This window comes from Notolepis coatsorum (assembly GCF_963971535.1).
Source record: "Notolepis coatsorum genome assembly, chromosome: 17".
Lineage (NCBI taxonomy): Eukaryota > Metazoa > Chordata > Actinopteri > Aulopiformes > Paralepididae > Notolepis > Notolepis coatsorum.
The window spans coordinates 65,542,663-65,614,751 of record NC_140181.1 but is presented as its reverse complement, the minus strand read 5'-3'; the positions used below and the strand labels follow the sequence as shown (position 1 = coordinate 65,614,751).

Genomic DNA, 72,089 nt, shown 5'->3' with positions numbered 1-72,089 from the left:
TGAAAACGTTATCTTATTAGATAAGACAAATGTTGACTAAGTTGTCCTTTGGGGACATCATTTGCAGTTGGAAAAGGGTAATAAATTGCAATGTATGTTTGTTTAAAATCATGACTTAAGTATTGTGATAGTATTGTATGGTGGCCTCTGGTGATTCCTACCTAGGGCTGGGCGATATAACGATAACGATAAATATCGCGATATATTTTAATAATCGATATCGAATATCGAAATTAAAAAAAATCGAAAAATCTTTATATATATTTGTTTGACCTGCAACAGGGCAGTTTTAAAACCAGAGACAGTGGACAGACTTGTAACTGCAACTTAAAGTAATGGCTTTGCTTGTCCAAATGACAATACTGACCAAATTGAGATTTATTTTTCTCTTGTCCATTTATTTTGTTTGCTTTCTAATTTAAAATACAGTTTGAAACCGTCTGTACACAGTAGGCTATGTGTGCTAGCAGAACTAGACTCCAGTCACGAGTCACGGTGCACATATGCGGTGGTTTGTCCACCAAAAAAGCGCCAAAAGATCGAAAATAAACTAGCAGAGCCAGAACTGTTCAACTCCCCTGTAGATGGGAGGCCGAGTCAGTCTAAAGTGAACTTGATTGATCCATGTTGGCAGACTACACAATTCTTTGTGTGTAATATCTAGTTATTATGTTGAGTCAAAATAAGTTTGTTGGCCAGCCGTCTGTTGGTCATCGGTGTTCGTAATCTTACATTTAAATTAAATGTTTGCTGATGCATATCTTTGGACACCTCTAGCTGATAAACCAATCAGGATACAGAAACGGGATTTCGGGACCCCAAAATTGTCAACAAGAACGGAGAATGGATCTGACTGGAACGCTAGCTGATTATACACAACGTGAGACAGTAAATACTATTGTAATAAAACGTTCAAAACTATGTTCAATTTGTGTATTGTTTTGTTACTATATAAGATTGTATTTCGCACTGTATTAACCATAACGACGTCACAGATGAGCTTTAGATGGTTAACGTGATATTAACGTTAGATCCGACGGTCCGACCTAAATACTATTGTAATAAAACGTTCAAAACTATGTTCAACTTGTGTTTTGTTTCTTACTATAAGGTTGTATTTCGCACTGTATTAAGCCATATCGACGTCAGGTGAGCTTTCTAGCCATTAGATGGCGCACTGTATTAAGCCATATGACTGAATTGATTGATTGATTGAAAACTTTATTAACAGATTGCAGAATGGGTACACAGTACAGTACAGCTCAATACATACAATTGTTAAGGGGATGCAGACCAGAGAAAGACTTTCGTCTTGTTTACATCAGGGTCCCCCATTTTCAATTCATCGTAACATATATGACATACATGACATACAGATAGACAGTACTGCTACATCTATACATTTATGACATACCAGATTTGCAATTACAGTACTGTTTGTGATACAAAAAGAGTCAGAGGACGTGATGGATAACGTGATATTAACATTCTGCAATCTGTTAACAGTTTTCAATCAATGTCAGACGTCCTGCTGAATTGCTCAGAATTTAAAATGATGTCCCCAATAAGACATAATATTAATATTATTCCCCAGTATGACACAATAAACACAGAATGAATGCCCCCCCCCGACCCAACCCAGAGTCCAGGTGACATTGAATAATTTCCGGGGGGGTGTGTACCGGTATTCACAGCAAGAAAGATTGAGTGCTACATGCACGTGTGTAATTCTTGCAAGGAACCTACCAAAATTATCCAATTTTCGGAGACAAGTTGGTTGAAATTTATTAACAGTTCGTTGGAGTGGGCTAATTTAGATGGTCCAGAAAGCAAGATTGCACAATTGGCTGTTAAAGCATATGGCATTGAGGAGAATGGCCCAATTCCAGCTGTGCCAGCTAATAAAGGCTACCACAGAGAATGCTATATGCAATTTGCTAATATCCGTAACATAGCCCGCAGGGAGGCAAAGTTGGCAAAGTTGACAAACACCACAAAAGGTTAGTACCAAAATGCAATTTATTTTAAACATATGATACATGATTAATGTATTTTTTTACTGGACTGGCCCTGTAATTTGCCCTTCAGGTGAAAACTAGCAATATGGGTGGAAGAAAAAGTGTATTAATCCTGTAACATGAGTCAAGGTCAGATCTAGCCTGGAATAGAGAACAGAATGTTGATTTTTTGATGTTCAAGTTTCTTTATTAGTTGTCATACAGAAGCACAGAATACTTTTATATAAAATGCTTCTTTCTGTTTTGCTCCAGAGATTGTGCTAGATAAAAATAGATAAGTATAAAATAGAAGTCAAGTACGTAGACAAGTGTTCAATATATACATCAAATGTCAAGTTAGACCGCGCTCTCAAGATTCGACACTGGGTGCTGAAGTCCCATTAAGTATTATATAAAAAAGAAGCAGTGAAGCTAGACCAGCACTCTCAGGTTCAAGTATTTAATGGCAGCCTGAAACAATGTTTCAGGCTGCCATTAAATACTTGAACCTGAGAGTGCTGGTCTAGCTTCACTGCTTCTTTTTTATTCAATATATACATACAATGTACAATGCAGAGTAGAAAAGTAACTGAGTTACAATACAATATACTATACAGTACAATGCAGAAATGGGATGAGGTACAATTTAGGTACAATTTACAGTAAGGTGTAATGAGGTATGGGTTGTAGTGCAAATTCTTTGCCAATAAATATAAAGTGTGTGTGTAATGTGTAACTAGTACAGTGGATGGGTGTCCAGTCCAGGGCCCAGAGAGTAGAGAGCTGTGTGAGTCGTCCCCGGACATCTTATGTGAGAGGATGACCATCCTTGTTCAAAAGTTGAGCTCTTGCAGATTAGCCTGGCCCCACTTCTATCCAGAAACAGGGGAAACAGAAAATTGCACCATTTAATCTAGCTGTAGAAAGCTCCATTGTTACAACATCAGCTAATAACTGTTTCCAGTGATTAAAGGGCAGATAATGTGGAGCTTGCCATCAAAGTGCAAATTTTTTTTCTCAGCAGTACTTCCTGCCAAGCTAAAGAATCATCATCATTAAGGAGCAGTAATTTGGGACAACAGGGAATATGTTTTTGTAATACATGTTACTGTTAAAATAAATAACATGTTATTTTCACACTTGTTATTGTGTTATAAATGTTGATTGATTTATTGATTGATTGAAAACGTTATTGACAGATTGCAGAATGGGTACAGTACAGTACAGCTCAATACACACAATTGTTAAGGGGATGCAGACCAGAGAAAGACGTTTGTCTTGTTTACATCAGGGCCCCCCATTTGTAATTCATAGTGACAACAGCATCTAAAACAATATATTTATATGTATATTTATATATTGGAAGAGTATATTTATGAGACAGTATATTTTGTACATATGTAAAGGTTGTGACAACGTCAAATTTCTAACGTCACAGGCAACAACAAAGACCGCTATTACCATAGTGTAACACACAGCAAGAATGTGAAACAAGTTACTATTATTAGTATTGGGTTAGAGTTGTTTGATTTACACTAACGTAATGTTAGATTGCTATCTGAGAAAGTTAAAATGCTAACGTAGGTAACGTTAGTCTGTGTGAGCTGGCTACAACATTTTCCAATGTGTAATCGGACGTCAAAACGGACTACATATAAACTGCTGATGACTCATAACTTCCTATCACGTTTGAACAATGCTGTAAAGTTAAGTAAAAATGCATTTCAATAGTAATAGTAATGAATTGAGAGCTTACCGAATGCAGAGCTATCCAGTGTTGTGAACAGACGAGTAGCAATATTTACTTCCTGGTTCCAGGGCTTGAAGAATGTCATTGGGAGAAATCAAGTCACCTGACGTTGTAACGCGTTTTGATTGGTTCCGCAGCAACGCCCCTTTTCACAAACGTAGGTTGTTTTTTATCTTATCAACACATTAATTTCATAAAGATATGACCCAACAACCGTTGCCAACAAACGGAAATGTGTTATTATAGTATATTATGTAGTTCATATTACAATAACATATACTCTGTTTAACCAGATCAATCATTTCATTAACGGAAGCCTCTAGAGACCTTCGGCCCACCGTCTACTGGAGCCACAGCCAGCAGAGAAGCCGGTTTACTTTCGCTTTTAAACCAGCTGCAGCCTGAGAACTGGAGTGTGAGGGGATGTAACACTAAAGATGGCAGCAATGACAAAGAATTGCTGCAAAATAAACAAACTTTTTTTTTAATACTTATAACAATTCGATAATTATCGATATCGAGAAATATGATAACATTATCATATCGTTATCGCGATATGATTTTTTTCCATATCGCCCAGCCCTATTCCTACCCATAGTAGATATGTACACACAGACAGATGCACACACACACACGCATGCATGCACGCACAGCGCACACACACACACACACAAAGTGCTTTTTTTTTGCTTTTTCCTGGTTTGGCTGCACTGATAGAACAGGGGATTGACGAGGGGGAATTAAAAACGCTGTGTCCATAAGCCTCTTGCAGCACCATCCGACAATCCTACGTCTAAAAACCCATCATACCGTATGTCTAACATTAACCTTTCTGCCTCCATTGACAGCCAGGCCAGGTCACACAGGCTTCCGGGCAGTAGTGTGGCTGTGAATGGGAGATGTGAGGGCTGAGTGTAGCCTACAGTAGGCGTGAGGCAACATTAACCACTTACCCTCATACCGCTAATACTCCAGAGTCGCCATCTGACTGCAAAGACATGTAGCCTAATCCTCACACAGACCTCCCTGTATAAACCCCGGGCCCTGAATGAACACGAACCGCACTGACAGCTGTCACGCGAGGACACTTCGGAAACAACGCTCGCGACCCACTAACGACAGCCTCTTTCAATCTCAGGAAGCTGCACCAGAAACAATGTATAAGTGATGCTATTTTTAAGACTTGGAACGAAACACTCTCCAGAAAAGCATTGTTCCAAAATAATATCCTTTTATTTAGTCTCCCAAAGGACAAAAGGCCTGCCCACCGCTCTGTGCTTTAGATTAACACGGATTAAACGCTGTTGAGGTAAACAAACCAAAAAACACAAGGCTGATAACCCCTCCTCCTAAACTCAGTGACCTTCAGATCCACATTTGACCTCTGGTTAGTTACTAGCATTATGGCACGGACACCACAGTAGTAATGTAATAAACCCGCAACAGGAAATGGTATCCTCACTACGATGTGACGAATCACAATGATTTGTTGACCATGTGTATTCTGTGCTTGAAAAAATATATATTTTGGAGGAAAACAAGACAAGACAGTCAGGTAACTGACTGTACTGGAGCGCTTCATACTTCAAGGTATTAAGTGCATAACAGGGGGGGGGATACTGGAGCTAAACAGAGCCTCTTGGAATGCCAAAGGTACAACTTGAAAGAGGGAGGGGGGGTGTGTGGTGTTGTAGGCCATTCGTTATAGATGTGTTATATTTCTCAGTTAATAGTGACTTTTTGTGAATCAGGCACTGGTGGGTGAATACTTGTGAGCGTGTATTTACTCACAATCATTACAAGAAATCCAGCTTCAAAATATTTTCTCCACATAGTTTGTCTGCTCACGTGATGTTTGAAGTGTGAATATGAATCGGCCTTGTTGCTATTTCTGTCAGCGGAGGAGTAGCCTATGGAGGGCAATTCTGCGGTGAGATTTCATCAAGTCAAGTTTCACAACAAGCGATGAAATACACGAGGAGAAGTATGTCTGGGTCTGACCTTGGCATGAATTCACTTTGCCATAGGATTAGAACAGATCAGACACAGTACATGATAACACATAATAATACAGTATAATATGAACACGTGTCACGCTCAGTCTAGGTTATGTAAAATAGACTCAAGCCAGACGAGACACAGTGAGAATGATGCATGCATAAATATTTACATGAATAAATATATTTACAGTCACTCAGAGGAACTCCCATGGGGTGCATTGTGTAACCAATGGATTTATTAAAAGAGAGAGGCAGAGTAGGTATATCTCTCTCACACACACACATACAAATGATGCTAGTTTCTATTCTGTGGCTTGTTTTCCTGTGGCACCCTGCTCTGTTGAGCACTTACTAACTAACTGCTATCATCCCAAGATAAACAAACATCACTGTAAACAACATTTTCACTGTTGCCTTCTGGCCGCGGTTATGACGTCCCACCAAGTAGGACCAACCGCTACGCCAAATCTTTTGTCCCCTCTGCTATCAGACTTTTAAACACAGACAGTAGTCATTTTAAGTAGCCTTTTGCACTTGGTTGTCTGTTTTTACTTTTACTTGCTGGATTGAGTCCAGGCTATCCGCAAAACCAAGACTGGTTACTTTCAAGAGCAGTTTAGACTCAGTAGCTCAAACCCAAGCAGGTTTTGGAAAACAGTTAAAGAGATGGAGAACAAACCCTCATTCTCCCAGCTGCCCACCTCCCTAGTAACTGGGGATATGGTAATTACTGGAAATGAGCGTGTGGCAGAGGCCTTTAATAATCACTTTATTAAAGCTGGGAGCCTGTTTGAGTCCATGGCACCCCCTGCCCCACCATCCAACCCCTTGCCCCTCAGCCCTACAGTGCCACCTGCCTCACCATCCAACCTTCGTGCCCCTAATCCAGCCACGCATCACAGTTTTGCACTGCAGGAATTTACTGAGAAGGACGTTTTAGAAGTACTCCGCAAACTCGACCCCAAGAAACCTCCTGGCCTTGACGGGTTAGACCCCTTTTTCTACAGAACTGCAGCCCCCATCATTGCTGAACCTATTTCCCATCTATGTAACCTATCCCTGCATACAGCAGAACTGCCCTCTGCTTGGAAAGCAGCCTTGGTACGGCCCCTGTTCAAAGGAGGAAACAATACTGACCCCAACTGCTACCGCCCAATTTCAATTTTACCCTGTATAGCAAAAGTGCTAGAGAGACTAGTTTGCAAACAACTCACAAGCTTTCTAGAAACCTACAACATACTTTCGGAAAACCAATCTGGCTTCCGCTCAGGGCATGGATGTGAGACTGCTACGATGAAAGTCCTCAATGATGTCCTCAATGCCCTTGACTCCAAACTCTACTGTGCTGCTGCCTTTATAGATCTGGCCAAGGCCTTTGACACTGTGGATCATGAACAGCTTTTGGAGCGGCTGAGAGACATTGGTGTCACTAATCACAGTGTAGCATGGTTCGAGAACTACCTCTCTGATCGCACTCAGTCAATAAAAACCGACAACCTATATTAACCCAGTCCCTATCCATCTCTAAGGGGGTCCCCCAAGGCTCCTTACTAGCTCCAATCCTCTTCTCCATCTATATAAACAACATAGGCCAGTTCGCTGGAAACTCCCTAATTCACCTCTATGCTGATGACACAGTCCTGTACACCTCTGGTCCCTCCCCGGATGCTGTCCTGAAAACTCTCCAGGAGAGCTTTCTAAAAATCCAAGCTGGTTTCTCCGCCCTTTGCCTGGTCCTAAACACCAGCAAGACCAAAGTTATGTGGTTCGGCCACAAGGGTACCTCCCAGACTGGCACCATTGTAGCCGCCGATGGCAAAAAGCTTGAACTGGTCACCTCTTATAAATACCTGGGAGTGTGGATCGACACCAAACTCTCCTTCTCTGAACACCTAACTAAACTGCAGGCCAAAGTCAAAGCAAGGCTTAGCTTTCTGTATAGGAACCGTTCCTCCTTCACTAGATCTGCTAAACTCACCCTGGTCCAGATGACTGTCCTGCCGCTATTTGATTTTAGCGATGTAATCTACCGCTTGGCCCGTAAAGGTGATCTAGAGCGCTTAGATATCCTATATCACTCCGCCATTCGCTTCGCTACCAATGCCCCCTACAGGACCCACCACTGCGAGCTATACTCCCTAGTAAACTGGCCCTCCCTGGAGATTAGACGCAACATCCACTGGCTGGCCTTTGTATATAAAACACTTCTAGGCCGTAATCCCCCTTACCTTACTCGCCTAGTCCACCCTCGTCCACTCCCAAATTACCACACCCGGTCAGCCACACATATCCTGGTAAACGCCCCCCATGCCAACTCCTCACAAGGCCGTTCCTCCTTTCAGTACGCAGCAGCTGATAGCTGGAACACACTACAAAAAACCTTAAATATGGAAACGTTTATTTCAATTCGATTGTTTAAGGAAACTTTAACAAACTCCCTAGAGCACTCATGTAGATGTTTCTCCATGTGCTAACACCATGCTTGTCCGCCAGTTGTTGTTCAGTTCAGTTGTTGCTCTGTATGTATGTCCTGCCTTTTTAATAATGTTCCTTTGTGTTTTATTTTTATTTATTTGATTTTATCCCCCATCCCCTTTCCCCTAGGGGGCTTTTTACCCCCAAATAGGCTGTTGTTCTTAATTAACCTGCCTATTCAAATAAAGGTTTGATGATGATGATGATGATTGTGTATCACATGGAGTGTTTCTCTTTTTTTTGCCGTGCTGTCGTTGAGATGTTTTGTTGTCTGTTTGTCTTTGTTGCTTGTTGGTGAAGCTGCAAATATGAATTGCCCCACCCGGGATCAATAAAGTTGTCTGAATCTGAATCAGAAAATCCTCATGATATTGCCATGTTTTTTTGTATTTTTTTTTTATATTGAAGCTGTTGTTTTTTCCATTTCTATCATTTCCCAGTATGTTGTTTTGACCCCAGGTCAATTTTCTCACACCGGACTCCGCGTTTAACAGGTGGCACTGTTTGATATGAGGCCGAGACACAGCAGGCTCTCACATTTATTCATAACACACAGAGCTTTGTTTTCATAAGAGAGGTCCACATTCTTGTCATCCAATATGTTTTACATCAGGCTCCCCGAGGCTGCTGCCCACTGTTCACATACTGCCCTGCCAGCCAGGGGGTCAGAAGCAATGCTCTGGGTTTAATCATCTCTGCATGCTGCAAAGAAAATACAAGAGGAAATACAGCATTTTCTTTTTTATTTAAATTTGTGTACTCATTGCGTGGATGAGCATTGCCGATTTACAGTTTTGAAATGGCAAATATGTTGTCTAGGCATTTATTATCAAGTGTTCCTTTCTTATGAGTCAGAGCAGAGGGTCAACGTCCCATTGATTGATTGATTGATTGATTGATTGATTGATTGATTGATTGAAAACTTTATTAACAGATGGCAGAATGGGTCAGTACAGTACAGCTCAATACATACAATTGTTAAGGGGATGCAGACCAGAGAAAGACTTTCGTCTTGTTTACATCAGGGTCCCCCATTTTCAATTCATCATACCATATATGACATACACGACATACAGATAGACAGTACTGCTACATCTATACATTAATGACATACCAGATTTGCAAATACAGTACTGTTTGTGATACAAAAAGAGTCCAGAAAAGAGAGTATATACATTTGACGTAGAAACTGTACATTGGAGGAGGTTGGGTAGGTGGGGGGATGTTGAGTGGGGGGGGGGGGGGGGGGGACTGTACATTGGAGGTGGTTGGGTGGGTGGGGTGGGGGGGGGGGGGGGGGGGGGTTGGGTAGGAGGGGTGGGTGGGTGGGTGGGTGGGTGGGGGGGACACACTGTACAACTGTACAAGCAAAGCTGTACATTGGAATATTGACAAAACCATACTTGGTCATTTGCTGTACATTAGAGGGGGTTGGGTTAGGACATTTACAGGGGCCAGTTTCGAATTGCAGCCTCCCGTAGGTGTTCTTTGAGAGTGGTTTTGAAAGTGGGTAGTGATTCACATTCCTTTACAGCTTTGGGTAGGGCATTCCACATTGATGTGGCATAATTGCGAAACGTGTTTAGTCCCTTGTTTGAACCGAATCTGGGTTTAACATGATTTGTGGAGCTCCCTCTGGTGTTGTGATCGTGGTATTCACTGACCTTTGGGAAGTATTTTGACATGTACATGGGTACCTTGGTCGTGTAGTGTATCTTGTAGACCAGGCCCATTGCAAGTTGCTGTACTCTGTCGTCTACTCTAAGCCATCCTAGGTTGTCAAGGTGGGCAGGGGTGAGGTGGGTTCTAGGAGTAAGGTCAAGCAGTACCAAACCAGTACAAAACCAGTTTGTTTTGAGATGTTTGTAATTTTGTTTTTAGCGCCTTTGAGGTGCTTTGGTACCATGAGGTGCAAGCATAGTCGTAGTACCCTTGAATGAGTGCTCCTGCCAGAGTCTTCAGGGTATTCTTGTTTACCAGAGAGGAGATCCGGTACAAGAATCGAGTTCGTTGGTTGACTTTTTTTATTACATTGGATGCCATTTTGTCACAGGAACGATTTGCCTCTAGGATGGAACCCAGATAGGTAATTTCATCTTTCCTTGTGACAATATTGTCACCCACTGTAACTGAGAAGCCGTCGGTCTTGCTGAGTTTGTTATTTGAACCGAAGAGAATGGACTCTGTTTTGCCCATGTGTAATGATAGTTTGTTATCAGCGAGCCATATGCAGATTTTGCCTAGTTCCGAGCTGAGGGTTTTTTCAACCTGTAACTTGTTCTTGTCAGAGACCAGCAGGGCTGAGTCGTCCGCAAACAGGAACAAGTTGCAGTCACAAGCTGACGACATATCATTTGCATAAATTAGGAACAGTAGCGGTCCTAGTATGCTTCCTTGTGGAACACCACAGCTCACTGTGAGGGGGGGATAGGGTACCATTTACCTCCACCATCTGTTCTCTCCCCTCCAGGTAGGATTGCATCCAGCTCACTGATAGACTATCAAAACCAATTGCTTTTAGCTTGTCAATCAGAATGGTGTGATTGACAGTGTCGAAGGCCTTTTGTAGGTCCAGCATGACCATGCCGCAGTATTTGCCCGCCTCCACCTCTTGTTTGATGTGGTTGTTTAAATAGAGAAGGCATGTGTCAGTGGAGTGGGATGTTCTGAAGCCAGATTGGAATTCGTAGATTAGATTTTTTTTCCGCAAGGTACTTTCCGACCTGTTCGTATAAAAAATGTCCATGACTTTCGAGATGGAGGTAAGGATAGAAATAGGGCGGTAGTTGCCTGGGTCTAATTTGCTGCCCTTTTTGTGCAGGGGTGTTACTCTAGCAATTTTTAAGTCCTTGGGGACGTGTCCCTGTTTTATGGAGAGGTTTATTATGTGTGTGATGACTGGGGTGATGGCGGCTGCTGAGTCTCTGAGGAATTTGGAGGGGATGTTGTCATGGCCAGTGGCCTTGTTTGGTTGGATGGCGCTCAGTTTTTTGAGTACCTCATCTGTTGTTACCATTTCCAGTTTGAAGTCATCTTTGCGGACCCCTAGGTTTCTGTAGTAAGCTACTATGTGTTCTACCCCATAATGCCCTGAGTGGGAGGGTAGTTTGTTTACCAGTGTTGTGGCTATGTTTGTGAAGAAAATGTTTAAGTAATTGGCTACATCCAGCTTGTCTGTGATGAGCGTGTTGTCCGTCTTTATGTTTATGTTTGAGAATCTGGTTTTAAGTTTTTTACTGCAGCCTAGTTGATTATTGAGTAATTTCCAAAGTTCACATGGTTTGTTTTTGTTTTCCTCAGTTTTGTCATTGATGAATATTTTTTTGCAGTTTTGATCATGGAGTTTACGTCATTTCTTAGTCTGTTTCTTTCCAGTTTGAGTTCAGTCATGTGGGCTTGGAGTTCACTGCTCGTGCTTTTGGTAAGCTTTGACTGACTTTTACGAAACTCAGAGCATTTTTTGTCTCTGGTTTTCATAGCCGTCAATATTTCAGTGTGCATCCATGGCTCAGCGCGATTTTTTACCCTGGTGGTTCTTAGGGGGGCCATGTTGTTTAGTATTGTTGAAAATTTGGTTTTGCAACCAAGCCATGTTTCTTCAACCAGTGTACCATTGAGTTCCTCTGACCAGTCCAGGCTCTCCAGTTCAAGGTTAAAGGCCTCGCTAGAGTAGGTTTTGAGGTCTATAGATGTAACTGTTTTGTGACAGCCAGTCTTTTGTTTTAGCTTTTTGCTGGTACAGAATATCATATAATGATCACTTAACCCGCATGCTATAACCCCTTTATTGGAGATCTTGGACTTGTCAGAGGTCAGGATGAGGTCAATGGTAGTCTGAGTTGACTGTGTGGGTTGGGTGATTAGCTGGCTGAGGCCGTGCAGATCACAAAACCTATTGAAGGATTTGAAGACGGGTGCATGTTTTTGTTGCATATCCGTGTTCCAATCCCCATCACCCATGTACTCGTTTATAGAGGAAAAATAATATAGGGACAGTGTAAACATAACCAAGACAATAAAACAACCTTGTAAAATAATGAATGTCTTGCTAAAGTAATTACTTTAAAGTTTAAGCAATCAAAGCACATTTCTGCCTCTGTCTATTGACGAAGTGTAAAGGATGAAGCGATATATGCAGTCAATAAATGTGTCTGCGTAATGCTCAACTTTGAAAATATTTCACTTCCAACTAGCCATCTTTAACGGCTGAAATCAGATGCAATAGGATGGCCAGTGGGCTAGTTCTGCATATTATTATTTGCAGGCCGTCTGTCTAGGTCGAGATGGCGTGATTCTGAGTGCAACGGTGACTAATAATCAACATGTGTGAATAAGTGTTCCTTGCATGCGCATCGTGGGATTTCCTGTGGGTGCAACAATAAAACATATGCCATCATACACCTATTGTTATCGTAGAAGCCATTGCCACGCACAGGCTATTATGAATAAATAAACGGTTAGGGTCGATCCTATAATAGCAGATTGTAGCTACTGCAGTATAACGAGCGCCTACGCGGTTGTCTCCGCTTCACATAAACACAAAGACGGTAGCTTACACACACACAAACACACAGCACACACACGTCACACACACATCCCTTATAACGGGAAATGATGGTGTATCTTACCTTCTTGACAGACTTGAGAGTTGGGAGCGCAGTGAATGCTGCAGAGGGCAATTCCCCCACGTTCATGTTCATATCGCTGTTTTTGCTAACAGTCATTGCAGAATATTTTTCTGCCACGTTCTCGGTCTCTTTTACATATTTTGTAGCTTGTTTCACCTCCGACTTGCTGTCCACCACCGTGTCAGTCATTGCATTCAGGTGTTAATCGGCCCGTTATTGGAAATTCGAATGATGCCCTGTCGGTTGGGGAACAGCGTGACGTCTTCCTCCTCTTGTCCGAGCGTCTTCGTGGTGTCTTGTTGTGCTCGAAACAATCGCAAGCTCTCAGGAAATCCCGACAGAGTATGATCATTAATAAATAGACGTATGCCTGTTTTCAACGCTCATTACTTTGGAGTAAGCAGCAGAAACACTTGTTCGGGTCAGCGGTCATCCACACAGAACAGCATCTACGTCGGGAGGTTTGTTGGAGTCACCTGAACAAGTGGGCGGGGTGTGGGTGGTGTTCATCCAATCAGCACCTAGTCAGTGGGTTACAATGTGTAGCCCTTACTGTATATGAACACTGCATGTTGCAAAACTGTAACAACAGAACGAGAGCAGTTATCTTGATGGTTATGTAAACCCACATTCATAATTCATAAATGCATTCAATATAATTAAATTATACTTATCATAAATAAGAACATATTCGAAGGAGACATGGTGAGGTTTTAGAAGAATAGTATAGATTTTTTAAAGTACCTTATTATGGTAAGTGAGGTTTAACCCTCACTAAAATTAATTTGTTAAGGGGGAATGTCTTTTTTGTTTACGTTATTCCAGTGCCCCAAGACAGTTGGGTCAATATAATTCATTTATTCATTCATTCAATCTTTATTTAATCTCGAAAGATCATTGAGAGCAAGCATAATACAAAAACAATATTGAAACAGAAAAGTCAATCAATTAAACAATTTAAATTAATTAAAACAACTACAGTAGCTACAGACTGAGGGGAAATGGTTGGCTATTATAGCTTTAAACTGACCAATGGATACTATTGAGTTTTAAAGTGCTTTGCAAAACATTCCACGTGTCGGGGGCACTGAAGCTAAAAGCAGATTTTCCTAATTCAGTGCAAACTCTGGGGACCTTAAGTGTAAAACAGAGCGAGTATAAGTTCCAATCCAGTAATGAAGTGATGTAGGCAGGGGCGTAGCTGGGGGGGGGTAGCTTAGGATGATTCCAAGGGCCCAGCACTGGGGGGGGCCCAACATTTTTTTTTTTTTACTAGACATCACTCAGGTGTATTATTGATGCTCTCATTGATACTATGTTTGTTTCTGAAGTGTGTGTGTGTGTGTGTGTGTGTGTGTGTGTGTGTGTGTGTGTGTGTGTGTGTGTGTGTGTGTGTGTGTGTGTGTGTGTGTGTGTGTGTGTTGTGTGTGTGAGATATATATAGAGAGAGGGGGGGCTTTGGTAGACTATTGCATTGGTCCATTCATTGAAGATGAACGCAATGCGACATCCTTTACTAGGCTCACCCACCAACAGTGCAGGTGCTGAACTGCTGATCCGAATGTATAGGTAAAAACCATATTATGCGTTTTCATCAATAAAAAAATGGCAAAAAAAAAATCCGTTCTTTCATGGGGCCCAGAGTCTGGAGCTACACCCCTGGATGTAGGGTGGAAGATCATCAATAATGGCTTCATACAGAAACAGATGCCAGAGCAAGCCACGCCTCTCTACCAGAGAGGACTTGATTGATTGATTGATTGATTGATTGAAAACTTTATTAACAGATTGCAGAATGGGTACAGTACAGTACAGCTCAATACATACAATTGTTAAGGGGATGCAGACCAGAGAAAGACTTTCGTCTTGTTTATATCAGGGTCCCCCATTTTCAATTCATCATAACATATATGACATACACGACATACAGATAGACAGTACTGCTACATCTATACATTTATGACATACCAGATTTGCAAATACAGCACTGTTTGTGATACAAAAAGAGTCCAGAAAAGAGAGTATATATTTGACGTAGAAACTATGCATTAGAGGAGGTTGGGTAGGTGGGGTGGGGTGGGGGACTGTACATTGGAGGTGGTGGTGGGGGGGGGGGGGGGGGGGGTAGGAGGGGTGGGGGGGGGTTGGTACTGTACAACTGTGCAAGCAAAAAATATTGACAAAACCATACTTGGTCATTTACTGTACATTGGAGGGGGTTGGGTTAGGACATTTACAGGGGCCAGTTTCGAATTGCAGTCTCCCGTAGGTGTTCTTTGAGAGTAGTTTTGAAAGTAAAAAGTGAAACATACATACAAATATTCTTAGTACTTTATACAATTCCTAATTAAACTACTATAGCTAAATTTAGATGGGTGCCCAAATTGTTCTACTTAAGTGTTCTGGCCAACGTTGCCGCGGTTACTGTAGCAGCAGAGGAACAATTCCCTCTGCAGGACGAGAGAGGTGGAGAGAGAGTTAGGAATCCTGGTGGTGAGAATCCGGAGGGGTTCTGTGGCAAGGAGTAGTCGACCGCTGCGTGGCGATGAAGGCGGGAAGACGCTGCCCGGTCCGATTGGCGCTACCAGTCTGCTCCTGCAGACCAGATGCCCCGCTGTTGGGTATCCGAGTGTCTCCTCCGCTCAGTAGTGAGCACGCAGACAGCCAGTCTGAAGACACACGGTCCGCCTCTGTACAACAGGCTAGTGCTAGCAGCTGCTGAGCTAGCAAATGACTGGTTGAGTGCCTCTGTACAGAGTCCCTTCAGCACAGAACCTAACTAAAGTGTCCTCCGGTCTGTGCTATATCGTCCGATATGTCCAGTGCAGAGCAGCTAGCAACGCATGAGCAACGGGCTACGTTAGCTATTAGCGCCGAGCTAGCTAGCATCTGCTAACTGCTAACAATAACTGGAAATACGATAGTTAGCTGTAGTCCGCTAATCACTGACGTTTACTAAACATCTAATTAGCTAACTACTCAAACTCACACTCTCTGGTGGAATAATGTCCACGAAATAGGCAACTTTACATCCCTGGTCAAAATGTCCATGACCTTCACGTTGGATGCATTTCTCTTTCCTCCCAAAAAAATCTGTACAAGTTCAACGACACAGGAAGTGACGCACGATAATTAAACACTTCCACCTCGGCCCAGTAGATTGCAGCACTGTCACACAACATGAGAGGCCATCAGCAGGCAGACGGTGTAAGTAAACAGTATGTGGAAAATAATAACTGAACTCCCACATAGTAAACAGGTCTAATGAACTTAGAGGGGGGAATCTTAGGTCGATTTCTACTTAACTGCAGACCCTTCAGCACAGCCGCACCCTGATTTGCGGCGCTAATCAGTACTGAGGTCTGCTGAATGTCTAGTAGTCACTCAGGCTGGTCAGAGTCAGAGTACGGGGGTAGTCGGATCAGTCGAGCCACTGGTCTGTGGTAAGTTCTTCCTCCGACATCCACGACAGCCAAGCGGACTCTTCCATCTTGCCCTTTTACCACACTCTTCACCCCTCCGGTGAGCCAGCGGGCTCTGGGGAGTGCCTGATCCACGATCATGACTGGGGTTCCTGGTTCTAGGTTGCCTCTTTCAGTGATCCACTTGCGGCGGCCTTGCAGCGATGGGAGATACTCGGTGGTGAACCTCTTCCAGAATTGGTCGGCTAAAGCCTGACTATACCTCCATTGTCTTCTGCCGATGATCTCGGTGGAGGCATAGACCGCAAAGGGAAGGGCCGCGTCTTGCCGCCCCATCAGAAGGCTGTTGGGTGTTATGGGGTCGAGATCGGCCGCGTCGCTACTGACGTACCCCTGTGGCTTGGAATTCAGAATGGCTTCAATCTCCACCAACACGGTGTTGAAGACCTCTGCCTTGGGAACCTGTCCTCTGAGCACGGCGCAGAGAGCAGCCTTTACCGACTTGACCTCTCTCTCCCACGTTCCACCGAAGTGGGGTGCATTTGGAGGGTTGTAGGAGAAGGTGACCTGTTGGGAGGCCAGCTCGTCCCTCAACTCCTCACTCATCTGGTGGTTCGTCCCGGAACCACCCGGAAGTTCGTCCCGTGATCAGACCAGAGGGTATGGGGTCGCCCTCTCCTTCCAGTAAATCGACGGAATGACTGGAGGAAGCTGTCTGTTGTCATTTCAGCCAGCACCTCGAGATGGACGGCTCTCGTGGTGAGGCACTTGAAGATGATTCCCCATCTCTTAGCAGTTGCTCTCCCGATCTCTGCCTTGATGGTGAAGGGCCCGAAGCAGTCCATGCCCGTGTTGTGGAAGGGCGCTTCTTGGAGACGGAGGCGGCAGGATGGGAGGTCAGCCATTCGTGGCATGATGGGTTGGGCTCTGAGCTTCTGGCAGGCTGTGCATGACCGTTGGTATCGCCGCACAGCCTCCCAGCCGCAAAGTATCCAGAACCTTCTCCTGAGCTCCGCGAAGAGCCGCTCTGCTCCAGGGTGATACAAGTTGGTGTCATAGTGACGAATCACCAAGTTAGTCACCGGATGCTTCGAGGGGAGTAGGATGGGGTGTTTGCTGTCCTCTGTGAGGCCCTGAGCCCGTCGTAGGCGGCCTCCGACGCGTATGAGGTCTTTCTCGTCCAGTTCGGGGGCCAGTAGCCTCAGCTTGCTGTCTCTTGGTAGCTCCATGGTCCGTCCCAAGCACGCCATCTCGATCTGGAAGACTTTCCGCTGCACCCTCTCTAGCAACATGATCTCAGCTGCGGCGTAGTCGTTGGCGCTGAGGGGGGTCGGGTCTCCGGGACCGGGGTTCCGGTGGTGGAAGGTACGTACTTGGAGCTCTTCTAGGGTCTGGCAATCCTCAACCTTGGGACCGTCGGTGGTTGAAGGGTCTTGGAGTCCGGTGAAGCAGCAGAAGATGGACTTCTTAAGTTCCACCTCCACCTCTGCGTTCTCCAAGTTCGGAGGAGAAGGCCACTCTTCTTCTGGCTTGCGTAGGTAGTCGGGTCCTCGGTGGTAGAGGTTGGGACGTGCCAATTCCTCGAGGGTCGCACCTCTGGTGATCACGTCCGCTGGGTTGACATCTGTCGAAACGTATCGCCAGCAGCTGGTCCCCACGAGCTCTTGGATCTCTGTCACCCTTGTTCCCACGAAGACTTTATATCTGCACGAAGTCGACTGGATCCACTGGATGACTGTTGTGGAGTCGGACCACATCGACACCGCGTAAAGGGGCAGGCGCAGCCGTTCCTTCAGCATCTTTCCCAACTGGGCTCCACTTAGAGCCACGCAGAGCTCCAGCCGGGGAATGGATTGCTGCTTCTTGGGTGCAACTCTTGAGCGTGCAAGAATGAAGGAAACGTGGACTGTGTCATCGGGCTCTACCGCATGCAGGTACGCTACTGCACCATATGCCTTCTCCGACGCGTCACAGAATACATGAAGGGAGAGCTGGCTGCCGGTCAGACTGACGCTCGAGGGAAAGTAGCTCCTGGGGAACTCGATCTGTTGGAGGTTGGGGAGCTCTTCTTCCCACTCCTACCACTTCGCCCGAGTGTCTCTGGTAGGGGGTCATCCCATCCCTTCACCTCAGTCCACAGCTCTCTGACCAGAACCTTGGCACACGTCGTGTAGGGGTTGATGTAACCCAACGGGTCATATTGACTCGCCAGAGTACTGTAGATCGACCTCCTGGTTACGTAATGGCGAGTTTCGATCTTCTTTTGCCGGTAACACAGGGTGTCAGACTTTTTTTTCTTTTTGATCCACTTTTTCTCCCATTTTTCTATATTTTCTCCCATCCCAATTTTGTATCATCCAATTCAACCCTCCCCTGTCACGAACGCTGTTTCTTGCCTCCCACAAGCCGGCTGCAATGTGGACTAAGTCATACATAGCACAAGTCCCCTCCGGTACTTGAGGTAACAGCAGTCGCATCTTTTCACCTGCGCAGCTCGATCTCTCAGTGTCGAGGAGTAACGCGTGGGAGGCTCACGCTGCCCCCGACACTTCCTGATTCTACTGCGCAGGCGCACCAACCGACTTGTAGGAGTCGCTTGTTCACAACGCCCGATCCCCACCCTTCAGTTTCCCTCCCCGTAATACGGCCAATGTGTATTACTGCGGACGACCAGCTAAACTGAAAACAATGTGGAGAGCTGGATTCGAACACGCGAATCCTAGCGTCTCCACACTGGTGGCGAGTGCCTTGCCCACTACACCACCTAGCCGCCCTACAGGGTGTCAGACTTAAAGCGCCAGAGGAGACCCAGAGTCATTTCCTGGGCATCCTCACTTGACTGGGAGAGCCAGGTCTCGCTGCTGTCAGCCTTCGCTTCGTCTGGGAGGTCTCGGACGACCTCAGGGTCGTTGGTAGCCCACTGGCGGACATCAAAGCCAGCGGTGGCCAGGAAGGTGCGTATATCATGCACCAGCTTGTAGGCCTCTTCCGCGGTCTCCACGCTGTGGAGGCAGTTGTCCACATAAAAACTGTGGTGGACAGCATCGGAGACTCCGGGGGGTGCGGCGCCGTGGTCGACATGACGCTGCAGGGTGTAGGTGGCGCAACACAGGCTGCAGGTCGTCCCGAAGGGCAGCACCTCCCACTGATAGATGGACGGTTCCGGGTCGTCTGGGTTTTCTCTCCACAAGAACCTCATGAGTGGCTTATCTTCGTCGAGCAAACACACCTGGTGGAACATGCATTTTATGTCGCCACTGATGGCGGTCTTCTGTCGTCGGAAGCACACCATGACTCCGAGGAGAGGAGGGGTCAGAGTCGGACTGGGCAGGAGATAGCGGTTGAGGTTCTGCTGGCGCACTTGAAAGCTGCAATTAAACACCACTCTTTTATTTCCATTGTGCTTAACGTTATGGTGGAGAAGGTACCATGATTCGGTACTCCTTTCCGCCTCCTCAGGCTTCAGCCTCCTGACGAGTCCAGACTCTATGAGCTTGCTCATCTCTGTGGCGTAGGCGGCAGCCGTCTCGGGGTCTCTGCTGAGTCTTCTTTCAGTGCTAAGCAGGCACGGCTTCGCTACTCCTGGGGGAACCTTGAAGGTCGGCATGGGCTCTCTTCTCAAGAGCGGTGTGGCGTATCTGAGGACACTGCACACGCAGACACGCTTGGTCTTGACTTGGAGAAGATCCATCGCAGCCTTATCTTCCTTGGAGCGAGTGTGTATCTTCTCGTTCTTGTATGGAGCAACGTCCAGCTGCCACAAACTCTGAACATTCTCCAGCAGCTCCTCGTCTTCGTGCCCCGCTCCAATGAAGGGGCAGTGGGTCTGACGGGCGTTCAGATTTCTCAGACTGATGGGGCCCTGCAGCGTCCAGCCCAGCGGAGTCTCCAGGGCGACGGGACATCCGGGTGGACCCTGGATGATGTGTGTCATGTACAAAGGTCTAAGGACCACCCAGAATAATAACTGGAGCCGGCTGCACATGAACAAAAAACAGCCTCTCTCAGTAAATGCGTTTAAAGCAATGTCCCAGGTAGGTAAGAAAGCCACAACACAAGATGTTTTCCAAATAGTAAATTATATATTTATGGTGATAGGGATTGAAACCTCCACCATAATGCACAGGGGGAAAAGGTAGGGGAGAACAAACAAGACATACATATATATAATCAAACACTTAGTAAATAATATAAATGTAACTGTGCCAGTCATGGGACACAAAGAGAAAACCACACGATATCATTCCAAAGCTACAGCTAGGCGAGAAGGCGACCTCCTCACTCCACTCTGGAACGTGGCAGTGATTCAAATGAGGCGCCCCGTGTGTGTGTCATCTTCCAGACTATAACCACTCATTCCACTGACTGCCCACAGGTGCACCAAGCAGGTGCAATCAGCTCAATCAGGGGGATGAGTGGTATCTGGGGAAAGGAGAAAGAAAAACAGAATTAGAAGATGACACATCACACAAACAAAAATAACACAACCCATACTAATTATACTAACCTGATGTTCACATGGTCTTCCAAATACAGTAACAATGATAATGACCAACCCACGTACGTCACAATGTGCTTGGGTAAAGTGAGGTTCACATTATCGGAGCCGAGCAGGAGGGTGGGCTTCACCTCCATTGCAGCGTTATTAAGAGCTACAGGTGTCTCTATCTATCTCAACACCGATTCGAGATAAAACCCTGTGGCCTCTCGATATCCCTCAGCGAGGTGCTAAACTCGCCAAGTTCTCGAGTCAATTCGCAATCCTAATCACGCCATGTATTAAGCCACAGAACCTCTGATTAGTTCAACAAGTCCATGGACCACTTAGCCTTGGTACCCCTCACCACAGCGTCCTGTTGTGAAGAATCTGCTTAATTCTTCATGGAAGTGGCCAAGTTTGTATTTTATTTAATTCTTATTTCATAGTCACTGGTTAGTTTTATCCATTTCATATGAAATATAAACTTAGAAGAGTTGTTAACCTCTTCATTGTTTGTAATAAACAGAATGTCTGCTTGGGAAAACTCCTTTCATTGAATAGTCATATTCACAGCAATACTATTTAATAGGTAGTACTATTAATAATAGTGTAATATTAGTGTATAATATTAATAATCATTTCCATAAGACCAGGTCGAAAACAGGCTCAATACAAGGGTATCCGCATCAGAGCCCTACTTTTGACTCCAACCCGGGTACAGACGTAAGAATTACTGAATAGTCATTGGTATAACTTTAGCTAGAAGCAGTAACCAGCAATTGATTGAATCTGTAATCAGGCTACCAGGACATATTGATTCCAATCAATTCCATCCCGCTTACCTCAGATGAAAGTAATGTGTGGCCAGCGTTTTGAAAGATCATGATGGAGCTCGTAAAAGAATGCGGTCCAAGAGTTGAATAAAAGTATATAACAAAGTTTGGTTTAATTAGAAAAAGTAGTTACAATAATACTGTCTTGGAAATATCCAATCCAGGAAAATAATAAAACACGGATACAAAAACTCATCAAAGACGAAATCAACATTTTTCGCCTGAAGAACAATAAAACCTCTATAGTTTAAGAATCATCACAAAAAGTGAGCGGAGAGCCAAGCACAGCTCTTCAAATCTAAAAACAGAAAAGATAGTGCTGCCATCCTAGGGAAAAGCTCACATTCAAAACATCCATATTTCAAGTCCCAATACACCGCACGACTTTGAAATGGAGATAGAGTCACAAAAGCAAGCCCAATAGCTTTTCATGCGCGAACATTACTTTTTATACACAGTTCCGTAGCGTCATATTGCAAGCAAAGATAAACACTCCTTCTTTCAACTGTGTCTTGCCATTGGCTTATCGCTACTCCAATGGTTAGTAACTTGAAAAAGTAAAAGTAACAGTTTAACTGAAACAGATTACTGTACTTCGGAATTCCCCTAGGATCCCTCTCATCAATGTCATGTGCTCTCGCACTGGTCCCCGGCCTCATCAGCATGCTAGTGAGGGAGACTGGTCTTAGGAGGGATAGCCTGCAAGCCCATATATATATACAGATATATACAGATATGTATATACAGGTACAATACAGGCATATACAATAAACATACTTAATCATGTTTAAGCTTAATCATCACCCGTTGTGCCCCGCTCTCCACATTGCTTTCAGTTTAGCGTGGGAGGCAAGAAACAACGTTCGAAGACAGGGGAGGGTTGAATTGGACGATATGAAAAATTGGGATGGAAGAAAAATAGAAAATGGGAGAAAAAAGTGGATAAAAAAAAAATCATCACCCGTTGTGTTTTAAACACACGTACAGCATCGTGCAGCGACCCTCTGCAGTGTGATAGTAAAGGGTTAAGCCTCTGCTGCACCAATCAGTGAGCTGCATTTTAGGATTCTTGGGACTCTTCTTCCGAGATAAGGTCATAGCACACAGCGGTTTATAGGGTCCTGGGGCGCCGACCGGCGCAGGCTAGCAGGCTTACAAGGTCATACACAAGGGAGGGAAAGATAAGCTTGATAAGCAGATGCAAGCCTTCCTGCTTGGCAGTATGTATATAGTATGTAAGTATACTAAGTATTGATTATACTTTCTAGTTTATTTAACATGTGCAATCAACATATGCTGATCATTTTAGTTATACGTTTATACACACAGTGAAAGAACGTAGTGTAGGCACAAAGCGTAACTGTCCTTGTAAGAGCTCCTTATTCTGCCCTTTGGAATGTGCCCTGCAGTAGATAGGACCTGTCCGGGGATGGAAGCACACAGTGGACGCACACAGTCCTGAAGCACACAGCATTAACAGAGAACGGAACAATTGCACTGCTGTGATATACAAGATAATACATGTTCTTTAATCATATCATCAACAGTGAAAGAAAGTAGGCACAGAGGTCACTGTCCTAATAACGTCTGTGAGGGGGAACGGGATGGCAAATGCTGGGTCACACTGGCAGTGACTCTCAACAAGCGTTTATCCCCAGATTATAGAGATGTGGGTACCTCTTCATGAGGGACTCCATGGGGTAGCCGTAACTGGAGAGGCACAACCCGGCAGTGGTGAACACGCGGCTCACCTTGAAGACTTCCTTCAGCCGTCCGGCCGGTGTGATGGTGAGAGCCACACTCTCTCCACGAATAGTGGTGCGCCCTGGTTGGATGGTGAGGAGATCCAGCTCCTCTGCGTCGCCCCTGAGTCCAAAGGCGAGGGCAGCCTCACGCATCAGCAGCGTGTGCGCTCCGAGCCATCGGCAATAACCAAGTAGGTCTCCAGAGTCTTGTCGCGGTTCCGCAGGACCACCGGCACAATCTTCAACAGCACGCAGGGAGACTAGGGAGTGCTGCCCCTCACGGGGTCCACGTAGTTGCGTATCTCTCTAGTGGGCTCATCACAGGCTTCCGTCTTCTCTATTGTTGAGGTCGTGGAGGGCCATGAGGTGGATCTTCCCGCACCCGCTCTGTCTGCAGGGTCCCTTGAGGGTGCAGTCCTTTGCTCTGTGCTCACGGGCGCACTTCCAGCACCGCTTATTCTCTATTATCCACTGTTTCTTTTCTTCCGTAGTCTTCTCCTTGAACACGGGACAGTTGTCTAGCCAGTGGACCTCGGTGCAGCACTGGCATGGCGGCAGAGTTTTCTTCTCTCCTTTCTTCTGGGAGGAGAAGCCTCGTTTGCCTTTCGGGGGCCATTGGTGCTCCTTTGATGTGGTTTCAGGTACGGTTGTCAGCACCCTAACGAGCCGCCCCGTTCGGTCGGACTTGTCTCGTCCACTGCGTCCACTGCCTCTCGGCTCTTCCCGCTTGGGGAGGCGGATGTGCCTCTGAGAGCTCCATCAGGGTAGACAGTGGCTGTTTGGGGTGGAGACGCTCGTGTTCCCGTCGGAACCTCTCTTCCCTTTCCTTTGGAAGCTTCCTGACAAAGCGTTCTACGTTGGAGCCTGCATAGAGCTCTGTGCGGCCGGTGGCTCCTTGAAACTTCAGCAGGCTCACCAGAGCCTGTACCTTCAAGGAGTATGCGTCAAGGGCCTGGTCGTCCTTTATGTCTGCCATTTGTCCCAGCTCGTGGATCTCATCCAATATGTGGTCCCACGGGCGTTCCCAGCGCTCGTCCAGGGCCTGGATAGACGAAGTATAGGGGGTGGGGGAGTATGCGTTGGCAGTGCATATGAGCTTGGCCGCAGGCAGCCTACAGTGCATAGACAGCTCGAGGAACTTCTGTTGCTCGCTGTGGTTGGCGGTGCCCAGGAGGAACTCCAGACACATCCTCATGTCATGGTACTGGCTTCTAGAATCATCTTTGAAGAATGGGATGGCGCTCCCTGGTGGGCGCTGTGGGAGCGGGTCGTACCTAGGGGCCGGTGTAGTTTCCGGCCAACGTTGATGGGATCTGGAGGTTGCTCTGGGTGTGGCGGGTAGCCGCTCACGTCGAGATGGGGGTGGCACCTCTCCTGGTGCCATATATTCCTTCGGCAGATGAGCCAGTCGCCCTTCCAGGTCTTTGGAGTCTGCCTTGTCCCCCCTTCGGTCGGGGATACCTAGCCGGGTGCTCCTCCCTTTCAGGCTGGCGGCCCTGGGGTGAGTTATTCCTAGTGGATGCTCTTGATATTTGCCTGGAGGCAGAGGCCAATTGCAGTTGGGTGGTAGCGAGCCGGGTGTACTCCAAGGCCTGGGCTGCCGCTCTATCGCGCTCCCGCTCCAGTGCTTCCGCGGCTCTTCTCTCTCTGTCGAGCGCATCTTGGTGGAGCCACTCCTCTCTTGCGAGTGCATCTTGGCGTTGTTGTTGCATGCATTGGAACATGAGTTCTGAGCCTGTAATGCTCCCTCTGCTCCGTGATCTGCTGGGGGGCCTACCATTTCTGTGAGTGTCTAGGAAGAACTCTCCCGGTTGGAAGTGATTGAAGTCCTGCCCGCCGCGTGGCTCCACACTGTCTGGGGGAATGATATCCTTGCCAGGTTGTGAGTCTGTTTCAGCTGAGTCACGCTCCTCTTCTTGATCGTCACTCTCCTCCTTTTTCTCAGACTCATCTTGGTTGGCGTTATTCAGTGGCGGGAAAGTAGTTATGTCGTTACTACACGGGACTGCCACCTCTTGTCTCTTCTTCTCTTCAGGCAGCTGGGGGGTGTCAGTTGGGTCTGACTCTGCTCTCATAGTCTGATCTAACTGCGGTGTGGCAGCAGCACCCTCTACTGGCTGGGGTGTGCCTGCCGTCTGGGTTGTAAGGTCCCCTACTGTCCGGTCAGCTGATGTGTTTAGCACATGCTGATTGCTCTCCGAACTAGGGCTACTGGGTGTACCCCGAAAAGTACCTTGCGGAAAAAAATCTAATCTACGAATTCCAATCTGGCTTCAGAACATCCCACTCCACTGACACATGCCTTCTCTATTTGAACAACCACATCAAGCAAGAGGTGGACGCGGGCAAATACTGCGGCATGGTCATGCTGGACCTACAAAAGGCCTTCGACACTGTCAATCACACCATTCTGATTGACAAGCTAAAAGCAATTGGTTTTGATAGTTTATCAGTGAGCTGGATACAATCCTACCTGGAGGGGAGAGAACAGATGGTGGAGGTAAACGGTACCCTATCCCCCCCCTCACAGTGAACTGTGGTGTTCCACAAGGAAGCATACTAGGACCGCTACTTTTCCTAATTTATGCAAATGACATGTCGTCAGCTTGTGACTGCAACTTGTTCCTGTTTGCGGACGACTCAGCCCTGCTGGTCTCTGACAAGAACAAATCACAGGTTGAAAAAACCCTCAGCTCGGAACTAGGCAAAATCTGCATATGGCTCGCCGACAACAAACTATCATTACACATGGGCAAAACAGAGTCCATTCTCTTCGGTTCAAATAACAAACTCAGCAAGACCGACGGCTTCTCAGTTACAGTGGGTGACAATATTGTCACAAGGAAAGATGAAATTACCTACCTGGGTTCCATCCTAGAGGCTAATCTTTCCTGTGACAAAATGGCATCCAATGTAATAAAAAAAGTCAACCAACGAACTCGATTCTTGTACCGGATCTCCTCTCTGGTAAACAAGAATACCCTGAAGACTCTGGCAGGAGCACTCATTCAAGGGTACTACGACTATGCTTGCACCTCATGGTACCAAAGCACCTCAAAGGCACTAAAAACCAAATTACAAACATCTCAAAACAAACTAGTCAGACTACTGCTTGACCTGACTCCTAGAACCCACCTCACCCCTGCCCACTTTGCCAACCTAGGATGTCTTAGAGTAGACGACAGAGTACAGCAACTTGCAATGGGCCTGGTCTACAAGATACACTACACGACCAAGGTACCCATGTACATGTCAAAATACTTCCCAAAGGTCAGTGAATACCACGATCACAACACCAGAGGGAGCTCCACAAATCATGTGAAACCCAGATTCGGCTCAAACAAGGGACTAAACATGTTTCGCAATTATGCCACATCAATGTGGAACGCCCTACCCAAAGCTGTAAAGGAATGTGAATCACTACCCACTTTCAAAAACTCTCTCAAAGAACACCTACGGGAGACTGCAATTCGAAACTGGCCCCTACAAATGTCCTAACCCAGTTGTACAGTAAAGACCAAGTATGGCTTTGTCAGTATTCCAATGTACAGTGGAACACAGGGAAAAAACATACATACAAATATTCTTAGTACTTTATACAATTCCTAATTAAACTACTATAGCTAAATTTAGATGGGCGCCCAATTTGTTCTACTTAAGTGTTCTGGCCAACGTTGCCGCGGTTACTGTAGCAGCAGAGGAACAATTCCCTCTGCAGGACGAGAGAGGTGGAGAGAGAGTTAGTAATCCTGGTGGTGAGAATCTGGAGGGGTTCTGTGGCGAGGAGTAGTCGACCGCTGCGTGGTGATGAAGGCCGGAAGGCGCTGCTCGGTCCGATTGGCGCTACCAGTCTGCTCCTGCAGACCAGATGCCCCGCTGTTGGGTATCCGAGTGTCTCCTCCGCTCAGTAGTAAGCACGCAGACAGCCAGTCTGAAGACACGCGGTCCGCCTCTGTACAACAGGCTAGTGCTAGCGGCTGCTGAGCTAGCAAATTACTGGTTGAGTGCCTCTGTACAGAGTCCCTTCGGCACAGAACCTAACTAAAGTGTCCTCCGGTCTGTGCTATATCGTCCGATATGTCCAGTGCAGAGCAGCTAGCAACGCATGAGCAATGGGCTACGTTAGCTATTAGCGCCGAGCTAGCTAGCATCTGCTAACTGCTAACAATAACTGGAAATACGATAGTTAGCTGTAGTCCGCTAATCACTGACGTTTACTAAACATCTAATTAGCTAACTACTCAAACTCACACTCTCTGGTGGAATAATGTCCGCGAAATAGGCAACTTTACATCCCTGGTCAAAATGTCTGTGACCTTCACGTTGGATGCATTTCTCTTTCCTCCCAAAAAGTATGTACAAGTTCAACAACACAGGAAGTGACGCACGATAATTAAACACTTCCACCTCGGCCCAGTAGATGGCAGCACTGTCACACAACATGAGAGGCCATCAGCAGGCAGACGGTGTAAGTAAACAGTATGTGGGAAATAATAACTGAACTCCCACATAGTAAACAGGCTTAATGAACTTAGAGGGGGGGAATCTTAGGTCAATTTCTACTTAACTGCAGACCCTTCAGCACAGTCGTGTAGTGTATCTTGTAGACCAGGCCCATTGCAAGTTACTGTACTCTGTCGTCTACTCTAAGCCATCCTTGTTGTAGCAACAACAAGATCGCTAACGCTGTGGCGTCCTTGACGAAGACGGACAGGAGCACTTGGATTGGTCCCCTGGCGCGGCTCACGTTGACGCCTGTCTGCTCCCGGCTGCCCTTGGGGGGGAAGGACGATGGGATGGGTTAATCGCAGAGACGAATCGCATGCATCGCATGTGTGCCGATTGATGACCTCTGAGCAGGTCCTAAATTATTATTAAGCCATCCTAGGTTGTCAAAGTGGGCAGGGGTGAGGTGGGTTCTAGGAGTAAGGTCAAGCAGTAGTCTGACCAGTTTGTTTTGAGATGTTTGTAATTTTGTTTTTAGCGCCTTTGAGGTGCTTTGGTACCATGAGGTGCAAGCATAGTCGTAGTACCCTTGAATGAGTGCTCCTGCCAGAGTCTTCAGGGTATTCTTGTTTACCAGAGAGGAGATCCGGTACAAGAATCGAGTTCGTTGGTTGACTTTTTTTTATTACATTGGATGCCATTTTGTCACAGGAAAGATTTGCCTCTAGGATGGAACCCAGGTATGTAATTTCTTCTTTACTTGTGACAATATTGTCACCCACTGTAACTGAGAAGCCGTCGGTCTTGCTGAGTTTGTTATTTGAACCGGAGAGAATGGACTCTGTTTTGCCCATGTGATAGTTTGTTATCAGCGAGCCATATGCAGATTTTGCCTAGTTCCGAGCTGAGGGTTTTTTCAACCTGTAACAAGTCAAGTCAAGTCAAGTCAAGAGTTTTAATTGTCACGGCATACAAGTATACAATGAAATGCGGGTGGTCTTGCCCGCAACGATGTGCAATACAGTGGTACAACATATAATAGAATCCAATAAAAAAACAACATTGTGCAATAAACAGGTAACAGGTAACATGGTGTGACATCTCGGTATCTGTACATAGTTATTTACAGAGCATATAGGACATGCTAGGTAGCTTTGGTAGTGCAATACACTGTTCCTGTTATTCTAATTTAAAGTGGCCTTTCCTTTTGGCCATAAGTGTGCGTGTGTGCGGCATGAGTGTGTGCCCGCTCATGTTAAAGTGTTAAGTGGCTGCTAGTGTGTGAGCGTGCACAGCGTGCGTGTCGTGTGTGTGTTCATGTGTGCTTGTGTGTGGATAGTTCAGTGTTCTGTGGCACTCAATGTTCATTGTTCAGGGCTCTGATGGCCTGGGGGAAGAAGCTGAGCCTAAGCCGCTCTGTCCTAGTAGCTGGGGTTTCAGCAGCTGGAACAGGCTGTTATTGGGGTGGTGAGGGTCTTTCATTATCCTGCAGGCTCTGGATTTGCACCTCTTGTTGTATAGAACCTGCAGGGGAGGTAGTGCAATACCCGTGGTACGCTCGGCTGAGCGCTGTTTCCACCCTGCTGTTTCCATACCAGGCAGTGATGTTTCCGGTCAAGATGCTCTCTACAGCTCCTGAGTAGAAGGACTGGAGTATCTTCCCCGATACTCTGAACTTCCTTAACTGTCTCAGGTGGTAGAGGCGCTGTTTCGCCTTCTTTACTACTGTGTCTATGTGTGTTGACCATGTCAGATCCTCTGAGATGTGGACCCCCAGGTACTTAAAGCTGCTCACCCTGTCCACGGTAGCCCCGTTAATCATCAGTGGTGTGTGTGTCTCCTGCTGTCCTCTCCTATAATCCACGATCAGCTCCTTGGTTTTACCAATGTTCAGGAGCAGGCTGTTGTCCTGGCACCAGCGTTCCAGTACCTCAACCTCCTCCCGGTAGGCCTTCTCGTCGTTGTCCGAGATCAGCCCCACCACCACCGTGTCGTCTGCGAACTTCACTATGGAGTTGGAGCTGAACTTGGCCACACAATCGTGTGTGTAGAGTGAGTACAGCAGGGGGCTTAGAACACAGCCCTGGGGGGACCCGATGCTCAGGGTGATGGTGTTGGAGGTCTGACCCCCCACCCTGACCGCCTGGGGTCTTTCACTCAGAAAGTCCAGTACCCAGGCGCTCAGGGCGGAGCTCAGACCCAGCTCGATCAGCTTGTCCACCAGTCTGGTGGGGACTATGGTGTTGAACGCTGAGCTGTAGTCAATGAACAACAGTCTCACATAGCCCCCCTTCTGACGGTCAAGGTGGGAGAGGGTGCTGTGCAGTACCTGGGAGACCGCGTCGTCAGTGGACCTGTTTGTCCTGTATGCAAATTGCATAGGGTCCATATCACTGGGGAGGGAGGCACAAATGTGGTCCTTGACCAGCCTCTCAAAACATTTCATGACCACAGAGGTGAGTGCCACCGGTCTGTAGTCATTTGGACATGTTGGGGAGGGTTTCTTCGGTACAGGGATGATGGTAGACATCTTGAAGCAGGCAGGGACCACTGACTCCGCCAGGGATTGATTAAATATGGCGGTGAACACCGGGGCAAGCTGGTTGGCACAGGACTTAACTATGCGTCCTGTTATACCATCTGGGCCAGCAGCCTTCCTGGTGTTCACCTGCATAAATGCTCTTCTCACACTGTGTACCGTCAATGAGAGAGCGTCCCCGCCCCCCCGCGGATGCCCCCCCCCCTCCACAACAGCCGGCGCACCAGTGATGTCACTAGCCGTTGGGCTAGCAGTGCCACTGTTTGCACCAAACCGCGCGTAGAAGGTGTTGAGCTGGTCCGCAAGGGAGGCGTCGTCGCTCCCCATTGAGGGGGCGCTGACTTTGTAGTCAGTTATAGCCCTCAGTCCCTGCCATAAGCCTCTTGTGTCATTCTGTGCCATTTGTGCCTCCATCTTGTCGGCATATGTCCTCTTAGCAAGTTTGACAGCCTAGCGCAGAGTGTAGACTGTTGTCTTGTACTCTTCCATGTTTCCTGACTCTCTGCCCCGGTTATAAGCAGTGGTGCGAGAGTTCAGGGCTGCTCTGATAGTACTGTCCACCCATGGTTTCTGGTTTGGGAACACCCTCGCCTTCTTTGTGGGGACGATACTATCAGCCAGTGTTGTTATGAATGACACCACAGCGTCTGTGAAATCGCTGACGTCACTGTTACTCCTCTTGAACATTCCCCAGTCGGCGACGTCTAGTGCGTCCTGAAGCGTGGCCTCTGATTGGTCGTCCCATTTTTTTACCTCACGTGACACGACGCCGTCACGTGATCTCTGTTTATATGCGGGGACCAGCAAGATGGCGGCATGATCCGACGTGTTCGTTGCTCCCGCTAATGGTGGAGCCGGTACAGCCTTGTATCCGGCTCTGAACGGGGTGTAACAGTGGTCGAGTGTATTTCCTCCCCTTGTGGAGCAGACGATGTGCTGGAAGAAAGATGGCATGACTTTCTTCAGATTCGCCTGATTGAAATCCCCGGCTACAATCATGGCTGCGTGTTCTTGTCAGAGACCAGCAGGGCTGAGTCGTCCGCAAACAGGAACAAGTTGCAGTCACAAGCTGACGACATGCCATTTGCATAAATTAGGAACAGTAGCGTTCCTAGTATGCTTCCTTGTGGAACACCACAGCTCACTGGGAGGGGGGGGGGGATAGGGTACCGTTTACCACAATGATGCGTACCACAACTGTCGCCGGTGATAAATCTAAGGGCAGAATGATATACAGAATACAAAGGCATTAGAGTGGAAGCATCTCTCCTAATGCTAGAAATAAAAACCCTTGAATTTGTGACGTCATCTGGTTATAAAACCAGAGGGTGACTTTGTGGAAACAAGTTCTTACACCCAAGTCAAGTCAAGTCAAGTAATTTATTTATATAGCACATTTAAAAGCACAAGAGCCAACCAAAGTGCTGTACAATCAAAGCTTAAAATCAATGTCCTAATATAAAATACACAAATACAAAAATACAAAAAGGCACAGCAGGACAAGACAGTACATTCAGAGAATAGGACAGTAGGACAACACACGGATAGGGGAACACAAAGTACAGTAGCACACAGGGGACAGAGGAGCATAAGAAGAGATACAAGAGGGAGGGGGCAGGATAAAATTACATGGGAGTGTGTGAGTTAGGGTGAGGGAGAATCAGGGTTTATTGAAGGCCAGGGAATAGAAGTGGGTTTTTAGACGGGCCTTAAATGTCTCCAGCGAGGGGGCAGATCAGATCTCCAGGGGAAGCTGGTTCCATAGCTTGGGGGCCACAGCCTTGAAGGAGCGATCGCCTCTCTTTTTGAGTCTGGTGCGGTGGGGGACCAGCCGAGCCTGGTTGGAGGATCTTAGTGACCTGGGTGCTGCGTAGGGGGTGATGAGCTCGGTGATGTATAGGGGTGCTGCACCCGATAGTGCCTTAAAGGTGAGGAGGAGGATTTTGAAGTCTATTCTAAGTGGGACTGGGAGCCAGTGTAGGGAGGCTAGGACTGGTGTGATGTGCTCTCTCTTTCTGGTGCCGGTAAGGAACCTAGCTGCAGAGTGCTGGACCATTTTGAGGCGGGACATGGCTGCCTGACTGATGCCGGTGTAGAGGGCATTGCAGTAGTCAAGGCGTGATGTGATGAATGCATTGACTACCGTTTCCAGGTCGACGGGTGAAAGGATTGGTTTTATTTTACTGATGTTGCGGAGTTGGAAGAAGCATGATTTGACTACGGCATTTACCTGCCGGTCGAATTTGAGCTCTGGGTCAAAGATTACACCCAGGCTCTTGACGTGGGGTTTGAGGTGGGTGGAGAGTTGTCCTAGGCTGTTGGAGAGTGTTTTGGTGGAAGAGGGGGGGCCAAACAAAATGATCTCCGTTTTATTTTCATTTAGCTGTAAGAAGTTGAGGGCCATCCAGCTTTTTATGTCCCTAAGACAGTTTTTATTTTTGTATTGCAAAAAGGTCTCAACCAGAACTTTACTTTACTTTATTTATTTATTTAGACGGGACAGAGCATATAGCGGTGGTCCCGTCGGGAAAAAAAGGGTTAATGGACACTACAAATAAATGCAGTGTAAATACACTGGATTTAGCAAGGATGCTAGTTTTCATCCGCAGTCCCCACACAAAACATAAAAACGAAACAGAAGCATATCATACTACGAGACAAAGCATAAAATGTAAAACACATACAAGAAACAAAGTACAAGGTATAAAGGGCATCTATATTTAGCAGAGTTTTTACAGGGCAATACAGAATTATTGCGAGAGTTCTTACTTAGAGTTCTCACATGACACTTGACTTGAGGTTTTTGATACATTCTTCATAAGTGAAACACATTAGACAAACTAATCCTGCATATAAGTGTATACTGTATGTTGCAGGTATAATTTGAGATAGCAAGGACTTGGTTTCAAACTGTGAGTCTTGTGCTTGCCAGAATTAGGGCAGCGCTACACATCGACTCAAATAAAAAGCATGCACTCAGTTTGGATTTGCAGTATTTTGAGTACGTTTTGGAGTGAGTTTAACAGATATTTCCAACTCCATTACACTCTAACCCCTACACTCACTCCCCTGAAATCGTTCCACATATCGCGACAGTGACCCCAGCTGGAGAGCAGGGCTCACTGTACAATTGAGGTCACGGCACCAATGTTACAGGTGTCATTCATAGCCTACTAGCATAGCAAGGACTTTCACTTCCTCTCCTCGGCTTAAACATGTAGTATCTCAACCCGGCTTTGAACCACAATTCCTGTGCTTGCCAGCATTAAAGGCAATGTAGCGCTACCAATCGAGCAAAATCAAAAGCGCGCACTGGATTTGGACAAAGGATGGCAGCATATTTTTGAGTGAGATTAACAGACTTGTCCAACACTGTTACATATTGTAGCCTATTGAATGTATTCAGAACTAGAAAGGTGATAGGAAGCATATATGAAGGATGTTAAGAAGCATAGGAAGGGTGATATGAAGCATATAGGAAGCATGTTAGGATAGGAAGGATGTTTGGAAGCATAGGACAAGTGATAGGAAGCATAGGAAGGGTGTTGATAGGAAGCATAGGAAGGGTGATAGGAAGAGAAGAAATATTTAATTGTCATGCAGATTAACACACATGTGAGATGGGCGACACATAGGAACACACACACACACATGCACTGAATCACAGATGAAATGTCTCTGCACTTTTCCCATCCCGTCGTCCTTCCTTCCAAGGGCAGCCGGGAGCAGACATGGGCGTGGGCCGCGTCCGGGGACCAATCCAAGTGCTCCTGTCCATCTTCATCAGGGACGCGACAGCATTAGCGATCGGTTCTGCATGTTTTTCCATTGGGTTTATCTTATTGGGAGGGGAAACCCTTGCGAGCACGGGGAGAACATGCAAACTCCACATAGAAAGGCCCAAGGGATATCCCACCTGGGTACCTGGCAACGCGGCAACCATGGTCCCCAAGTGGGAATCAAACCCAGGACCTTCTAGCTGTGAGGCGACAGTGTTAACCACTACACCACCATGCATAGGAAGGATGTTAGAAAGCTTAGGACAGGTGATAGGAAGCATGGGAAGGGTGATAGGAAGCATAGGGAGGATGTTAGCAAGCATAGGAAGGGTGATAGGAAGCATATTAGATACAGCTTTCAATCACAAAGAGGCAGGGCTTATTTCAATGGAGGACAATAATGGGAATAGTCCTCTCACGAGTGACGGCTGTCCCGAGTCTCCAGAACCTCCTGCAGCTATAGGAAAATGAATGGACTATTAATAGATTGCTCTTAGCTTCGTCTGTGGTTCATGCAGCTCTGGTCTCGTGAACAAGGCCTTCTAATATACATTTATCTCTCTGATAAGGCAGGGTATTTAGAATTTTAAGCATCAGTTTAAAAAAAAAAGTAAAATCATTAGCCAAAACTAGCTTAGCATTACAGATCAGGTACAGTATCATCAACAGTGATGGGAATAACGGCGTTATAAGTAACTGCGTTCGTTTTTTCAGTAACGAGTAATCTTACTCTTCCAAACTTAATAACGCTGTTACCGTTACTGCCAAAAAATGCGGCGCGTTACTATGATTTATTGAACCTGTTTCTTTCATCAGACAGATCTCTGCGCTGAGAGGCAATCCCTTCCTTGTTTAGTGGGCAGTGCGCGAGACAAGCGCATGCATGCTGACGATTGGCTGAGGTTGAGTAAAATGTCATGGTAAGCCAATCAGAGGTAGAGGTGGGCGGGTGCCTCCAGAGTCTGACACACAGCCACAACATGAGCGACTCAGCGTGAGACCGCGGGTCCATGAGCGTTTTTTGTTCACTCTTGTTGTGTTGCAGCGCAGGGCACTGCAGTAGTGGCTCTACTGCTGACAGCCTTATCAACACATAGTGCTGCACTTCCTGGTTTAATAGCACAGTCTTCAGGTGCTCAGAGATATATATATATCTGTATGTCATGCATGTCTTAAATGTCATGATTAGATTAGTTTAGATGATTAGATTAGATTCTTATATCTGTATGTTGTGTATGAATGAATGAATGAAAACTTTATTTAACAGATTGCAGAATGGGTACAATACAGTACGGCTCAATACATACAATTGTTAAGGGGATGCAGACCTGAGAAAGATGTTTGTCTTGTTTCCATCAGGGTCCCCCATTTTCAATTCATATAGACATTTATGACATACACAACATACATGACATTTATGGCATAGGTATTTAGTACTGATACATTTGTGACATAAACGGTATTCAAATATACAGTACTGTTACCCCTAGATCCTGACAGAGTATATACATATGATGGGGAGGGGACTGTACATTAGGAGGGGGTGGGTGGGTGGGAGAGAGATATACATACGGCGGGGAGGGAATATATACATGCGGTGGGGAGGAGACTGTCTATTAGGAGGTGGTGGGGGTTTTGGGCATTTACGGTGGCCAGTTTCGAATTGCAGCCAGTTTCGAATGTCATAAATGTCATGAATTGAAAATGGGGGACCCTGATGTAAACAAGACGAAAGTCTTTCTCTGGTCTGCATCCCCTTAACAATTGTGTGTATTGAGCCGTACTGTACTGTACCCATTCTGCAATCTGTTAATTAAAATGTTCAATCAATCAATATATATGTTATTTATTTTTGGTATAGTGCTTATCAAGCATAATTTAATGTTGCCCAGTTGTGGCCTGTTGAGGGGCAATACATATCAAAAGTTCCAAAACATCTATTGTGTAAAAAAAATCTTGAAAGTAACGCAATAGTTACTTTCTGAAGTAACTAGTTACTTTTATAATTTGTAACGGAGTAAGTAATTTAGTTACTTTTTGGAAGAAGTAACTGTAACTAGTTACTTTTTAAAAGTAACTTGCCCAACACTGATCATCAACATCTGGACATTTAGGATTCGGCAATTTGGCTTTTAAAAATTGGAACATTAACAAAACATTTAACCCCACATGCAGTATCAAGAACCAAAATTAATGAGGAGGACACACACACCAGGGCTTGTCATAATGATGTGAAAGCACAAGGGGTCTATTCATTCATACATAAATGTTTTTAATGCATACTGTAGGTATAGCAATGACAATATGTTCACTATGGAATTTCCATGCTATAAACGGGCCAGAGAGCTGATTAGTGTAGTGAGATTAGCGGATAGACAGACACACACACGCAACCAAACACATAACCAAGTATGGCTTTGTCAGTATTCCAATGTACAGTGTCCACAGTCCCCCCCCCCCCACCTCCAATGTACAGTCGTCGTCGTCGTCGTCGTCGTCCCCCCCCCCCCCCCCACTCCAATGTACAGTTTCTACGTCAAATGTATATACACTCTTTTCTGGACACTTTTTGTATCACAAACAGTACTGTATTTGCAAATCCGGTATGTCATAAATGTATATGTAGCAGTACTGTCTATCTGTATGTCATGTGTGTCATATATGTTATGATGAATAAAAAATGGGGGACCCTGGTGTAAACAAGATGAAAGTCTTTCTCTGGTCTGCATCCCCTTAACAATTGTATGTATTGAGCTGTACTGTACTATACCCATTCTGCAAACTGTTAATAAAGTTTTCAATCAATCAATCAATCAATCAATCAATCAATCAATAAATAATCCCCCCCAAGTTTCGCCTGGTGGAGATGATAATGAAGCACTGAAGCAAAAACTAAAAAGATTTATTTTTTTGATCAAATTTTTTATTATTATTCACATGAAACAAGACAACACATTAACCACAATCACAGTACATAGAACTTCACAAGAAAATAACAAAAACAATAATAATAATACAGACTAACAATTATACAGACAAGAGAAAAGAAACAGAGTTCAACCTTCTAAATTTTAATTCCAAGGGGTACTATCTAATAAATGGTCTTTCCCAGTGTTCAGCCCCGATTCCCGGCCGTGTGACCCTATATTAATAAAACGTACATCTCCAATCCACCACAAGGACCATTTTTTGAGAACACGACCCGAAAACAGAGCAATGAACCTTCATGAAAAAACAAAAACCTGTAGAGGTGTTCCATAGACTCACAGAGACCGTGTAAAAGTGGCCAAACAGTGAAGAAATAGTTAAATAGCTGCCCCCCCATAATATCCCCAGCTAAACTCAAGATGACAAGACAAAAGACAAGACAGACAAAACATTTCCTCCTGCCCCTCCCAAGAGACCGCCGGACTCACCCGAACACGCACCTCAACCCCGCTCAGCCGCACACTGCGGTCTTTACCTTCTCAGCTGCTGCGAACCATAGGTCAATTCCAGCCTGCCCCACCCCAATCACCCGGGCTGTGGATATCTCAAGATAAATCACATCCAATAGAGTTAGGGACCAGTTAATCATTGTAAGCTTCTCAGGCTCCTTCCATCTCATTGCTATTAGCTTCTTTGCTGCTGTGACGCCCGCTAGGACAACCCTTTTCAGTTGTACGGACGCGGGTAGTGTCGTTATATCGTTCAGGAGTAGCGTAACAGCTGTGAATGGGATAGTTAAGCCACACAGATCTGAAAGTTTGTCCGTTATTGACCTCCAGAAGCGGGCCACTGGTGGGCAATCCCAATACATATGCATATAAGTGCCAGTGGCCTTTTAAGAGCACAAAGTGCACCGAGAGTCGGTTATCAGTCCCATAGCATATAGCTTCCTAGGTGTAAGATAGGTCCTATGAATATAATTAAAATTAATTTGCTGGTGATTGGGGTTGCGGGAAGATAATGCCACATTTGCCCAAACATCATCCCAGTCAAACTCGGGGTCCAACTCCGGGATATCCACACGCCAGATTGTATCCAATGATAAATTTTTATACGTGGATTGAATTAAGAGCGTATAAAAGTCGGAGACAAACCCTCTGGATGTCGTCCTGTCCACTATGAGCCTGAGGAAGGGGTGTGGGTGCAAGGCTTGAGCCCACGGTACGCCATGCGCCCTCAGTGCTGACCTTAGTTGAAGGTAAAGAAAGAAGGACTCGCCGGGAAGATCATAAAATTCTCTTAAGTCCTGAAACGCACGGAGGCCGTTCTTATCATAAATATCCTCCAGAGTATGCACTCCCCTCCTTTGCCATTGAGGAATATTAACCGGCTTGTGTCCAACAAGTAATTGCTGGTTATTAAAAATTGGAGAGTCCAGGTGCCAAGGGCATTTAACCCCACACGACCTCTGTATATTACGCCACGTTTGGATCACGTGAGTTATGATCGGTCCATACCTCAGCCGGCATTTCGAAATAGAGACAGTGGAGTACACTACATCCTGCAATCTTAGCGGAGATACCGCCGCCGCTTCTAAGGAGCGCCACGATACAGCCTCTACAGGGTCTAGCCAGCACATCAGAGGTCTCAGTGAAAAGGACCAGAAATAAAGTTTAAAATCAGGGATTGCGAGGCCCCCATCTTGTTTTCTACGTTGAGTAGTAGCCCTTTTGATTCTCGGGCGTTTGTTATTCCAGATAAACTTAGATACCATCGATTGTACCTTGCGCCAGTGGTCTATTGGAGGGGGCAGGGGGAGCATTGAGCTAATAAAATTTATCCTAGGCAGGATGTTCATTTTGATTATGGAAGCCCGGGCTTGTAAGGAGTTAGGAAGGGACGACCACCTGTCTAGATCCTGGCGTATTTTATCATAAGTACCCGTGAAGTTGTACTTAGTAGTTTGGTTCAGCGTGGGGAATATCTCTATGCCCAAGTATTTAAAATGTTCTACTATGGGGATATCAGCTGGTAGTCGTACCGCCTTGGCCAGTTCATTAAGAGGTAGGCAGGCTGATTTGTTCCAGTTAATCTTAAAACCTGACAATTTACCAAAGTCGTCGATTATCCTCAATAATTTTGTGGCCGACCGGGAGGGGTCGTCCATGAAAATCAGCAGGTCATCCGCATAGAGAGCAATTTTGTGTGGAGTATTGTTGACCATTATGGGGACGATGTCCTCCGATTGCCTAATAAATTGGGCCAAAGGTTCGAGGGAAAGCGCGAACAGTCCCGGGCTCAGAGGGCAACCCTGTCTAGAAGATCTGGAGACTGGAACGAGTGTGGAACAGTTTTTGCCTGTCAGTATCATCGCAGACGGCGAGGCATACAGGACTTTAATCATATGAATAAAACTCTTTCCAAGACCCATGACCTCAAGTACCTTCCACAGGTATGACCACTCAAGTCTGTCAAACGCCTTCATGGCATCCAAAGACAGAACTGTGGATGGAGTTGTATTGTCTTTACTGTTATCGATTACATGCAACAGCCTCCTAAGATTATCTGCAGCCAGACGCCCCGGGATAAAACCAGTTTGATCGCAGTGTACCAATACAGACATAAATCTCTGCAGGCGACGGGCCAGCACCTTGGCAAACACCTTTAAATCGGCCCAGAGAAGACTCAAGGGTCTATAGCTACCACAATCATTGGGATCTTTGTCCTTCTTGAGAAGTAAAGAAATCAACGCCATATTGACATCTCTTGAGAACACCCCTCTGCATTTCAACAATCGTCTCCCTCAATTCTACGAGAGTAATCGGTCTCCCCAGTTCCTTGGCCTCTTCCTCAGAAATGTGGGGTATCTCAAGCCCGCCAATGAACGATTCAAATTTAGAGTCATCAAGATTACCCTCTGAGCTATATAACTGTGAGTAAAACTCTTTAAAAGTGTCATTGATCTTTTTCGAATCAGTAGTGACTGCACCCTGGCTCGTCCTAATCGAGGGGATATCCAAGAAATGATCATTTGAGCGTATTTTCATTGCCAATAGATGGCTAGGTCTGGAGCCGTGAAAATAGTAATTTTGTCTTGTCCTATGTATCAAGAACTCAGACTGTTGTTTAAGTATGGAGTTTATTTCTTTTTTGACTATCTTACGTTGTGTGTTTAGTCGTTCATTATAGTTAGTTTGCAAGGATGCGTATAGGTCCGCATATAATGATTCCAGTCCTTCTAGCTTTTTTGACCGGGATTTTCGCAAATTGGAGGCAAATAGTGTGACATGACCCCTGATGAATCCTTTCAATGCGTTCCACAGGACCCTAGGGTCTTCTACTGTGCCAACGTTGATCTGCAAAAATGCAGCTAGTTTACTCCTGAACTCAGAACAGAAGTCATCGTTCTTTAGCAAGGTCGAATTAAAACGCCATCTGGGAGCTCTTGCGGAGAGCCTGCCAAAGGTTGCCGTAAGGAAAATCCCCTTGTGGTCTGAGAGAGCCAAGGGAACCAATGAGACATCGAAACTATCAAACATATTAGGGGACGCGAATGCATAGTCAATTCGAGAGAAGCTTTTGTGTCTGGCTGACAGGTGAGAGTAATCTTTGAGGGTGGGGTTGCATAAGCGCCAAAGGTCTGTGAGCCCCGTGTCTTTGGCCCACATCCTAAGGGCCTTAGAGGCCCATTTTTGGTCGCTCGTTTCAGAGGGCCCGGACCTATCCATCTCCGCATCCCAGCACGCATTAAAATCGCCACCCACAATGAGAGCGTATCCATTAAGTTCCAACATATTCTTTGTGATTGTATTATAGAACGCTGAATCAAATGTGTTAGGAGCATACAATGCTATTATAGCCATCTTCCTATGCAAGAATTCAACTTTTGCTATAGTAATCCTTCCCTCCGTGTCCGACCATACATCCAAGATTTTGATATCAAGGTTACGTCTTGTAACTATGACTACTCCTTTCGTCTTATCATCGGCTGAGGATGAGGAGATAACGTGATATTGCCGATTTGCCAGTCTTGACACGTCACCTACCAATAAATGCGTCTCACTAAGGAGAGCAAGGTCAATATTTCTCCTCTTCAATAGCCAAAGGACACTGGCACGCTTGTGTGGGGCGTTAAGCCCTCCTGCGTTCCAAATTAAAATATTCAATTTAGCCATGGTCGAGCTTGTATAAATGCGTAGAGAACATACCAGTGCAGCCAGGCTGAGTACAGAGGTGCTGATCCCGGCGGGCCCGGACGGTCAATCCCAGGAGTTCAGAGGAGGAACAATTACACACATATAAGACAACAGTACATAAAACACATAAAAATACCACCCCAGCTACAACCCCCCCTCCTTCTACTCTAAACCCTAACCCCCCCGTCCTATTATAAGGCCCCCTATACCCACTCTCCAATCCCCACCCTATGCCCCATCCACTGAGGATGGTCATCTTCCTATCACTTCCCACTAGAGACATGGATCAATAAGACGCTCCCCACTCCAACCCCCCTCTAGATAAACCCCTGAGTAAACCCCCACTAGTCCAATAAACACAAATAATAATAAAAATAAAATTCAATAAAGATATCGGTCGAAACCCACCTGAGCCCTGGCCCCAACATGAGACAACCATAATGGTAAAAATAGCCATTATTAAATAATAACTCCACATCAACCTGCAGCCAACTATTTCCGAATCTGCGCTTCAACGTCGCATTGTTATAGCCTAAAAGGGTATAGGAAAATTCAAAACAAAATTAAATTAAAGCATCCCAGCCGATAGTCTAAGGCAGGATCGGGTCACAGGTTAATTGTGCAAAATCGTGTGAACAATGTCAATTAAACAATGACAAAAAAAGGAAGGGAAAAAAAAGGGTTATGGTCAAAGTGCACCCCTTTAGCTGTCCCTCTGATCAGGCACAACGGCTGAAATGACATAACCTATGTAAGAATAGAATTAAACACATTCATTAATTAATCAATCCGGGGATGGTAATAAGCAACACCTGACACCACCTGTTATCATACATTGTTTCAATAAAGATATCGGTCGGAGCAGTTAGTCCAAGGTAGGATCGAATCACAGTTAAATTGCTCACTCAAATGCCATTAAAACAGCGACAATAATTATTATATAATTACTCAGCATCAACCCTGTAACCATCTACCTTGGAGTCTGCATATTAATGTCGCAACGTTATAGCATAAATGGATCACAGAAAATTCAAAACAAAATTAAGGCAATTCAGCAGTTAGTCCAAGGTAGAATCGGATCACATTTAAATCGCGCATACAGATGACATAAAAACAGCGACAATAAGAAAGAAAAAAGAAAGGAAAAGAGGGTCATGGCTAAAGTGCAGGCCATATAACCATATAGCCATGAAGTGCAAGCCATACCCGACCCAACCTGTTATCATATATTGTATATGCATATTCAACCGACCTTGGCTTCTACTATGGATCACAAAGCTCAAAACAACCTGGATATAAAAATAAAAGCATACCAGAAGTTAGTTAGGGATTCGATCACTCTTGAATTGTGCAAACCAATGTCCCTTTGAACAGCAACAGCAACCAAAATACGTAACCATTAACGGGTCTCGAATGTCTCAGCGCAGACTATAGACGAAGCCCGCTGGCTTGCCCGAGGCTAGCGCGTAAGCTAGTGATGAATCCGGATAGCACGTTAGCCTATTATGTACATTGTTCAGCTAGCTCGTTAGCTTCCAAAGAGGCGATACACAAGTATGACCATGAGGTCAGCTTTAGCAAGTAACAGAAGTCATTGGGAAGCCCCGCTAGTTGGATGGGCATTGGGCAGTTAGCATGTCTGGGCATGACAGCAAGTATTTGTGAATAGTCGGCCTAATCAATGTATATAGGCCCAAACCGCCAAGTCACTCACCCGCCATAGGTATCAAGCAACAGACTCGGGTATCTCCGCGAGATATTCCTTCGCTTTAGCCAACGACCAAAACAAACGCTGACCACCGACCTTCTCCAACACAGATAATTTCGCGGGAGCGAATAACGTGGGCCTCAGGCCTAGTTTCCATAGCTTAGTCAGGACCACCTTGTATTCGCCTCTCTGTGCTTGAACCTCCGGTGTAAAGTCTTCGAAAATGGCCACTTTGTGATCGCCAAGCCTCAGATTACCCCTTCTGGTACGAGCCGACCGCATGATGAGTTCTCTTTGCTGGAGTCTGTTCAGCTTGACTATGATGGGCCTCGGCTCTTTGTTCACGCCGGGAGAAAACCTGCCCGCTCTGTAGGCCGACTCACAGATAGGGGGCGAAGGGAGGACGTCCGTCCCTAGTATTTTCTGCAGCAGTTCGGGCACGGTCTCAGAGAGACGGCCTTCACCGCTGGTCTCCGGTACTCCAACAATCCTGACGTTGTGGCGTCTATCCCGGGACTGCATCTCCTCCATTGCCGACTGTAGTTTGTTGACTTCAGCCTGCCTAGCCAGCAGGGCGGATTCGAGACCCGCCATCTTCTCGCACTGTAATGATACCTCCGTCGTTAGCGTGGCTAGTTCGTTAGCATTAGCCGAGGAGACAGCGTGCATCGTCTCCATCTTGTCTGTCAGCGGTACTACCGCCAGCCGTATTTCTTCTGATATCTCACGACGGAGGCTGACACAAAAATCCGCCAACACTTTCTTCTGTGCTTCAGCGATGCGTGTCTCAGAGTCTGCGTGTAGCTTGGTCATGACCAAGAGCACAGCTTCGCTTAACTCCCCGACAACGGGCGACGGTGCGGCCAGGCCCGGCGGCGATGGTTTGCTGGTTGGGGCAGTCATGGCTCTGGTTTCCACCCCCGTCATCGTAGAAAGTCGAAAAAAGTCGATGAATGTATACTAAACACGACGACCTAGCAAACAGATAAAAAACAAATAAAAATAAAATAAAGACTAATGGGGAGAAACGTATATTCAGCACGGTAGAAGGGAGCTCATGTGAAACACGTCTACTCCATGATCGCTCAGCTCCGCCCCCAACTAAAAAGATTTATAAGAATATATTCATTATAACATTTGCCATAGAGTTTCCATTCTAGGGTGAATCTTTGCTTTGAAAGAGTATAAACCAATTTCCAAACCATCTTTTAACCCAAAAATCTGGCGGTCAACACACACACACAGTCAATGGGAATGCATGGCAGCTTGCCCCAGAAATGTTACGACAGTTTCCAAAGCCCTATTCCTCTGCTCGTCAAGGAGCCTCTGAGAACCATTCACAACCGGCTTCCTCTGAGCGCAAGCATGAACATGCAGTGCAGACTGTGCAGTCACACACAAACAAATTCAAATTTCCTGAGAAATCTCATTTATGGGTATCTGTAGAACTGGAAACTTTTGCCTAGGAGATTTCAGCCCACAAACTGTTGAATTTATCTGGTAAATACCCCTCTTCATGCTGTGAAAGAGCTATAAAGTAGGCCTTCCCACACAAAAAAAATCTCAATGTTACTGAAGATTTAGCTATTCCACTCCTAACCCATGCTGTGTGCTATGTGGTATACGTTCCTACAAAAATCATAACAGCTTAACTCATTTAACATATAGGTTGTGGATTATTTAGACATTAAAAAAGATTAAATTACATTCAATGTGATTAAATTATACATTTGGAGGTGAAATGCAATAGAGAGGCTATAGATAATTAAATCCATTAGAGATTAATGCCATTTATAAACAACAATCTGAAGTTCAAATACGTAGCACAAGACAACAGCATTACTTTATTTTTTTTTTATTTTATTTTTTTATTATTTTTTAAACAAACATATAAACAAACATGACAACACACGATAAGATATACAAGCATTATTAACAGTGCACATCCAATGAAATCGCCATATAGTTAAATGTCTTATACAGGATATACCCCCAATACCTGCACACATATGCTCTAGCTCGTACCCCCCCCCCCCTCCCGGACCCCCCATTGGATAATCCATCCATTATCCCTCGCTCCTAACCAGACACTACCATTATATGCTAGCTTTTATTTTCTCCACCACTTCTAACCACATTGTCATTTTGGATTCATTGAGACCCAAAATTCTTGCTGTAGATATTTCTTGATAAATCACATCGAGATATGTAATAATCCAGCATTACTTTCATGGTTCTAAACCAAGTCACCTACTAGCTATGCAGTTAAGAGCCAACGCAAAATTTGCAGATATAACTACCATTAAGGCACAGCAAGGACTTGTTACAGACCCTAAAAAAATCAACGAGACATTCAAAGAGTTCTACTCCAACTTGTATAAATCAGAAACGGCCTTCGATCAAAACAAAATGGACACATATCTTAATCAAATTAATCTTCCTAAACTATCAGAGGATGATGCTAAACAGTTAGAAACACCTATCACACTAGATGAACTTAGGGAGGCCATATCTGAAATGCAAAGTGGTAGGGCTCCATGGAAGAGACGGTATCCCACCAGAAATGTACCTCTCATGTTGGGATGTAATTGGACCCCTATTACTTAATATGATTTTATATTCAATCAAGGAGGGGAACTTCCATAAGAACGACAATATTGCACTCATAACAGTCCTCCTTAAAAAAGACAAAGACCCCACCGATTGCGGTAGTTATAGACCCTTAAGCCTCCTCGGAACCGATATCAAGCTGTACTCCAAGGTATTAGCCATCAGACTTCAAAAGCATATGACGTCTTTAGTTCATCCTGATCAGACTGGCTTCATAAGAGGCCGCTTGATCATGGATAATATAAGACGGTTACTACATGTGCTAGATGCCAGCAAGGATGACACCACACCTAAGGCGATGCTGTCCCTGGATGCGATGAAAGCCTTTGATAGGTTGGAATGGTCTTATCTATGGGCAGTATTAGAAAGGATGGGGTTAGGAAAAGGATTCATTGATATGATTAAAGTATTATACAAAGACCCATCGGCCATGATTACAACAGGTATAATCACCTCCGAAATCTTTCCGGTATCACGCTCTTCTAGACAGGGTTGCCCTCTTAGCCCTGGACTATTCGCTTTATCATTAGAGCCTTTAACACAATATATAAGACAATCCCAATCCATAGAACCAATCGCAATCAAGGGCACACAACATCAAATTAGTTTATATGCGGACGACGTAATATTGTTCATGCAAAACCCTAACACCTCAATGCCTCATCTTCTCAAGTTGATTGATGACTTTGGCAATCTATCGGGATTTAGGATAAATTGGCCAAAGTCGGCTTTCCTTCCACTTAATGCCCCTGCAAAAAATATACTCCTTCCAGAAGAAATACCAATGGTTAAACACTTCAGATGTTTAGGAGTTGAAGTATTCCCTACTATAAGCCAAACGGTGAAGTACAATTACATAAAAATCCAAGATAAGATCAAATACGACTTTGACAGGTGGTCCAAACTTAAAAACTCAGTACAGGCACGGGTATCAATAATTAAGATGGATGTCCTACCTAGAATCAACTTAATTTGCTCAATGCTACCGTTACCCCCTCCAGATGGTTACTGGAAAAAATGACACTCTACCGCATACAAATTTATTTGGAATACAAACCTCCACGTATAAAAAGATCCACCGCACAGAGAAACAAAGCCGACGGATGTATGGCATTTCCAGATTTGTAACACTATTTTAAGGCGTACACTTTAAGGCGTGAAACACAAAAAAAATATTCTAACCGACATAAATGGCAGTCATACTCCGCTATTCAATAACAATGCACTCCTGATTGGAAAACGACCTATAAGCAGGGCATACACACATTAGGAGATGTTTTCAACAAACAGGGTTTTTGTAGATATAAAGACATACACAAAAAATTGTATCTCACCAGTTCCACACATAATTTTTACGCACAGTTATTGGTATGTTTGAAGGCTCATGGAGTCCCATTAAGGATACCAATTGAGCACCACAGATATCACAAATTCTTCTATGAAAGAGAGACATCGAGAGGTTTTGTATCTGACTTTTATCATCAATTACTAACGTCCTCGTATGGAATCCTCTGCCTAGACTCAGTCTGGAGGAGGGATATACCAGACCTGGAAATAAATTTTGATTGGCAAGAAGTCTGGGCAAACGTTCGAATTGCGTCACGTAACCCGGACCATCAACAAATTAATCTTAACTATATTCATAGGACACACCTGACTCCTATAAGATTGAACAGAATGGGACTTAAACAAGACTCCAGATGCTCCTTATGTACAAATGGGGATGAGGGTACATTTATGCACATGTACTGGGATTGCCCACCAGTTAAGATATTCTGGAAAGAAGTGTGCCAGCAATTATCAAATTTTTTAATTCTGAATATACCTGTACACCCCTCTGTATTGCTGTTGAATGATGTTTTTGAGTTTGCAGTCCCTATACAGCTAAAGAGATTAGTTTTATCTGGTATCACAGCGGCTAAAAAGCTGATAGCATCACGATGGTTTCAACCGGAAAAAATTTGTTGGAAGGTTTGGGTTCTTACATATCTCGATGTGATTTATCTAGAAATATCTACAGCAAGAATTTTAGGTGTCAGTGAAACCAAAATTGCAATGTGGTTAGAAGTGGTGGAGAGAATAAAAGCTAGCATATGAATTGTAGTGCCTGGTTAGGAGCGAATGATAATGGATGGATTATCCAAAGCTCCGGGGGGGGGGGGAGCGAGCGAGAGCATATGTATGTAGGGTATTAGATAGCAAGTATTAGGTGTATATCTTGTATACTACATTTATTTAAATGGTGATTTCATTTGATGTGTACTGTTAATTAATGCTTGTATATCTAATTTTATGTTATGTTTAAAAAATAATAAAAAAATAAAACACACAAAAAAAAACCATTAGTGCCTAATAGGTACTACAGGCTACTTCTCAGAAAACTGGATTTGTTAAACACTCAAAAGTGCTACAAAGTAGGTTTTCCCATATAAAGGGGTCTCTCTGCAACTCAAGACTTTGCTTCCACACCCCTAAACCTGTGTGGTCTTTGGTCTACTTTTCCCTACAAAATAAAAACTGTTCACCTTGCGTAACCAAAATAGGCCAGTGCATTTAACACGACCACACAACTATAGATTATGGATTATGTAGGACTGAATATTGATTCAAATAATTAAATGTACTGAGAGCATGATGAAATTAAGAATTAAGCACTTTAGGGGGAGGGGGTTTCAGATGGCTAGTTTTACTCTGAAGGCCAAGCAGGATATTGTTCATAATGTGCCATCGTCGCAGTGTGGAGATGTTGCTTTTCATAGCTTGAAGCACACTGTTATTAAGCCAAATAGGGTTGTATACTCTGCTTCTCAATGGAGCACATAAGTGAATTTATCATTCCATAAATTGTGTGCAAGATATAAATAAATAAGACCTGGGAACCCTGGTCCTGTTGGACCCGTGGCCCATACCACAATGATGAGACTGCCACCTAGAGGCATATGTGGGGAATTGTCAAAGCTCAATATCGTCTCTCGGATCACCAGTGACAGTGAGTAATATTCCCAGCACTAGGCTGGAAAGACACACGTCTCTGCACAATATAACAGCATGAGTGGTTGGCTTAAGGTGAGGCACAATGGGTAATGGTAAGTAGATAAACTGGCAGCAAAAGGGAAAAAAGGACAACAACCGTAGGTCAGATTTGATAAAATTTTTACAAACAAGTTTCATGTAGAATTCACCGTCAACCTTTTTTTTCTCTCCAAAAAAGAAGAAACCAGTCATTGGAGGACTACATCAGGAGGGTAAATACAAAAAGATATCAATATCTACCCCTACTGTAGATCGACACAGACAATGAATCAGTTGCTACATCGAGACGAACGACTTGATGCAAGATTAATAAATTGTCTATTTCTCCAGAAATAATGAAAAAGATCATATAAAATATGTCCCCAATATAGAAAATTGGGCACTTAAATATGTATGGCTCATACACAGTGCCTCCAAAAAAACATTCTATACAATATCTTGATTAAGTTAGGCATCAATCCCAATGGAACGTGGTTGAGCTTTTTTTTTTTTTTTTTCTTTTTTACTTTTATACATTATGGGAACAGATGAATTGTTTTATCTCAACATACAAGACATCAAGTATAATGTTGTATAGCGCACAGGCGTACCATAATCTCTACTTTCACATGTAAATGTGTAAAATTTCCTCACATTTCAGAAAAGAGCTGTTTTTGCTGTAACAATTTACCTCAAATAATAATAATAGTCATAATAAAAAGAAAAAAGCAGCCGCTGAGGACAAATTCAGCATTTTGACCGTCCAAGGGTTGACGGTGCGTAACAGTGATCTCCAAACTCACCGTGTATTCAGCTTCCCAGTTCTGTGCACCTTCACATTTCACATAATACAGTTTTGTCCAAATAACAACATATCCTTATGAAAAGCAAAGCTGCTAGTGTAAGCTGCTGAGAAGGGACAGCCGCTGAGCGGGGAGGCGTTCCACTATTTCAGAGGAGAGAAGCAGAGGATGCCCACGCAGCACAGCCAGCTGTCTGGAAGACCAACGTAAGGATGATGATGGAAGATCAATGGGGGGGGGGAAGCCCAGAGAAGGGGGGCTATGAGGGTGTGGAGAGTCGAGGCAAGGTGCAGAGAGGGGGCTTTAGTTTTGGGCGGAGGATCTCAGGCAGGGTGGTGTTCACAGACAGAGGCGTTGGGTTGCTATGACACCCGGATCATCTGAACCACTGTTTCATCTGGTCCAGCCTGGTCCTGTAGCCACCCATTGAGAGGCAGACGGAGAAATGATTCAGTCACTAGGAAACTAGGAAAAAGAAAGCATGATCTCTAACAGTATAATAAGAAATGTTTTAGGAGTTAAAGCAATGTCAAAACATAAAACTGTTTAAAGCAAAATACAGTCAAATGGTTTTCCAGAGGTACAGAGATGACGAAGGGGTTTGATAACTGGCAGTATGTAGTTGTATATATGTATATAAAATGGCTAGAGTAACTATACAGGGTATAGAATATATTAAATAAGGTAAATATTAATAAGGTATTATTAAAAAATGTATTGTTAACTAAGTTCTTTTTTTTCAATATAAGTCTAGTAATGTATGAATTAGTAAATATAATATAGTATGTCCTGATGAGTAAAAAGGGGTGGGATTAAATAAGTGTATGCTTCTTCCCACTCCTTTTAAAATATGTAATATTGTTTGTTCTTTGTTATTTTTTATATACATTTATTATTTGAACGGCTTAAGGCTATATCTGTACTTGATGTTTGTTTGTGGTGTTGCATATTTGAAATAAACTTCAATCAAATCAAATCCAGCTCAAATGTGCCCCCTATGGTTCGGCAAATTATTTCCTCTATGCTCATAGCCTCTAGCAAAAACTAAGATTAACCATCCACGATCATTTTACTATCCGCTCTGGATCTCTCAGATCCAACAACAGTTGCATTTTTTTTTTACAATTAAATTAAAAACAAGAGACTCTTACCGGTACCAGAGACAAACCCAACTCGTCCGTCTCCTTCATGGGTGAAAAGAAACGCCCTCCATCTCCCCGTTTGCGCTGCATGGCGTGGCGGTGGCGTGACTCGTGTAGGTATTTCTGACAGAGAAAGAAAGCGATTTGTAAGTTGGTTAATTTAGTGGCGAGAAGGTGGGTGTTTTTGACAGAATTCTCCAAGCATCTACCAGTATGGTTTGAATTATCATTACATCTTAAGAACTTATAGGAATTTTATTTAGTAGAGCTTGAGGTTACCCTACTGTGACATAAGCAATCCTAGGGAGATTTAATTTTTTATTTTTATTTTTTTTACTGAAAACAGCTTCCCAGGTCCTCCCTACCAGCTTCCTTCAAACCATTTTCAATTTCCGAAAATGATCGTCCTTAACTTAACTTTTAATTATTTATTTAACCTTTATTTAACGAGGCAGGTCAATTAGGAACAAATTCTTATTTACAATGATGGCCTGGTGAGAGGACAAAAGGGCCAGGGCAAGGGAAATAATTAAAACACACATCAAACAAACAACCAAATGAAATTACAAGGTAAGTAATACATGAAGCAGACAAATGCTTCATCATGATAGATAGATGAACTTACATCCCTGTTTAATTCCACCTGCCTCTCCATTCTGGACTCAGTAGCCCCCCTTAGACAGAAAAAAACAAAGTCTAAAGGCTAGCCGTGGCTAAATGAAACCACTAGAGCCCAGAGGAGAGAGTACAGGGCCCTCATTTATCAACAATGCTTAGAAAGTGTTCTATTTTCGTTCACAGAATTTAGAATGTGTGTACGTACAGAAAAATCGGGATTTATCACACGTGCGTACACAGGTTCTATGCACACTCCATGTTGATAAATACCATTTGTTCTACGCTCCGCGCTCGTGCGCGATTTTAAGTATTTGCATATAGCACCGCCCGTAATTAACCATATACGGTAATGGAACACCCCCATGAAATGTGGAAAAGTGGACTAAGCCGAGCGAAGCGTGTTATGGGAGAAATACGCGACAGACATGTACACGTACGGTGATGTCGGATATGATATCTATTAACTTCCTAAAGACCATTGCTGCCTGGGCAGCGCAAACACTAATAAAGACCGTTAACCACTGTTTGCCATTGGTGTCATTAATAACCATGCTGGAATATGCCTTTTCTTCGTTTCGTTCGATTAATACCCAGGGATTAAAGTTCTCCGTAAATGTTCTACCTGCATATGATTTGTAGAGGCATACAATCTATTTTGATGTCGGTATTAGGTAGCCTATATAAACAATAATACGAGAGCATATACAAGAACAATGAATCTCACTGCCATAGCCTACGCCATAGGTGTCAAACTCATGGCCCGCGGGCCAAATGTGGCCCACCACGTCATTTGATGAGGCCCCCCAAGAGCTCAGAAAAAAAGAAAAACATTTAAACATTAATCTTGGGTTAAAAAATAGCGGCGTTAAAATAATTGTGGGTTAATGCGTTAATAAAGCTTTAACTTTGACAGCCTTAGTTATTACACATTCTTACACATACATGTATGTTGAACATCTGAGGTATTGATGAAGTAACAAAGGAAAAAAGCCAAAAGCACTTACTCCTCAGACATTCTTTGACAATTTTACAGCCCAAAATACAAAAAAGATCCAGGCGGAATAGGTAACAAAGGGTTGAAGAAATATTGTCTGAACTGTCAGATGCAAACTGGCTGTGTGACATAACCGAGCATCTCATTAATAATAGAACTCATTGAAAAAATCACAAATTCCATAGATCAAAAAAAACATGTAGCTGGAGTATTCATTGACCTAAAAAAAGCATTTGATACTATTAATCATGATATATTAATCAGGAAATTGGAGAGATATGGGATCAGGGGGGTAGTATTGGACTGGGTAAGAAGCTATCTAAATAAAAGACAACAATTTGTGACAATGAGAGATTATAAATCTGAATGTTTGGACATTGCTTGTGGTGTCCCCCAGGGGTCAGTGTTGGGTCCAAAACTGTTCATCTTGTACATTAACGAGATATGTAACGTATCCAATATATTTAAATGTATTTTATTTGCGGATGACACTAATCTTTTTTTTTCTGGTGAGAATGTCCAGCAGCTTTTAGAGGTCATCACATCTGAAATGAAGAAATTGAAGGAATGGTTTGATAGAAACAAATTATCATTGAACTTGAGCAAAACTAAAATTATGTTGTTTGGAAACTGTAGATTGGATACTCAGGTACAAGTTAAAATAAATGATGTGATTATTGAAAGAGTTTATGAAAATAAATTCCTAGGTGTAATAATAGACCATAAAATCTGTTGGAAACCTCACATAAAACATGTCCAATCTAAACTCTCACGAAGCATTTCAGTCATGAGTAAAGTAAAGCACATCCTGGATAGAAAATCACTCTACATTCTCTACTGTTCACTAGTTTTACCATATTTAAATTACTGTGCTGAAGTCTGGGGAAACAATTATAAGTCTACACTACAACCACTTTTTATACTCCAAAAAAGGGCCATAAGGATAGTTCACATTGCAGGTTATCGTGATCACACTAACATATTGTTTCTGGAGTCAAAGACATTGAAGTTAAATGATCTTGTGGAATTTAAAACGGCACAATTAATGTATAAAGCAAAAAGTCATGCACTTCCAAGAAACATTCAAGAATTGTTCTTTGATAGGGAGGGGGTTATAATCTGAGGGGAGAACACAATTTAAAGGTGCTAAACGTACGCACTACCATGAGAAAACACTGCATCTCAATATGTGGAGTGAAACTGTGGAACAGTCTTAATGTGGTGTTAAAGCAATGTCCAAACATGAGACAATTCAAACTGATGTATAAGGAAATTATGTTCACAAGGTACAGGGATGAAGAAGGGACTTGATATTCACAGGTGTTTACATTTTTATTTTGTTTCTATTTTATTTTATTTTATACATATATAGTTTTTGTTTTTTGTTTTGCATATATATATATATATTTTTTCTTTTTTTTCTTTTCTTTTCTTTTCTTTTTTATGTTTAAAATAGTACACTCATTTGAGTAGTGGAAAAGGGGTAGGATTAAATAAGTGTATACTTCTTCCTACTCCTTTTCGAACATGCAGATTGAGTTGTTTTTTCTTTTTTGTTATTGTTTGTTGTATTCATTGCATGTTCGAAATAAAGACTTCAAATCAAATCAAATCAAATCAAATCTCGCTCAATTGAATAAGAAGCTGTAGGGACGCAAACAAGTCCCACCCAAAACTTGACCAATATAGTTGTGAACTGAGACAACCCTTATTTTGTTATTTTTGAGTACAGTTACAGTTGTGTGTTCATGCAGACACATAATAGCAATTTCATTACGAATTGAAAATGGTGGACCCTGATGTAAACAAGTCGAAAGTCTTTCTCTGGTCTGCATCCCCTTAACAATTGTGTGTATTGAGCTGTACTGTACCCATTCTGCAATCTGTTAATTAAAGTTAATTAAACTATCTTCTATTAGTTGGATGTATGGCCTCTGCAAGGTTGTGTGCAGCCATTTGTTTTTGTAACATCTGCTACATCTGTCCCACGTGTTCTTTGCAGCTCAGTTGTTAGTTCTGCCCCTCTTGACTGTGACAAAAGGGTTTTGAACAAACTTAATGTCATAGCTTGTATTTGATGATCTTCTTCTTTGTTATTTACTTGAATGGTTTGATCATTGATTAATGGAGTAATTTGGGGTTCTGATAAACTAAAATTATTTGTTAAAATAACATAAGCTAACATATATTTTTACATCTATGCAAATGCATATGCAATATGTATAACTTGAATAAGTAATAAATACAGAAACAACGTGTTTAACAATATGTAAATGAGTAGCTACATTTATTTTACATTACATTAACATTTATACGGTCTTTGGCCCTTTGAGGGCAACCATAATGCTGATGTGGCCCTCTGTGAAAATGAGTTTGACACCCCTGGCCTACGCCATGTGTAGCCTGCCTATATGTGATCAATACAAACTTGAACTTGAATTCCATCATGTCTGTGTGCGGGAGCTCACAAGGCTGTTGTCACAATGTAAATAAAAACGTGCACTGAAAAGTTACAGTATGTAGTTGGTTGATTATTTGTATGACAGTCAGTAAACCCTTGCAGAAAGTATCTGTTTTATTTAATTAATTGAAAACATGCAGCATTGCCTTCCTCCCGGCATGCAGCAACGACATGTATCAGGCAAATGCGCATCACTGAGTGGAATTCCTTTCTATTCACATAACTGCATTTGTGATGGAGCTTTGACAGCTACATGGGTGGTACATTAACAGTCTATTGCTCGATCCATCTCCAATATCACGATGGACTTTGCCGGGTGGAGACTGACTTGAATGTGCACGGGGATGGCATTTGTGCGTTTTGTTCCACGCTCCAATTCCGGTCTCAAATTGCGGTACAAATGAAGGAGGTGTCTCGGGTATAGCGGACTCTATTTTTATTTTATTTTATCTTTTTCCCCCTCCTTTTTCCTCCGATTTTTCTCCCATCCCAATGTTAGTCATTATGCCAATTCCCAATCCCCTTCCTGGTCGCTGCGCACTTACCCCCCACAGTCGGTCTGGGAGAGTGGAGGCTACCACGTGCTTCCTCCGACACACGTCCAGCCAATCAACCACTTCTTTTCACCTGGCAGCGCGGATTCTCACTGAGAGGGCGTAGCGTGTGGAAGGATCACACTATCCCACTTAGATCCTATCCGCGCTTAGCAGGCGCCCCGACCGAACTGTAGGAGTCGCTGTTTACAACGACCCGGACCCACCCCGCCAGCTTCTCCCACCCTCTAATACTGCCAATTGTATTAGTGTGAACGGCCAGCCAAGCTGGTGACAACCCCGGAGCTGTGAGCTGGATTCGAACAGGCGAATCCAGCCGCTCCGGGGTTGGTGACGAACGCAAGCTCCGTTACGCCACCTGACCGCCCCCTATAGCGGACTCTAGTTAATAATTATGTTCTCTCGGCAATTAGACTGCCCCTCATTCATTCATTCCTATCTGCTATCTCTGAAAACAGTTCCCCGCGAGCGCAGTCAGTGCACCCCGTATATTCCGATAACCCTATATTATAAACCATGTTGCATTCATTCGGAAAGAAAGACCTATTCCAAATGCTATATTTATAGGGTTTGACAATAATTACACTACTGTCGCTATTTTACAATGAACTATAATGAATTACGGGTCATACAGAAGTTGAACACGGCAGTGTTGAAACTAATGCACGGAAGCTTATTTCCGCGTTGCAATATTCACATTCTACCACCGGGCGCCAGGTATGCACGGTCGGAGCTGTGCGTAAATATATGCACAAAGTCAAGCACACGTTCAAATTGATAAGTCCCACACAAATGATCGTACGCACGGGTTATGCACATATCTGTGCGTACGCACTAGGGCTGTCTTAAATACTTCGAAGCTTCGTTCGATGGCACAAGCTTCGAACATTACAAAAAAATCGAAGTTTATAAAAAAATGTATAATAATAATTTTCGATTTTTGTGTGTGTGTGTGTGTGTGTGTGTGTGTGTGTGTGTGTGTGTGTGTGTGTGTGTGTGTGTGTGTGTGTGTATGTGTGTGTGTGTGTGTGTGTGTGTGTGTGTGTGTGTGTGTGTGTGTGTGTGTGTGTGTGTGTGTGTGTGTGCGCGCGAGCATGGGGCCATTGGGTGGGTCTACATTGCCGGACCATGTAGAATCCGGACCTTGTAGACTGACATAATTCTGTGCATAGTTTAGTCTACACAGGCCATATTTCAAATAATCAAAATCTTACTTCATTCATCTTAAACATTCTTGATTTGGGTGATTGGTAGTTCCCATGAAATCTGAAGTTGTTCAAACGACAACAGCGATCCACCTTGAATTAAATCACACAGCCGAGTGAAACCTTGTTGGCTGCGTCACAGTCACGAAAGGGGCTACTTAATTCATTAATCCAATCCACTTTATTTATAGAGCACAACAAAGTTTACGAAAGTGCTGTACAAGTCCCACAACATAAGATAAAAAAAATAATAATAATTATTAAAAAAATAAAAATAAAAATAAAAATTCGAAGCTTCGAATTAAAATCGAAGCTCGGCCCCGAAGCTTCGATTGCCAAAAAAAGTTTCGAAGGTCAGCCCTAGTACGCACCATTGATAAATGAGGGCCCAGGAGAGCAGAGCGTAAGTGGAAAAATGATAGACTCCATGTTTCTCTCGAAATGCTTAGAGACACTCGCATCAGATACCAGCTAACAGTTAAAGCAGCGATTTTTACAATTCTTCATAAACAAAGTTGAGGTCATCAGAAATAACATCACACCACCTACACATAGCTTAGATGTCTCACCGCCCTGTTCATCCACCCTGACCTGTTTTCAACCCATCACCCTCTCTACTCTCACAGATATAGTCTCAGCCATGAAACCGACCACCTCCCCCCTTGACATAGTTCCCTCTGCTCTTCTCAAAGAAGTATTTCACACAACTGGCCCCAGCATCCTCTCTATCATTAATAGTCACTGGTACCATTCAAATCTGCTTCAAACATGCAGTGGTCCAGCCCCTTCTGAAAAAACCCAACCTAGACTCCACCCAGCTCAATAACTACAGGCCAATCTCCAAGCTCCAAAGGTCCTTGAAAAGGCTATTCTCTCCCAGCCTTCTCCCTACCTGTACTTGAACATCTTGGACACATTTCAGTCAGGTTTCAGAGCCAACCACAGCACAGAATCTGCCCTGCTCAAGGTCACCAATGACCTGCTTCTCACCACTGACAACCGCGACTGTGCTTCTAGACCTTAGTGCAGCTTTCGATACGATAGACCATGATATCCTCATTGATCGTCTCCACCAGGCAGTTGGTGTCAGTGGCACAGCCCTATCCTGGTTCACCTCCTACCTCAGTGATGGAAGTTTCTCCGTTAACATCGGAAATTGCTCCTCCCCCTCTGCCTCTCTCTCCTGCAGGTCCCACAAGGCTCCATCCTTGGCCCTATTCTATTTTCCCTATATACTGTATGCTGCCCCCTGGTCATTCAAAAACACAATATCTCTTTCCATTTTTATGCTGACGACAGGGAACAAAATAAGCACCAGCCAAACGCCAATGGCGTGTAGATTTCCTCTTTGGCTGGTAAATTACAGAGGCTACTCAGCCACTCTGGCGTGTAAATAATTGGGAGCCATATGAGCATAGAGTATTATATCAGGGCTATACAGTGCAAGCATTTCACTCGCATTTGCCTCTAAAAATAGATGTGAGAACCGGAAAAATCATTTAGGAGCACAGTGTGCGAGTAAATCGTCTTGCGTAGTGGGCGTGTCAACAACTGCGCAATTGTCATTTCATAATAGAGACGGAGCAGCGTGGACCAGCTCTGTAACAACTAATCTCGAGTCACGCTGCTTCTATGTGAAACGAAAACTCCGCAAGCAGCGGTTCCAACATGCTTTGCATCCTTGCCAGTCCTGTATACCCACGTCACGCTAAAAAACAATAACTACTGTAATGTTATCTGCTAACTGAGTACTCCAACTAAGCTAACCTGCTAACGCTAATTACTGCTAACGCTAATCACTGGGGACGCTCAGAGGCATAGTGAGGGAAGGGAGGGCTGAGAAACTCTGTCTATCTCTATGTGTGTGTGTGTGTCTCGCTCTCTCTCCCTCTCCCTCTACATCTCTCTCCTGAACCTATTTAATTCAAAAGGAAGATATTGATGGACAGTAGCTATAGTATATAGCTCAGTAGCTGTAATAGAATAATTGTATTAATTACTATAGTATTGATTTGTATTCAATAGCGTTTAAATTATAATGAATTAAATAATTGTATAAAGAATTGTCCATGTTCTGTTATCTAATAATATATTCCATTACCTTTCCTATCTGTATCAAAGTCAAAATGTTGGTATTGTGACAACAGTACAACATACAAAAGCAGCTTGACAACCGATATCCTTTGTGTCTAGTAGGCATGGGCCAATGTGTGATTTTGGTGATGTGCTATTGCACAGATGTTGAACCTTAGTATGCACATGCACGCACAGTATAATATGCATGTAATAAATAGTTTGTTAATAAACTCTTGTTACTTGAAAAATGTTCACTGTGCTTCTAAATTTCTTTGTGTGCTCCTAAAAAAATTATTTAGGAGCACATGTGCTCCCTGGGGAAAAGTTTAGCGTAGAGCCCTGTATATAGTAATAATAATAACACATGGCGATATACTAAAAAGCTATTTCAAATCTTTGGCTGGTAAAAAAATCTGCCCGGCTGGTAGTTTTTTTAATCTACCAGCCACCTTGGCTGGTAAGCCAAAACGTAAATTTTGTTCCCTGGCTGACGACACTCAGGTCTATCTCCCCATGAAACCAAACAACAAATCCAATCTTGACAGTCTCCTATCCTATCTAGACAACGTAAAATGCTGGATGGCACACAATTTCTTACAGCTTAACCAGTCAAAATGCGAAATCCTCCTTTTTAGCCCCCCAAACCAAACCAGTGTCATCGCCAGCAGCCTGGGTAACCTGGCTGCGCTAGTCCAGCCCTTTGTAAAAAACCTGGGCGTGCTCTTTGACCCAGAGTTTAGTTTCAATAGGCAGGTGAACTCGTGGTGAAGGGGTGTTTCTTCTAGCTCCGGTCCATACTAGAATAGGATCAAGGCCATTCTCTCCCCCTCAGATCTTGAAAGAGTCATTCACGCCTTCATATCCTCACGATTAGACTATTGCAACTCCCTGTACCTGGGGCTTAACTCATTCAGCACCAGCGTGTATCCCCATCCCTGTGGTCAATGGGCCACGCTTTAAAAGATAGGCATTTTCACGATGCGTCACGATGTTTGCAGAGCTATATCTATATTCTATATTATAGCTATGGAGACTAGGGATGCCCCAATCGATCGGCCAGCGATCGGTATCGGCCGATATTCAGCATAAATATGAGATTGGTGAATTCCGATAATGCTTTATTTTCGCCGATCGTGAAAAACGATCGATGACACGGAAAACATGATCCAATTCTCTGCGGAGTTCTCACTCGCTCTTCTCTCACAGCCACACGTCTTGCCCCTCCTCCTCCTCCTCCTCCTCCTCCTCCCAGACCCGTGTCATGTTGTCAACAAACCCTTCGGCAAGATTCGAGAGCATGAGCACTGCAGAGCTCCTCTTTCAACACAAGCATTAAACTAAATGGCCCAGTCATCTATTCACTTTTGTTTAATACATGAGGCGTTGTCTAATGTTATCTAGCTACTGATAGCTCCTGATATCAACGTGACAGTTTGGCATTCGTTTTCGCAAGTGCTGGCTAGCGTTGGCTAACTAGCTATCGCTCGTGAGCTAACGTTAGCTACCGAGCTAACGTTACTGTTTAAACAAAACTACACAGTCAACTATTCACTTTAGGTTAATACATGAGGCGTTGTCTAACTGGCTAGCTACTGATATCAACAAATGCGCATTTCAGTTTAAGAATGATAGGGATGTGCCAGCATGAGACCTCCGGTAGCTCACATTAGCTCACGTTAACGAAATGCCCCCGTAAACTAAATAGTTCACTTTATTTAATACATGATGCATTGTCTAACGTCATCTAGCCGGCTAGCAGTAGCTACAGATAGCTCCTGATATCAATGTCTTATAACATAATTAACATTATTCGTTTTTGCAGCTGAACATTGGCTAATTAGCTATCATGCTTCATAACACTTCAGACCCTGTTGAACTATCGCTCTGACTGGGGACGGTGAGGGCATGTTGAATGTGATTTGACCAAAGCAGAGTATACACACAGACAGTGGAGCTGTTTGCAGATAGCGAGCATTTTGACTTGTTGCGTGGTCAAAATGCAGATAATACAACTACAAGTATAATTATATAATACCGGTATATATATTTTATTAAAAATAAATAAAAAAAGTATAATATTTTTTTTTTAATAAAACCAAAAACGATCGGTATCGGCCGATATGGCTCATAGACGATCAGTGATCGGTATCGGTGGCAAAAAACGTGATCGGGGCATCCCTAATGGCATCCCTATGGCTCATTTGACAGTCACTATCTCTCGTCCAACATGTAAAGAATACATTTTTTCATGTATATGTTCGGGTGTTATCCCGTGGTGAATATTGTATAGCTTCAGAGTGATCCGGGCTAATTCCTGGAAGCTGAGTTATGGAGCGCTATGTGCATTTTGCTAAAGTCGTTTGCGTTGCTCGCCTGGACACGATACTATTTCCAAATCAAAGGTAAATAATAGGTATTGTTTCATCATGAAGGGGATCGTGTTGTGATGCTCTGATCATCAGCAACGGCATACATTTTGGAGTACATAACATATCATCCTTGCGATCGATGTGAAATCATTGTAGGATCAAAGTAGGATTGATGTCATAATATAGTCCTTACCTTTGCTAGGAGGTATTGCAAAAAGAATATTCCAATTGTCTGATCGCGATTTCCAGTATTGATGTCCATCGGGTCCCTGACATGAAATGGGACAAACTATGCATGAAGTGTGCTGGACGCGTTCCAAGGGGCTTGAATGAAGGCTTTCACTTGCCCGGGTACCATTTCTCCGCCCGGACCATATAAAATGTAGCACACAGTGTGAAATAAGGTTTCAAAGGGTAGGCGATACTGCCACCTAGCAGGATTCGGCCGGCATTGCAATCTCGGGGTCTCAGAATGAGTCCCAATGATACACAGAGTTCCGTGAGACTGTATAGAATAAAAAAATCGGGGGAAAAATGATCTAAAAACTAGTTAATCTTATTAGCGCTCAACGTTTGGCGGCCAATAACGAGTAAACTTGTGATTGGCGCTGAATGAGTTAATAAGTCAACCATAGCCCGCCTACAACTACCACAAAACTCTGCTGCTAGACTGCTCACAGGTACTCAGAAGAGAGCTCACATCACCCCTGTTCTTGCCTCCCCTCACTGGCTCCCGGTGCGCTACAGGATAGATTTCAAGGTTCTCCTGGCTATTAGTCTATAAAGCCCTAAATGGTAAGGCCCCTGTTTACCTAGCAGACCTCCTCACCCACTATACCAACGTCAGGGCCCTCAGATCGGCTGATAAGGGTCTCCTAACTACCCGTAGGTCCAATTTCAAGTCTAGAGGGGGGGGGGGGGGGGGGGGGGGGTGCTTTTGCTGTCGCAGCCCCTGACCTCTGGAACAGCATGTCCATGTCCATCAAATCTGCCCCCTCCATCGAGTCTTTTAAATCTAAACTCAAAACTCATCTATACTCCCTAGCCTTCCCTGACTCACTCTGACTCTTGCCTTGTTTGTTTTGACATGTTGTTCTGTTTCTTTATCTGTCCATTGGATGTTTATATTTTCTGTTTATTTTATACTTTAGGAGCACTTTCTTTGCTATGCGACTTACTGTGAAGCACTTTGGTTGACAAGTGTCATGTCTAAATGTGCTATACAAATACATTTGATTGATTGGGTGAAAAGGCTGAGTGACAGTTGCAGGTGTGTGTAAACAACTCTGCGATAGAGTTAACACAGTGATTCATCCCAGGCTCTGCTCAAATTAGATGCATGTTGTTTCACAGTGTCGCCGATTCCAGATGCAATACCATTCCAACGTTCCTTGTATGGTGTAAGAACCTAGACCTATATGTGGTATATGATGACCGGAGGCCTCCCTCACCCTCCTCTCTTTGGGGATCTTGCCCTCTGCCTCCAGCTTGGCGCGGGCCTGTCGCCGCTTCAGGATGCGGTGGTACTGCTTGGCATTGACGTACAGGGGCTCTTCCTCCAGCATCTCAGCGCCCGGCAGGGGAATCCGCTGCATAGCGGGCACCGTTCCTCCACCTGGCACCATCTGATAGAGAGAGAGAGAGAGACACAGCACTGAGAGCCTCTGGCAGGGAGAAGGGCAAGAGGCACTTCTTGAGAGACACAAAAGGTAGTATGGTGGTAATCACCAGAGGCCCCACGTTACGATTCTCACGATACTAGAGTCACGATATTATAATATCACTATATTGCGATAGATTACCTTTTTCTCAACTGCAAATTATGTCCCCAACGGAAAACGTTGTTAACTCTTTCAGTGCCACGCCTGGTTTTCCGTTTTACCGCTTGAATGCCACCATCGGCGCCAATGTTAACGTTAATATCGCCTAATCTATGTTTTAAATTATGGCTATGTGTCTAATCTGCCCATCGCATTATCAAAGACTATTTTCCAGTCAGTGCTGTGAAGACAGATTTTTTTTTATCGCGTTGTTTCCATTTCAGAGCAGTTAGAAAAGCCCCCGTTTTGATATAAAAAACAGCTCATTCTGGAGCATTCTATGAAAATCGTCTTTTAGTGGAATATTCCACAACGTTGATATTCGTCGGCCTTTTTATGAATCGTTTTCAAATAAACGCTAGATGATCAATATTATACGTGCACGCAAGCACATTACGGCCGCGCACTGATAATCGCTCCGTTGATTACCTCACGGAGTTTTACAGTGAAACCGAAAGAAGACATTTCACAAAACAGCTTATAACTTCATCAAACTTACTCCGATTATCCTACCACTGATAACATAGAGTCCTTACCTGACATCAGATGGTATCCAACTGGTATATTCCAATTCCTGATCACCATTCGAAAAAATCGATACGTGTATGGATCCAACGCGACACAGTAGATCTCTATGATCCGCGGGGATCTGAGGCTCCAGAATGAACTCTGGTAACCCCGGCTGGATCAGTGAACTGGAAAATGTGGAGTACCGGATTTTTTTCCCCATTCATTTTCATTGAGTCCATTCCAAAATCACTTATGTCATCTGGGAGACGACAGGGGGCGCTTTTTTCCACAGTGATCGTCGGCGCCCCTCGGCTATACTCGGGTAGGCTCGGGTGATGCAATAATTTTTCAGATCGCAAAAAAAAAATAAAAAAAAAATACAAGAAATCTCGTGAGTGGCTAGCAACCACCTATAAAAAAACACGAGAAATCTCGTGAGTGGCACTGAAAGAGTTAACATCTGCAATAAAAATATATATAAATCATCTGTTTAATCGAATAGGATAACATTTTCAGTCTGTTCACCTCATTCCAATTTCCTGGGCATTCTTTGTACTTGGCGAATAAAGAAATATAAAGGACATCTAAATTCACAAATCAGTGAATGACATGAATAAATAATATATTTAAAAAACAAACAATTCCAGTCACTTGAGCGATGTAAACAAAACTGACACACATAAACCATAAAATAATTGATTAGTAACTAAATATTATTGTTGTAATTACTTTGCAACAGTGGTGGCAGGGGGTTGTTTCTGGTGCTTGTTCTAGTGCACGTTTTAGAAAATAAAACTGCTCGTATTTAGAACGATTAAAACTTTGCTTCTATGCCTATGATTGCTTGAGCAGGATTATAATGTTGTGTTAACATAATTTCATCTAGCTAGGGTAGTTGTGTTCTTACTGTGTTGGTCCACCACTGCCGAAGGAATGTAGAGGAAACACTGTGACTATCAGGGTGTGACCACCCTCTGAACTACACCACGATCAAATTAAGCAGAAAGGGGCGTGTCTTTTGATTATTGATTGTCCACCGCCACACAGCCTGCCTCCTGCGTGGGGCTAGGTAGTAGTAGGCAAATAGGATGCAAAGAGCAGCTCTGCTGGGGATCTTACCATGACCATTCCACCTGTATTGACCATGTTGCCGGAGACCGGCAGGGTGACAGTCACGGTGCCGTTGTTGGTGTTTGTGTTGGCGCCGCCCGCTTGTAAGATCTGGGCACCTGCCAGGCTGGAAGCTGGGATGGTGATCATCCCTATGCACAGGGATCATCAACATCGTTAGTGGGAAAATGTCCAATCTGTCAGTGTGTGAATAGATAGATAATTGAGAATTAACTGTAATTTTTTTGCTTTGTTATGATGATTATTTTTTCTTTTTCAAAATTTCAATTCCATTTGCTCTTTTCAGTCTTTCTCGTTTTGTTTGCTGCTGTTTGAATGCTTGTTTTATTTTGCTGCTAGAAATGGCCCAGTTCTCCCTCAGGAATCAATAAAGTTATCAAGACTTTGGCCTTGACATTATCATCCTTATTCTAAATGAATATCCACGATTAGTGCTTCTGAAGCTGCAGCGAATGAACAGAATTCAAAATTGATAAACAGAGAAGAATAGAAGAGAGGAGCTCACCTTGCTGCAGCAAAGTACCGTCTGCGTTGACAGGCTGGTAGACGATAGTCTGTCCGTCAGCGGTCTGGGCTATCTGCTGGCCCTGCGCTAAACTGATCTGCTGGCCCTGCGCTAAACTGATATGCTGGCCCTGGAGGAGTACAGAAGACATCAGTAACACCATGGATGATCAAAGCTGTTAAAACAACGATGTGTGAAAACGAGGCTGACCTGGTGCTGTCCAGCTGTGATGGCTGTCTGGGGCTGCTGGATGATGATCTGCTGGGGCTGACCCTGCTGGCCTTGCAGCTGGATGGTCTGACCACCCTGTAGCTGGATCTGGCCTGGTTGGAGTAGCTGGATCTGCACACACACACACACGCACACACGCACAAACACACACATACACACACACATTCAAATACACACATTGGCCTGTTTCTAAGGATGTCATAAAATACAAGATTTATGGATTGGCACAGTTTTATTGATAAAATCTTAATATTTAAAATGTTTTATTATTGTTTCTCCCACTTTCTAATGTCATACAACTGGGTGACCACCCACTGTTTTTAAGCTAGGCAACAGTGCCCAGCTTCCTTCAGCAGCTAGCTGGGCGCTGTTGCAACTAGGCTACAACAACCAATGTTTACATTTGAAAATTGAAGATACTGTATAACTTTTGGAAAACTTCCCAGTCATTGTTGATCCAAAGCATCCATGCCTTGCCTTCCCCTTTTAATACAATAATAGATAGATACCTAGGGATGCGGCTAAGTGGCGCAGTGGGCAAGGCGCTCGCCACTAACGCAGGAGATGCTGGGTTCGAGCCCAGCTCTCGGCGTTGCTTCCGGCTTGGCTGGTCGTTCATACTAATACAATTGGCAGTATTAGGGGGTGGGAAAGCCGGTGGGTGGGGATCGGACGTTGTGGACAGCGACTCCTACAGGTCGGTTGGTGCGCCTGTACAGCAGAATCAGGAAGTAACGGGGGCAGCGTGAGCCTCCCACGCGTTACTCCTCGCCGCTGAGAGATTGCGCTGTACAGGTGAAAAGATGCGACAGGCTGCCTCCTCGTGTACCGGAGGGGACACGTGATGCAAGGCTTGGTCCACATTGCAGCCAACCAGTGGGAGGCATGGTCTAACAACGTTCGAGACAGGGGAGGGTAGAATTGGATAATAAGAAATTGGGATGGGAGAAAAAAAATTGAAAATGGGGAGAAAAAGTCGATAAAAAAAAGAAAATAAGATACCTAGGGCTGGGTAATAGTTTCTGAATAAAACTGGATCTGTGGATTATCTTGAATTCATATTTCTAGAAAGAGACATTGCTGTTGAGTATTTTTTATTTTATTTACACACTTTGAGCGTCACAAACCGAGTACCATTCAGCTCCATTGTATTGGGAGTGACGGCAGACATCTCTACAGCAACTATAATAAAAGGTTGATACTGATCTAGTCTGCATGCCTCACCTGCTGCAGTCCCTGGGCTCCAGAAACGGGGAGCTGCATGATGGTCTGACCCTGAGCCCCTGACATGGTCTGTACCATGATGGGTTGCCCTGACGACGTGATCAGCTGCCCTCCGCTCACCTGGACCATCAGAGGCTGGCCCTGGATCTACAGAGGGAGAGGGGAATTATTGTAGCAACGTGTGCATAAGTCACCTTAATAGAAAAGCTGTTGCCTGGAGAGGATGAGGCTGAAAGTGACAGACTGTAATGGTTATGGATTGATGTAATTTAAATTGCTTTCATGTAACAATGTCGTAATTACTGTAGTAATGATGAATCCATGTGCAAGTTGTTGTAGTAACTGATTACTACCTTACACACAAACTAGGGATGCACCGGTAAAACCTTTTCAGTCCTGATACTTGGCTTTGGATATATGCCGTTACCAATCAGATATTTCTGTTATTTAATTTAAAATTTTTGAACCGAACCCATCAGCACTGAAATGACTCATGGACCATGGTCATGGTGGTGACATGCAGACTTGTCGACTGTGACACAGGGAGGAGGCTGTCACACCACTACCTGGAGTGTCTGCACTTGCTGGCCAGAGGCCGTCACCACCGGAGCCTCGGTCTGCAGCTGCACAGCAGTCACTATGCCCTGTGTCGGAGGACAAGGCAGGACAGCTACAGTCTCAGGCATGGAGCTACGTGTCACACACACACATCTCAACAGTAAAGTTGACTGGTGTAATCCTATAACCTATGTGTGCTTACAGCAGTACAGATTTATATTATGCACCAAACCCTCTGAAAATTACCTCAAGCCCTGCCCTCTTTTCTTGATCCTACAATCACAACTGTTGCTTCCCTTGAGATAGGTCAATTAAATGGTCTGTATGTATTTATATAGCACTTTAATCCAAAGTGCTTTACAACGTATGCCTCACATTCACCCATTCACTCACACACAGATGGTGGAGGTGACCATGAAAGGAGTCAACCTGCTCGGGATTAAGGGTTAGTAGGGGTTAAGTGTCTTGCTCAAGGACACACGACCGGGAGGAGCTGGAATCGAACCGGGAACCTTCTGATTACCAGACGACCGTTCTACCTCCTGAGCCACTGTCGCCCCAACTAACCCCAATTAATTCGCATTGTGGGGCATTCTTTGTGAAGCAAGCCTGCTTTTGATCGTGACAAAATTCTGCACTCACCTGCTGCTGGATCTGTCCATTGGTCGTCTGCACGACTATCTGCTCCCCGGTGGATGTTGTGGCAGTGGTGTACTGCTCCATGGTTAGTGTCACAGTCTCCTCTCTTTCTAAGTATCATGAGAGTAGGGACAAATAAGATGATTAGGCTACGTTAAAGGGGAATATTACCCATTTTAAGAATTCACAATACTATGTTCTTCCTGAGCCCCAGGACAGTACAGTCAGTATTTGTGAACGTGCACCACTCTCTCCTAAGCTAGAAATCAAAGATGGAAGATCGACTGTCCAATCTGTGATGTCATTGGTATGTAAAATCTGGGGCTGCTCCATATTAGACAATGAATGGGGCTCTGAATTTATGAGGCCATAAAATGTGTATGTGAGCTCTTACACACAAATACATTTTATATTCTAGCATCGCTAGGCCTGAACCACAATTTGAACCTCATTTGGGTGTAAGAGCTCACATGAACATGTTATGGTCTCATAAAGACAGCCCCAGTCATTGTCTATGGAGCAGCCCCTGATTTTACATCCTCGTTTGGAGGGTTCTCTCTCTGATTTCTGACTGAACTTAAAATGGGTGGATGAATGAATGAATGACAACTTTATTTAACAGATTGCAGAATGGGGTACAATACAGTACGGCTCAATATACACAATTGTTAAGGGGATGCAGACCAGAGAAAGACGTTTGTCTTGTTTACATCAGGGTCCCCCATTTTCTATTCATAATGACATGGTGCACAACCTTTTTTTTCGTTTTCGGTTTGTTATACTTTACAGATCAGCAGGCTAACCATTCCATAATGTTGTGTCGTAACTTACATTTGTGGATAATAAAAAAAAAAAAATTTAACATCTATTTCGCGTATTATTTTGGCTTATTTATTACGATTGTCTTATGTCGCCATGAATCTAAACTGAAGCGCTGGGACATGATGACCCCCAATCGGAAATAATAACTTGACTGTGTTTGGTGTGTTATGTAACTTATGTGGTAAGTTATGGGTGCAGTATGTCGACGTTAGCGAACACAGAAAGGCGCAACGCGAATGTAAGCCATGTTTTTCTAACGCTAGCCTGCCAACAACTAACAACAACATATAACGTTAACAGTTGCTAATGTGGTGACAGCAACTAACGCTAAGGTCCTGGCTAATATGTAAGCTAATAATGCAGATCAATCAGCCATTGGCTTTGTTTGAGATTCTTTTAACCAACGTTAGCAAGCTCGTCGGTCACAGGCAGCGATCATTTGTCAGGCCGTGTGGGGAACAACTATTTTTTATTTACATGCTCCGTCGGGGTCAGAGCGGTCGGAATCAAACTGTCATTCGAGTTTTGCAGTTTGTATGGTTAGTAATTTGGTTGGTCCATGACAAACCAATCCGTGCCGACAACTACCAATGCCTTCAATCGGCTTTCCCTTACCGTGTCTTCGCTGTCCGGTTTCCCTCTGATTGGCTCTAGTACAGCTCTCTAAAGCCCAATCACCAAAGTGAGCGGACAAAATGGCGCAAATGAAACAACAGTGGCGAGGGGGAGGTGCGTAGCGTAGCGCGAGACATGTCATGCAACCTAACATGCCACGTGCAACGTCCTTTAATGTGCGGCAGATGTCGCCATTTCTCCTTTTCCATCAGTAGACTGTGCTGCTGTAGGAGACACCCGCAATCAGTATGACCCCCCCCCCACCATCACCAATAAATGCACATTGTAATCATATTAACAAGAGAGTAAAATAGAATAGAAAATACGATTCTTGTCGATAAGCTGTTTAATGCTGGATGCTGAACTGGATCAGAGCGTTCCTGCAAAACAGGACCATACAGGTCAGAGTGGGGGGAGCATATTCAGAGATAGTGGGGATCAGATAATGGTACTCCTCAAGGGAGTGTTATTATCAGTGGTGCGTTGTTAATATGGACTGAGCCGGCACGCAGGATAATGACGCCGCGCGCACGGGCGCGCGCACGCGCATATGTTCCCTCGCGCACATAATAATAATAATACACTTTGTTTGTATAGCCTTTCATACAGAAACTGCAGCTCAAAGTGCTTCACAACAGAAGAAAGACAGGCATAAAATGAGCACATAAAGTGCAGACATATAAAATCAGTTTTTCACATTAGGATCTAACATCCCAACAGGCAACCTTGTTTATGGTTTGATTCAGTTTTAATATAAATAATAAAAATAAAGAGAAGATTAATTAATTATCTACTCAGTCCCAAAGTTTGTGATGTAAATATGGAATGTCCCAAGTTGCTGCTGTTTACAGAGTGTATTGTTGTCCAAAGGTGAATGATGGTGAATGAAGGGTTAAATCAAAACAGTTGTCAATTCCAAACGGTGAGACACGTCCTCATACATCATTCACCTTTGGTCAACAATACACTCTGTAAACAGCAGCAACTTGGGACATTCCATATTTACATCACAAAGAGTCCAGACGTGGTTGAAGACACCGGCCTAGCGGCTATTGTTATGATAATGCAAGGTAGCGCCGGGAGGCCTGTACCGGTTCCGCAACTGTAAGTTACTTCCGGGGTAGGTCTGATTGGCCCCGACAGGCACGTGACGCGGCAAACTCAGGACGCGCAACGAGGCTGCTGAGAGCTGTCGCGCGGAAATAGGCTGTCTATTGCCATTCTCTAACACAAACTCTAACCTTAACCAGCTCCTTAACAGCGCCTAAACTTAACCGTTCTAACCTTAACCAACTCCGAAACAATGCCTAACCTTAACCTTAACCTTAACCATGCCTAACCTTAACCATAGAAAGAATATTGCCATTCTCTAAGACAAACTCTAACCTTAACCAGCTCCTTAACAGCACCTAAACTTAACCGTTCTAACCTTAACCAACTCCGAAACAATGCCTAACCTTAACCTTAACCTTAACCATGCCTAACCTTAACCGGCGAAAGAATACATGTTAAAAAAAAATCACGTTAAAAAAAAAAAATTGATGGGATTCGAACTCGTCAACAACGGACCGCAGGACCGCAGGACCGCTGCTCGCGGCACCCTGGAGTAGTTGGCCTTAACGTCCATTCACTCGCTCTTAACATCGATCCATTCCCTTAACGACCATCCACTCCCTGTTTACAAAACCATGTATTATTTTGGCCATATGTGGCGCTGTTGCGAGTTTGTGGATGCTGCGCTGCTGTATCCACATTTAGGAGGAGAAGAACAGAAGAAGAGATCCGTTTTGCAGAGCTGGAGAAAGTAGCGTTGAAGGTGAGTTTAAACTACTAAATAAGATCCGATTCCTAAACACTGTCACAACAGCAGTCATATTGTATATTTTCAACAATACGTTTGTTTACCAATAGGTTATTGGGTTTGTGTTGCCGCTGTTTAAAGAGACTCCAATTGAATTGATTTACCGAGTGACTGAGTTCGTTTTTTCTCAAATGTAAACTACAGTAAAAGATCCCAACAATGTCACAACAGCAGTCATATTGTATATTTTCAACAATACGTTTGTTTACCAATAGGTTCTGTTTTTGAGTTTGTGTTGGCAGTTTCAACAGTTGGATGTACTCGGTGAAGCTGACTGAGTCGTGTCCTATCTATCTATCTCACTGTCTATCTGCAATGCTTTTATTTTTTACTCCGTTTATTTGATCAGGGACAGTGCATATCAATCAACAGTTATACATTTATAAATGAATACAAATTAAAAACTGTAAATATGCCAACATTAGCAGGGTTGCTAGTTTTCAGTTTATTTTTTTGTCCGTAGTGTACATTTAGAATGAATAAAGAAAGACACGGTATCTGCTACAGCAGATCTATCATATAACGTTACCATGTAAGATGGGAGTTTGCAAAGTTAAATTGTATTATATTATTAGCTGTTACATGATCAATACATTGTGTCCTCATATCTATCTATCTCACTATATCTGCTATGCTTTTATTTTTTTACTCAGTTTATTTGATCAGGGACAGTGCATATCAATCAACATTTATAAATGAATACAAATAAAAATAACTGTAAATATGCCAACATTAGCAGGGTTGCTAGTTTTCAGTTGTAGTACCTGGGCTAGATGTTTAAGCCAGAAAGAAACAGAAAAATAGAAGGACATTAAAGCTAATCTAAAAACAATTTAAAACATATTCTGTACATTCACTTCACTAGGCATTCATGCATCTATATAATATAAAAAATAAAAACAGTGTACAGGGACAAATAAAAGCCCATACATGTATATACGCACTGTATAGGCAGGCACACACATCATAATCATATCAGGACAGTCAGACTAGTGGGCAAGTGTACAGGGGCTGGACTGAGACGTGACGTGATTTTAATTATAATATGCATGATGTTTTGCTTTGTACAGGCAATAATGAAGAAGTTCCCTGGAAGGAAGGATGTCTCTTTCAGGAAGGGTCCATCTGGACATCTACGGCAGGACCCCGCTGAGGAAGCAAGGAGGATCAAAGATCTTCTCCTCTTCTCTTCCTCCTCTGCACCAGCCCAGCCTGCCTCCGCTGCACCGCTACCTGCAGCCTCCTCTGAACAAGCCCTCATGAAGCTACAATGTGAGAGCAGAGTATTTAGCTTCATTATGATAAACAGCAACCTAATTATCTGCACCTCTACCTGCAGCACGTCTACCTGCAGCCTCCTCTGAACAAGCCCCCAGGAAGCTACAATGTGAGAGCAGAGTATT

The 72,089-nt window shown here is 44.0% G+C and overlaps 2 protein-coding genes across 3 annotated transcripts in view; both read right to left on the bottom strand.

The window, feature by feature from the left end:
- The window catches only part of ahcyl1 (adenosylhomocysteinase-like 1), a gene marked incomplete at its 3' end in the record, with an annotated part of 68,877 nt that extends 55,595 nt beyond the window's left edge, over nucleotides 1-13,282 (bottom strand). For both annotated transcript variants that reach the window (XM_084333761.1, XM_084333762.1), the window contains exon 1: nucleotides 12,851-13,282. In XM_084333761.1, coding sequence (XP_084189887.1) covers nucleotides 12,851-13,039 — 189 coding nt within the window. In that variant the 5' untranslated portion in view covers nucleotides 13,040-13,282. The remainder of the gene's footprint in view (nucleotides 1-12,850) is intronic.
- Nucleotides 13,283-49,049: 35,767 nt separating this feature from the next.
- Nucleotides 49,050-68,896, bottom strand: nfyal (nuclear transcription factor Y, alpha, like). The gene is made up of 9 exons (XM_084333051.1): nucleotides 68,826-68,896; nucleotides 67,392-67,498; nucleotides 66,192-66,338; nucleotides 64,947-65,078; nucleotides 64,737-64,866; nucleotides 64,220-64,362; nucleotides 62,222-62,395; nucleotides 50,503-50,616; nucleotides 49,050-49,764 (listed from the first exon to the last, which is right to left on the bottom strand). The coding sequence occupies exons 2-9, from the start codon at nucleotides 67,470-67,472 to the stop codon at nucleotides 49,714-49,716; spliced, it is 972 nt and encodes a 323-aa protein (XP_084189177.1). The 5' UTR covers nucleotides 67,473-67,498; nucleotides 68,826-68,896; the 3' UTR covers nucleotides 49,050-49,713.
- Nucleotides 68,897-72,089: the final 3,193 nt, after the last annotated feature.

Coding starts and splice junctions, on each gene's coding strand:
- nfyal (XM_084333051.1), bottom strand. CDS start 67,472: ATGGAGCAGTACACCACTGCCACAACATCCACCGGGGAGCAGATAGTC. Junction 66,339..67,391: donor ATGGACAGATCCAGCAGCAG/GTGAGTGCAGAA, acceptor CTCCCTCTGTAG/ATCCAGGGCCAGCCTCTGAT. Junction 49,765..50,502: donor TGGGTTTGTCTCTGGTACCG/GTAAGAGTCTCT, acceptor GGGTGGCTACAG/GACCAGGCTGGACCAGATGA.